Source organism: Quercus robur, chromosome 5 (assembly GCF_932294415.1).
Source record: "Quercus robur chromosome 5, dhQueRobu3.1, whole genome shotgun sequence".
Classification (NCBI taxonomy): domain Eukaryota; kingdom Viridiplantae; phylum Streptophyta; class Magnoliopsida; order Fagales; family Fagaceae; genus Quercus; species Quercus robur.
The window spans coordinates 49,731,124-49,803,212 of record NC_065538.1 but is presented as its reverse complement, the minus strand read 5'-3'; the positions used below and the strand labels follow the sequence as shown (position 1 = coordinate 49,803,212).

The 72,089-nt window shown below is 37.5% G+C and overlaps 3 protein-coding genes, 1 long non-coding RNA gene and 1 pseudogene across 4 annotated transcripts; 3 read left to right on the top strand and 2 right to left on the bottom strand.

Moving 5' to 3' along the window:
* Nucleotides 1-22,927: 22,927 nt before the first annotated feature.
* On the bottom strand, nucleotides 22,928-27,154 carry LOC126726224 (G-type lectin S-receptor-like serine/threonine-protein kinase At1g67520). Its single transcript, XM_050431434.1, has 7 exons — nucleotides 25,964-27,154; nucleotides 24,704-24,811; nucleotides 24,414-24,613; nucleotides 24,117-24,327; nucleotides 23,771-24,008; nucleotides 23,494-23,644; nucleotides 22,928-23,410 (listed from the first exon to the last, which is right to left on the bottom strand). The coding sequence occupies exons 1-7, from the start codon at nucleotides 27,114-27,116 to the stop codon at nucleotides 23,117-23,119; spliced, it is 2,355 nt and encodes a 784-aa protein (XP_050287391.1). The 5' UTR covers nucleotides 27,117-27,154; the 3' UTR covers nucleotides 22,928-23,116.
* Nucleotides 27,155-32,954: 5,800 nt separating this feature from the next.
* LOC126726223 (uncharacterized) lies at nucleotides 32,955-34,479 on the top strand. Its single transcript, XR_007655751.1, has 3 exons — nucleotides 32,955-33,417; nucleotides 33,544-33,631; nucleotides 34,435-34,479. It is a non-coding gene; the product is annotated as an uncharacterized LOC126726223 (long non-coding RNA).
* Nucleotides 34,480-35,766: 1,287 nt separating this feature from the next.
* LOC126728314 (glutathione S-transferase T3-like) lies at nucleotides 35,767-36,776 on the top strand. The gene is made up of 2 exons (XM_050434161.1): nucleotides 35,767-36,192; nucleotides 36,282-36,776. The coding sequence occupies exons 1-2, from the start codon at nucleotides 35,767-35,769 to the stop codon at nucleotides 36,774-36,776; spliced, it is 921 nt and encodes a 306-aa protein (XP_050290118.1).
* Nucleotides 36,777-39,505: 2,729 nt separating this feature from the next.
* Nucleotides 39,506-40,603, top strand: LOC126728313 (uncharacterized; annotated as a pseudogene).
* A 5,105-nt stretch (nucleotides 40,604-45,708) lies between these two features.
* On the bottom strand, nucleotides 45,709-49,266 carry LOC126728312 (uncharacterized). The gene is made up of 3 exons (XM_050434160.1): nucleotides 48,889-49,266; nucleotides 48,006-48,602; nucleotides 45,709-46,887 (listed from the first exon to the last, which is right to left on the bottom strand). Exons 1-3 carry the CDS (start codon nucleotides 49,264-49,266, stop codon nucleotides 45,709-45,711), a joined length of 2,154 nt encoding a protein of 717 aa, XP_050290117.1.
* Between the last annotated feature and the right edge of the window lie 22,823 nt (nucleotides 49,267-72,089).

The following is a 72,089-nucleotide window of genomic DNA, read 5'->3' as shown; positions in this document are numbered from 1 at the left end:
TTGTAGGAACGAATGTAGGTAATGTAAGCCTAAAAGCCCACACACCCCTCACGCTGAAGGAGACAAACATGACCCAGTACGCATAGCAGAAGAAGATAACGCGGGAACAGCAAGAATGGCGTAGGAGCAAAAGGAGACAAATGCAAATGGTAGTGGCACACGCACAAGGCCTAGGACACCACCTACTTGTACCCTACCAATACATGGGAGGTGTGCCCTTGGTCAAGGGATTCAGGGGGGTGTGGTTTGGTGGTGGGGAGAAAAGAAGTCTAGTCTAGGGTTCTTGCCAAGGCTTTTTTAGGGGAAATACTTTGTTGGGATGACATTTCTCCCAAAAGAGGTAAATACAGGTTAGGACCACTTGATGCATGCCATAGGAGTAGGTACAGAGAGCCATCAACCTTTATCCGTTTGGGGGAAGGCAAGGCAGTGATGGGGGAAGGAAACAAAACAATGGATTTTGTCTAGAAATGGAGAGTGGTGTGGCAAGCACACGGAGTAGAGGTAGTGGCTGGGCAACCAATAGGTTAGTGGGCAATCTTGGAAAGATGCCCACAAGAAACCAAAAATGGTTGGTACAACCTTAGGGACAAAAGGGAGAAATCCCATGAATTCAAGGAGTATAAAATGAAGAGAGGTAGCCATGAATAGGAACAAAAGGCATATACGAAGGGAGGAGGAAAAACACGGAGAGTAGAAAAGAAAAGAAGCCTAACAAAAGAGAATGAGAAAACTAAATGGTAAGTGAGAGTAAAAAACATAAGATAGAAAGAAATACGGCAAAAATAGAGGCATGCATCAATTAACCAACTTTTCTCTCCCCTCGACATTCCCACTCTCTTTAACCCACAAATTAGAACTCAAAACCATTTAGGCACTCTTCCCAGCACAAATAATTTCTATTGTAGGAATCTAAATTGAGGTTACCCATGTTGGGGATTGGCTCCCTTTCTGGACCTGTTCCTACTGGATGGCTTAGGGCCATCCCTATTGCATTGCTCAACGTTTGTCTTCACCGCTCTGTGATAGTCCCTTTTAGTTTACGTTGGCAGTCTTGATGATATTGGCTTTGCTTTAGTGTTATATGTCTTGTTGTAGTATTTTTCTTCTTTTTCTATTTGTTGTATCAGTTGTGTTGTAACCCTACTTATTTTATTTACGGTATTAGTTGCTCACTGTGACTCTATTTAGCGCATTTTATTAGAATGGTTATTCTGCCGTAGTATATTTCTACTGTAACAGTTGCCTCGTCATGACTACACCTTATATCCAACCTACAGTGCTCTCCTCGGGTTGTCTTAACTTGGGCGAGCCTGACTCGTGCACAAGCTGGCCTATGGTGCAATCCAACGTGTCCAGTTACAACTCCCTTATCTTGGATTTACAGGCCTTAGTACAACAGAAGGGTCAAGGCCTAACCACATAAAAAGGCCCCCACAATATCCAACGACACCTAGGTAGTAATCTTCTTCTTTTTTCCTCTTAAACCATCTACCACAAGAAAGCAACCGTATCATTTATCTAGATATCATCAGTTTGCATATATTATGATTAATAAACTTTACTTCATGACTCAGAGAAAGACTTATCTTTAAGTTGAGAGAAAGACTTATCCTGAATCCTGACACCTCTTGATTGTGATTTCAAAAAAGAAAAATGCCTTCTTGGCTGTAATTTGAGGCGTCTCACATATCTTTAAGTTGAGAGAAAGACTTATCCTGAATCCTGACACCTCTTGATTGTGATTTCAAAAAAGAAAAATGCCTTCTTGGCTGCAATTTGAGGCGTCTCACAGTGCATAAAACACTCTAAACACTAAAATTCTATCATCATGGGCCGATTCAAACAACTGGAAGTGTATCCTTCAATAATAGTTGTAAAGTGGGAAAAACATCCCCACTAGATGAATGTAGACTTTAGTATAACAGGGACAAATTAGCAAACAAAATAGACGGCTAGACCAATAAACGTGTCAATTTTTTTTTGGAAGATCACTATGCACTATACCACAATTATATGAATTTAATTAAATCAACAAAAAAGCTATTCCACAAAGTTAACATCATCTCCCCTAAGGGTCGCCTAATGAAAAATACCCTCACTATGCAGAATAAATAGAAATACATGGGTGATGGGTATCAAATTATCAATCTCTTTTTCTTTATAGACCATCAAAAAATAATAATAATAATAATAAAGCGCAAAAAGAAATAAGAAGAAGGAGGAGAAGATTAAAAAATAAAAGAACACAAAAGGCAAAAAAAAAAGAATAGCTATGAATCTGAAAAGAAAAGATAAAAGGAAAAATGATAGCAACTCTCATGTAAGAGACAAGCAATAAGTGGGATTCTTTGCCTTCTCTGCTTAACCAAAACAAACAAACCATGACTACTTCATTCAATTTAAACATCCCATACCCCACTTTGTTGTGTCCAACTTTTTCTTTTTCTCTCTTTTTCAATTTTTGTCTATTCACAAGCTGATAGGCTAAAAAGAAATGTATTGACCCCTTTGGTAAATTAATCAATTAATTAGATTCAATTTCATGCAATAAGCGTGGTAGCACAAACAAATCACCAACTAAATTAAATGCAACGGAACATAAATTTGACACAGGTGATTTGTTTACGAATGGGGAAAACCATCGAGGCAAAACCCCACTGGGTGAATTTAAGGTCACCACTCCTGAGAATCCACTATTATCAAAACAAGCGGTTATAAGTAAAAAGAATCTCAGTACCTAATACCAACCTACAGTTGAACCCTTACCCAAATACCCAATTGGACTTGTAGTGTAGCGGCAAATCCGATAATCTCTCCTTTCAATGCATGACTCCCAGTATGTGACTAACCAATGATACACAGATCCCAATACATGACTAACACACCAACTTGAGGAAGATGTTGGCTACAAAGTTCTTTAGTTCATCCAACAATGAAGATCAAGAAGCTCCTTGGTTACAAAACTCTTGGCGCAAAGACGCAATAGCTTCTAGAGAGAATATGATGAATTAGGGCAAAATGTCTCTGGTCACAATTTGCATGCACAATCACTTTGCATCACTTGTGACAACCCTTAAAATAATCCTTATATATGTCTAGGGTTGTGAGAAAAGAAACCCTACACAAATACTTAAGGATATGCATGTAATCAGATCTGAAAAGTCTAATTTCGTAATTCTCGATAGATGCAACTTGTGTCGAGCTTCAACATTAAATCTCGATAGAAAGGATTTTGTCGAGACTTCTGTCAAGCTTTAATGAACAGCACCTCCTTCACTTCTTTCTTGGTCAAACTTGCATGGCTTCAACACTAAACTTGAATGGCTTCAACACTAAACTTGAACACTTGTTTCTTGAAGTATTAAACTCATTCTAGATCTACCCAATTACAAGTAAAATGCGTTTTGTCAAACGAATAGCCAATTTACATAACATATGTCTCTAACAATTTCACATATGTCCTAACACAAGCAAATCACTAATCAAAAAAATTAAAGAAAAAAAAATACACATGTCGGTCCAATAATTATTTAAAAAAAAATAAAAATAAAAAAAACCCAATTGCCAAGGTCGATTCTAGTCTTTAGAGCATCCACATTGGTGGTGCTAAAAAGCTATATTGTTATTTTTAGCACCATCACTTACAAAAGTGGAGCTACAATGGTGGAGCTATAGCCAAAAAAATTGGCTTCTAAGTTACAGTGCACAACGAAAGATGGCGGTGCACTGTAGCTCAAAGGTAAAAATATATATATTTTATGTTGTGTTCACACTGATGGTTAGAATATTTTAATTTTTTTTTTCTTTCTCCACCTTTTCCCAATTCTACCCATTGCTCCTTTCTCCCTTCACTCCTCACACTCTTCATTTCTTCTCGTTGCAAGCTCCAACTCCTCCACTCACCGCCGATCTAAGCCCCTGCCCAATGCCGATCGATCTCTTCATTCTCCACCCCTTTCTCTCTCTGCTATCTCATTTTTCCTCTGCTCTCTCTCAATCTCTCTCCTTCTTAAACACCAAGACCCATGACCATCAGTGTTGGGTTTTGATTTTGTCACCGTGATTGACAAAACGGCATTGTCACCATGACTGGGTTTTATTGATGGGTTTTGTTGATGGGTTCTATTTATATTTTGATGAATGGGGTTTGTTGACGGTTGATGAATGAGTTTTGCTAATGGTGGAATGGGTTTTGTTGATTCGTGGGTCATGCCGTGGTGGGTCATCAATTTGTGTTGTGGTGGGTCATCGATTTACGCCATGGGATTCATGGTTAGTGGTGGATCTTGACTGAGTTTTTCTTTTGTGGCTGTGTGTTGATTTTCTTGGCTAAGTTGGCTTGGGTTGCCGTGTGTTTTATTTTTGTGGTTGTGGGTTGATTTTCTTGGGCAGTTGTGGGCTGATTTTGGTGGTTCTAGTTGGGGGCTGTGTGAAGTGGTGGTTGACCGGTGGTGGTGGTGGGTTGTGTGAAGCGGTGGTTGATCGGTGGTGGCGGTTGTGATGGATGTTTATTGAAATAAATATATTATTTTATTGTGGTGGGTCAGTGGTGGATCTCGCTTGAGTTTTTCTTTTGTGGCTGTGTATTGATTTTCTTAGCTAAGTTTTCTTGGGTTGCCATGGGTTTTATTTTTGTGGTTGTGAGTTGATTTTCTTGGGTAGTTGTGGGCTAATTTTGGTGGTTCTAGTTGTGGGTTATGTGAAGTGGTGGTTGACCGGCAGTGGCAATTATGATGGATGTTTATTGAAATAGATATATTATTTTATTGTAATGGATATATTATTTTATTATATTGTTTATATTATTTTATTGTGTTGAAAGGTAAAATAAAACCACTGATGTTGAATGTTTTGTAAAGTGAGAAGGTAAAATAGATAAAGTAGCTTTTTGTAGTGCCAAATAGCTAAAACTATAACTCCACCAATGTGGATGCTCTTACCAAAAGCCCCTATGATTTGCATTTGCACGCAATTCTAAAATATCGGAACCGATATGAAACAAAACGACACGAGTCGAGTTAACTCAGCTCTAAAACAGTGTGTGTGGGATGTATATCTTTGAACAGACCTAGTACTTGTTGCATGGTGGGCCTTTTCCCAAGCGACTCGTTCATACACAGATACCCAACTTGGAGAGTCTCCACCATTTTGGTCACCAATTCTGATTCCGATTCCGAGACGTCTTCTCCAATTCTCAATCTCAGGTCCAACATGTTCACACCCAACCCTTCTCTCACCAACCTCCTCACCCAAACCACTGTCTCGGCAGTCCCCACTCTCCCAGTAAGCAACTCCATCAACACCACGCCAAAATAGTACACATCCGTTTCGATACTACTACTTTCTCCAATATCTCGGTTGCCAATATTTCAGAGCCCAAAATCTGCGATATGCAGCTCGAAATCCTTGGACAACAGGACATTTGAAGTTATGAGGCACCAAAGGCTTTGTGGCTGAATTGGCACCTTTCCATGCACAAAGTTCTTGGAAACACAAATGACATACCCATCTAATCCATAACATGTTATGTTGTTAACAATGTTGTTATTTGTTGTTAACAAAGTGTTTTTTTTTTTTTCCAAAAAACGGTGTCATGTGTAAGTGTATAAATTCAATCACAAGTTTACAAGCATGTTTTGAAATTAGGTGGGTAGGTAAACAGATTGAAAACTTAGCAATTGCTTAATCAAATTACAAGTCAATATTTAAGCGTGTTGTAAAATTAAGCGTGTGAGTAAGCAGGCTGAAAGTTAATCGTTGCTTAATCAAATCCGTGAAGAAGAAAATGAGTTTTGCATTAAAACACAATTATCCAAAATACCAAAATACCCCCTAAACCTAAAAATTACCAAAATACCCTCGAAACCTATAAAATGATCAAAATACCTCCAAAACCTAAAAATTGACTAAAATTCCCCTAAACCTAAAAAATGTTCAAAATATCTCCGAAACCTAAAAATTGAACAAAATACCCCCCTAAACCTAAAATTGACCAAAATGCCACTAAAACCTAAAACAACCCAAAATACCCCCTAAACCTAAAAATTACCAAAATACTCTCAAAACCTAAAAAATGACTAAATACCCCCTAAATATAAAAATGACCAAAATACCCTTGGAACCTAAAAAAATGACTGAAACACTCCCAAAACCTAAAAATTGACCAAAATATCCCTAAACCTAAAAAATGACAAAAATACCCCCCGAAACCTAAAAATTGACCAAAATCCCCACTAAACTAAAAAATGAGCAATATTCTCCCTAAAGGGCCTGAGCATAAAAAATGCCCAAAACACCCCCTAAACCTAACAAATGACCAAAATACCCCCTAAACCTAAAAAATTAGTAAAATACCCCCGAAGCCTAAAGAATGACCAAAATATCCCCAAAACTTAAGAAATAACTAAAAGACATCCAAAACCTATAAAATTACTGAAATAGCCCCAAAATCTAATAATTAATGGAACACCCCTATAAACCTAAAAAATTAGTAACATTCCCTCAAAACCTACAAAATGACTGAAATGCTCTTAGAACCTTTCATTTGACGAAAATACCCCAAACCCCCTATTTTGGTAATTTTAGAGGCTTCGGGTGTATTTTGTTCATCTTATAGGACAAGTGGTATTTTGGTCATTCTAGATATTTTGAGTGGTATTTTGGTCATTTTATACGTTTAGAGCTATTTTGATCATTTTAGAGGTTTTAGGGTATTTTTGGTAATTTTAGAGGTTTTGGGTTATTTGTGGACATTTTAGAGGTTTTGGGTTTATTTGGGTCATTTTAAAGGTTTAGGGGTAATTTTGTCATATTATAGGTTTGAGGGTATTTTGGTCATTTTTTAGGTTTAAGGGGGGTATTTTGGTCAATTTTTAGGTTTTGGGGTTATTTTGGTCTTTTTTTTTTTTTTTTTGGGTGTCGGGGGTATTTCGATCATCTTTTAGGTTTAGGTGATATTTTGGTCAATTTTTAGGTTTCAGGGGTATTTAGGTCATTTTTTAGGTTTCAGAGTATTTTGGTTAATTTTTATATTTTAGGGGTATTTTGTCATTTTTAGGTTTTAGTAGAATTTCAGTCATTTTTTTAGGTTTAGGGGGTATTTTGGTAATTTTTAGGTTTCGAGACTATTTTGATCAGTTTTTAGGTTTTAGGGGTATTTCGGTCAATTTTTTTAAGTTTCGGGGGTATTTTGGTCATTTTTACGTTTCAAGAGTATTTCAATCAATTTTTAGGTTTAGTGGGTATTTTGGTCAATTTCTACGTTTCGAGGGTATTTTGGTCATTTTTTAGATTTCAGGGGTATTTTGGTCAATTTTTTATGTTTCGCAGGGTGTTTTGGTCATTTATTAGGTTTCGAGGGTATTTCGGTCATTTTCTTTTAGGTTTAGGGGGTATTTTGGTAACTTTCAAGTTTCGGGGTATTTTGGTAATTTTCTTAGTTCCAAGGGTATTTTAGTCATTTGTTAGGTTTTAGGGGTATTTTGGTCAATTTTTAGGTTTTGGGGATATTTCGGTTATTTTTTAGGTTTTGGAGGTATTCTGGTCATTTTTAGTGGTTTTTTTTTTTTTTTAGCATATTTGGTCCTTTTTAGGTTTAGGGGATATTTTTGTAAATTTAAAGGATTTTATGAGTACTTCGATCATTTTCAAGTTTTAGTGGCATTTTGGTAATTTTGATTATTGGTTAATTGGGTGGGTTGGGATTTACCCATAATAAATGGGTTGGGTTAGGTTTGGGTTAGAAGTAATTAGTTAAATGGGCAATAAATAGGTAAATGAGTTTTATATACTCAACCTAATTATGCTCACCACAAATTGATATGGTGAAAATGGCCAAATACTATCTTTGGCCAAAATAATTAGCAATTTACCATTGTTTGGAAAATATTTAGCAAAGTACCACTTTTTTAGAACTAGAATTTTTGAAACTCGAGTTTTACATATAACTCAAGTTATAGGCTGACTTGGCATTTTTTAAATTAAAAAGTCCACGTGGAACTCGAGTATGTGAAGCTCGAGCAGCTTGCAGTGTGGAACTCGAGCACTACACAATCGAGTTTTGTGAAAATTTGAAAAGGGAAATGAAAGTCAAGCTCCACCTGTGAAACCCAACAATTATGTACTTAGTCTTTAATCAATGCAGCTAGTTGCCAATGAACTTTCTTTCACAAATTGAAGTCATCAACGTTGCCAAGGAACTTTTTAGTGCTGATCAAAATAGGAAGTCAACAAAGTGAACTTAGTCTTCAATCAGTGTAGTTGTATGGCATTAGTTAATGCTTTTCAAAAAACAAGAATTGTGAACTCTTTGCCGTTACCCCTCAACTGTCAGAAACACCTGCTACCCTTTACAACTATTCACTCTAACATTGGTACTTTCCTGCAATTATTCTGATCTGCCACTTGCACTCTCAAACATCAATTGCACTCATCAATTTACTTCTATGATGCACAACTTGAGTACATAGAGCCCGACTTTTATTTACAAGGAACTTGAGTTCCTCAAACTCAAGTTCCACGAGGAGTTTTTTTATTAAAAAATTTCTAGGTTAGCGGGCACCATTATAGAACTCGAGTTACATGTCAAACTCAAGTTTCATAAAATCGAGTTTTAAAAAAGTGGTAGATTGTTAAATATTTCCTAAATAGTGGTAGATTGCTAATTATTGTGATCAAAGATGGTATTTTATGAAACTCGAGTTTTAAAAATGTGGTAGATTGTTAAATATTTCCCAAACAGTGGTAGATTGCTAATTATTGTGATCAAAGATGGTATTTGGCCATTTTCACCCATTTGACATCCTTAGTTTTCTTTGTTTTGTAATGGAGACAAGACCACTTAAATAACGCAAATGTGTGTATAATCTAGGTCTAAAACCTAGATTGGATTCAATGCTCAATATAACAAAAACTAAACAATATCACATCAGTGTCTCCTAACTAGAAAGTAATTAGAACAAGTAGAATAATCATGTTTGGTTTATAAAATAAGAAATAGCTCTACAAAAGGGTGAAAATAGCCAAATACCATTGTTGGCCAAAATTATTAGTATTTTACCACTATCTAAGAAATATTTCGCAATGTACTACTTTTTTGAAACTTGAGTTTGAAAAATTCGAGTTTGACATCGAACTCGAGTTTCTAAACTCAAGTTCCATAAAAAATGCCGCTAACGTGGATTATTTTAATTAAAAAATGACACTTACAATATGGTACTCAACTTTACCAAACTCGAGTACCATGTAAGAATCTATTCTATATGTCATACACAAGAGAATCCACCTAACACATATATATGGTTCGTTCTTCAGGTTTTGTAAAGAATATTTTAACAGTTATCAAATAATAAGTAATGTGATATTTTTATTTATTTTTTGAGAAGATCCTCATTGTATGAACTTAAAGCAACGTGGCTCACAATATTTAGGTGGCATTTGGATCCGGATGGAATGGGATTTTGCGTTTGCGTTTTTCTCTCTCTCTTTCTTTTTTTTTTTTTAGCAGTGATTGTTGACTTTTTTGCGTGAACAGTGCACCTATGCACTATTCACGGGACCCACAAATATCACTGTAATACTCAGAAGAAAAAAAGAAAAAAAAAAGAGGGGTATTTAAGTAAATTTGTTTATGGGGTCAACCATTATAATTAATATTACTAAGGGGTTTTTTTAGAAAATAAGGTTAAAACCCTAGTTTACATAGTCTAATTTAAAGTCAGTGTATACTGACAGATGTTTTGAGAGAGGAGACTACCCAAAATACTGAAGTAGAAAAGGTTTGACTGCACAATTGAGGTAAGAGCCTAAAAATCTCTTCTTGTCAAATCTAAATTTTATTCAGAATTAGAATGTTTTCTTATGTGAGTATTTTGGCAAACAATGAGACTTTCTTTAGCAATGGCCGCATGGGTGTGTTCTACGAAATTTTCTTAGAAGAATTGAATCGGATTGATGGAAAAAAAAGAAAAAGAAAAAGAAAACACGCTTGACGAAAAGAAGGGACACCAACTTCCTTTCTAATATATTATTATTTGTTTATTGACTTGGTTGAGGAAGAATAGGAGAAATTATTGGTTCCACCAGGAGGACCACTGATGTGGTCCTCCCTGCTCCTGCCAACCAATAGGAAAGTAACACCTGTCCTTTTTTTGGTGATTCAGCTCCACATCAGCTCCAAACCAATGGCTTAAATCTCATCCGTTTATTCAATCCAATGGCTCTTAAATTTGACACATCATCAAATTATAAAAAGACAATGTCACCCGCTAAAATATTTCAAACCCTGCATCTGCTTGTATCTCCTCCTCTAGAACAAAAATCAAAATTCTCTCTCTCTCTCGCTCTCACAGATTGAAGCTTTCTCTTCATGGCACAGCCACTGGCCCAGATCTCCGGTTCCGACGATGCTGGCCTTTTTCTTATTGGAAAATCCCTAAAATCCATGCTGGTATAGTCACCAAATTTCAAAATTTTTCTCTCTTCCACCAAACCTTGCTGTATGTGGGACACCAGAGTCGATTCTCCATGACCATGGCTACAACTGGAAGCCTCCAAGGCTCACACGACCACCATCAGCGGTGCTTGTAGGCCTGACCTTCTCCTCTCTTTAGGTCTCTGTTTATTCGCTCTCTCAAGTCCAGTCGTGGCCAAGCTTCTGCTTGCACCGCGACACCACCATTTCTGGTGATGCTTCTCACCATATATACCACCATTGGTTTAAATATAACAATAATTCATTTTCATCATTTAGGTTTGGCAGTAACTCAATGTTCTATATTATTTTAATGTTGATTTTAGGAATACACAAAAGATGTTTGTGAAAATGTTTGATAGAAACTTTGAAGTAATGTTAAGCTCACTGATGATAAAAATAATTGGTCGAATCCTATGCTTCTATGTTCCTAATGTTTTTAGCCTATAGTGTGCAAGAACTTCTTTATATGAGCTAATTTAGACAAGCAGTTGGATTTCTGGTATTAACAATAATTATTATTATTGCATTTTTAAAGCTGGTTTTTGGGTGGGCACTGAAGGTGTTTGTTGAAATGCTTCATAGAGTTTTTAGTTTAACTCTTTGTATTCTGCCTTCTTTTTGTGTGGATTTTTATGTTAATGTGATGCTAAAACTGTGATGTTATGTGTATGGAAATTGGATTTTCAAGTTAGTGTGTTATCATTTAGAACTTATCTCAGGTAGACAGTAGACAAATTATTCTCATAAAAGCTATGATTTTTATTTAGCAAATATCTAAGGAGAGTCTTTACTTTAGTCCTTCATGCTTTTAGATGGGAGCAGACATTGAAAACTATTAGTGCTCTTGGTTGGTAGTAAACTAATAGCATTGGAATAGCCAAAATTTACTAGAAATGATAACAAAAATATGATTTGTTTCACGGTAATTTTTTCTTGGTAATAATTGTTCTCTCATGTGGTATTCTCACATTCAGTAGTAGGCTGATTGATGACTTTTATGTGTGAACCCTTTGAAAAATTTGTTAGAATGCTAGTGTATTGACAAATTTGTTAGAATGCTAGTGTTTTGTTAGAATTCCTTGGAGTCACCATGGGTGTTATTACTTGTTAGTTTACTTAAACTGTTGGCCTGAATATCTTAATTTTTTCTCAAAAACTTTTTTTTTTTCCTATAGATACCGTTCATTGGATCTCATTCCATACTGATAGTTTTTAGACCCCTTAAAACATAATTGAATTAACCTAAGTAATTAGCCAAGTTGTTAGTTAGTCCAATTTAACAAATCTAGGTTATCACAATCATAAAGATCATATCATGTAAAGCAGTGGAAAGATAAATAACACAAAGATATAATCACCCAGGAAACCAAACCGGTAAAAAATCTGGGAAAGATTTAACCTAACTATCCTCAAGGTAAAAAGCAAATCCACTAGAAAAAATCGAAGTTCATACAATAAGACTTACAAGCCCCCACGCTCGACTTCTTTTTGCTACCAACCAGTAGAACTTACTGACACGACCACGTGCAAGCTCCGAATCCACGGACTCTTTCTTTCTTGGATTCATCACCAGATACAAGCACACCCTTTTGTGTTTTCTTTAAGCTTCAATGGCAGCAACCGAGTTGATCATCAAGGTGTAGATAAAATCTCCTCCTTGAAAACCCTAAGTTTGTGTAAAGGAAAACTCTTCTAGATCTCACAAAAGATTTTCACAAACAGCCATATGAGCAACACTAAAACGTGGCTAGGGTTTGCCTTTTATACTTAGAACAAATTAGAAAACCCTAGACGTTTTAAACCACTAGGGCTGAGTTGGAAATCTGCAGAAAAACACATTTTGCCTGAGATTCGATCAATCGAGCCTAAGCTTCGATCGATCAAGCTAGGCCAAAATGCACAATATTTTCTGCATTAGCTCGATTCCAACTTTACATAAAATATACAACTTTATGCAAGACTAAAACACTTCTAAACACATTGTTTTGATTATGGCTTGCCAACAATACACATTAGAGTTCTAAATACATAAATACCTAAGTCTTTAGAACCTAACAAACTCCCCCTTTGGCAATCTGTGACAAAACACAACTAGAAGCTCAAAGTGTACAAAATAAAAGCCATTTACACAAATAATGCTCACAAAACAAATTCAATCCTAACTACTATCTATCAGTTGCAAGTGTAGACAGCAGCTCAATTGAATCAACCTGTATATTTCTTGAAACACTAAACAAAATGCATAACCGCATGTGTGGAAAAAATACAAGTAAATAAAGTAAATTCTTGATTTCAAACAACACATAATAAAGACATATATCAATGAAAAAACTCATAAATATAAATCAATAAATAGTTGAAAACAAGAAACATATAAGGTAATAAAAATAACACTCCCCCTAACATGAATTTCCCATCAAAAATATGGCAAGAGCTAAAAGGATAAACTACAATGTGAAGCACCTAGATACAATCTAAACTCCACAAGCTCCAATAAAAAAAAAATATAAAAAAAACTCTCCCCCTGAAAACAAAAAACTCTACAAAGTACTCCCCCTTTATGAGACAGAATACCAAAGGGCAAACAAAATTCATCATCGAAAAGGAGGTGGTGTGGAAGAACGTCTAAACTGTGCCAACTCCACACGCAAGGCACGGATCTCATCGAGCACGTCCACCAAAATCTGTCCATAAGCCGCCTGAATGGTCAAGACATGATCCAATGTACGTCGAATGTCTGAATCATCCGAAGTAGTCGGTGGAGGGACATCAGCATCAACAGCAGCAGTACCAGACGTCTCAACAGCATTAGCACCTGTAGAAGAGGGAGGAGGGGGAACAGCACCAGATGACACACCTCTAGGACGTGAAGGAGCAACTCTCAAGTGAGCAGCCCTCTGTCTAAGAAAGGTGGCACCTATGGGAGCAACAACATGAATAGGCTCACCAGAAGGGAAACCATCTAGACCCAAAAACAGTAGAATCCTATGAATGAAAATAGGATGAATAAGCACATGCCCTACGGCAGAACTCCTATGAACCTCGTTCAAGGAACGAAGGAACAGATGTGGGAAACTGATAGACACACCAGAAACGAACGCATACAAAAACACACATCGCTTTAGAGGGATGGTGTGGAGATGAGAAATAGGCCACAACGAATGACACGCTATCCTAAAGAAAAGATAGGCAGTCTCAGTAATCTCAGCGGACGTGATCCAAGGATCAGAACCCCACTAAATAGACGACCCAGTGATATATGACATGACAACATCTAAGGGAGGAGACTCATCATAGGGATAGTCAGGCTCCCGAATAACCGAAACCCCAAGAGCCTCAGCCACTACCCGAAGGGTAATGGTGAACTCAACACCTCGTATCCAACTCTTAACAAGGGTGTTGGAATCATAGATGTGGCAAGAGAGATTTGAGAAGAACTCTCTAATCAGGGCGGTCGGGGGTGGATGATCTATCTCTAAGAGAGGCAACCAACCTCTAGACTCAAAGTTAGCCCTAATGGCCAGATCAATCTCATCTAAAATCACAGCACACTCAGCCTAAATCTTACGCTTACAGTTCAAAGTCTCAAAGGCCTCTCTGCTTTTATCATTCCTAAACACCTCACCCCTAGAGGGAGACTCAGAGGAAGTGGAAGGGGTCTTATGGGCTCTAGTTTTCCTAGGCATGGTGCTAGGATAAGGACCAAAACACAAAGCAAAGGAACAAAGCAAAACAAAAAAAAAAAAAACAAAAAAAAAAAAAAAAAAAAAAAACACCAAAGGCAGACTGCAAGTTAGCACAAAAAAAATATAGAACAAAAATCTATGTGATGCATGAACAAATTCAATGACATGATGCATGTCCTAATGCAGTGCAATTACGTTCAAATAAGTTCAAATTCACAAAATTGGCTTGAGCATAGAGTTTCTAACACAAAAACCCCAAAATTTAGAAAAACCACTTGATCAATTGGAAAGAAATTGACTAGTTGATCATCACACAAAATATATTTCAGAAAATAATGACCAATTACATCAAATCATCAGGCCAATTTCATCGATTTAACCCAATTTGAACAAAATCCCTAATTTGGGTTAATTACAAGCCCTAGAATTTTCAATTCCTCAAAAACCACAAAATTGATCAAATTAAACCACGAGGATCATGATTATAACATCCTAGAACAAAAACCCAAAGATCAATTTCACAAAATTTGGTTTGAATCATAAAAAAACCCAAAGTATGCTAAGTGCGAAAATACCCCTTTAATGCATGAAAAAATGCATGTAAAACATAAAATAAATGAAAAAGAGAGGGTACAACGGACATACCGGCTTAGGGAGAGAAAAACTTTGCAAAAAGATTGGCTGAAAACGACAAAAATCTCAGTGGAGCCTTGCCAAGTCACAAAGAGAGAGAGAGAGGAAAGTTTGAAAAACTAGTTTGAACAAGTCAAATCTGAGTTTTTAAAAAACCTGATTCACGAGTTTCGATTGATCGAAAAATAACTTCGATCGATCGAAACAGACAGAGACTCACTAAAACATTTTTAAAAAATTTCAATTGATCGAAAAATAGAATGGATCAATCGAAACTGGCAGAGGCTCACTAAATTTAAGGAAAAACACAATTTTTGGAAAAAAACATTTAGGAACAACTCAAAGCATTGAAATTGAGGAACAAAATGCATGAATATGTGATGATATGATTTTCAAAAAACAAGAATTTAAGCCCAAAATTCCCAAAATTAAAATTTCTTGCATTCTCCATAAATTTTCAAACATCAAGTTAATTTTGCACAAATTTCAAGGTATTTGCAAAACTTGGTTGGTCAGACCATAAACACACAATAACATGTACAATGTTTAGCAAAGAGTAACTTGTGTAGTGTGTGCAACTAGCAAAAGTTTGAGATACATGTGAGGTGATATGTGAATAGTAATCAATTACAAAGTCTACAAAATTCATCACATAGAATTTAAAAGAGACTATCACCTAAAGAGTTACATCATATAACTCCCACATCTCCTAGAACATAAGCTTGCAATCATGTAAGTTTCTTGAATTTATGCCTCATAATATACACACCAATTTTAAGTATGTGATTTGGCATCAAGCCTAATAGTACACACCAATTTTAAGTATTAAGCAATTAAACCGATGCTTCACCTTATGTTCTTTTTGTGCATGTGCTACACTTTCTCGAGCACAAAATCTTACAATATGCACTAAGGTATTCATGATTGGCTAGTGAACAGTGGTGAGATGGTTATTTATGCCTTTCTCTAAAAGATCAAGTCCGACAATTAAAAACATGTGACTTCAAGATCAAGACAGAGTAATCAAAAACCATAACACCTTTCCCACACAACATACACTACAAAGCTTCAACTAGTAACGTGCAATAAGTAAGCTCATCAAAGCTAAACAAGGTACAAAAGACATGTTATGTGAAAATAAATTGACCAACCTTGTTCTCAAAAACCAAGAAGAATAGTACAAAGCACAATTTGCTTCCTTTTTCTTCCCTTTTTTCCCTTTTTTTTTTAATAATAAAAAAAAAAACACCTAGAATGAAATGCATGAATGTTATGCAATGCAAATCCTAGGAAAAAAAAAAGAAAAAAACCAAAGAACAATGGTCACAAAGGGTAGAGCAATGAAGCACAAGGACCATGTCAGAAAGACTCAGTTAGTTCGAGTTTTTTGCATCCAAAACCTTTTAGATGCACCATGAGCATTGGAGTTCTTATTCACATGGGAATGATTACCAACTCCAAGATTAGAATAAAGGTTTAAAGCCTTTACCAATTCACCAATAAGTACCATAGGATCTTGTGCTTGAGGCATAGGTACTTTTGGTTTGTTTGCTCTCTTTGCAGCTTGTAACAATTTGGACGTATGTGTCCAGACTTTCCACAAAAGTGACAAACCCATGCAGGTTTATCATGTGTCTTATCCTTAGATAGGGTAGGCTTCTTAGGTTTAGACTCTTTTAGATCAACCCTAATCTTCCTAAATGATGAAACTTCTATGGGTTTGACAACCTCACTTACAGGGGGTTTAACAGTTTCACTCACAATCTCACTCACAAAAGGTTCAGAAGAAGATGAAGGGACAAAGTTTGTGGAATGGGGAGCAAACACAGAGATGCTTTCAACATAACCTAATCCAGATTTGTCAGAAGGAGACTTTTGAACACTCAACATTTGATCAAGTTTAGAACTAGCAGATCTAGCAACAGATAAATCAAGTTCCAAAGATTTAACTTTATCAAGCAAAAGCATATTCTCAGTTTTCACATTACTCAAAAGTTCATTAGCATCAAACAGTTTTACAAGCAAATTCTTCTTATCAAGCTCAAGAGATTCAATTTTCTTCAGGCCAAGTTTAACATTCATAGCATCCTTTGTAGCAACTTTGCAAAGTTTATTATAAGCCTCTTGAAGATCTGCATCCTTAGAGAGTTCCCCATCAGAAGGGTTCTCTTCAACAGATATGCTCTCATTAACTACAATAGTAGTAATGAAAGCAATGAAGTTTCCATCCTCGTCACAATCAGACTCATTATCAGAAACTTCACCATCACTAAGGGTTATAACCATAGCCTTACCCATAGACTTCAAATAGGTAGGACATTCAGATTTCATGTGACCATACCCTTGACATTCAAAACACTGAGAACCTAAAGAATTATTAGAAGATTGACCTACTTTTTCTCTAGGTTTATCATTATTGTTAACCTTAGTGGGATCATGCTTCCTAAAGTTTCTAAGTTCAGTAGTGTTCGTGCCTCTTGCCTTTCTGTTACTATTTCTGAAAAAATTTCTAAAATTCTTGGCAAGGTAAGCAATCTCTGTAGCAGAGAGCTCATCATCAAATCCACCACCTTCAACATCATCAACTGACTTAAGAGCCATTGATTTGGATTTGGTAGTTGTGAGCAGGTCCAACTCATAAGATTGAAGAGATCCTACAAGTTCATCAACAGGGATGGAGTCCACATCCTTGCTTTCAGTAATGGCAGTCACCTTGGGTCTAAAGTCTTCAGTTAAAGATCTAAGAATCTTCCTAACAATTTTAGGTTGATCATAGATTTCACCCAAGTTAAAATCAGAATTAACAATATCATTCAATTTAGCATAGAATTCATCAAAAGATTCATCATCAAACATCCTAATGCTTTTAAATTTAGAAGTCAAAACCTACAATTTATTGATTTTGACAGCCTTTGTGCCTTCATGCATAGTCTAGAGGATATTTCAAGCAGTATGAACAACCTCAACATTAGAGATTCTCTTAAATTCCTCCTTAGAAACAGCGTTAAAGATAGCATTCATAACCTTGCTATTGAATACAACTACTTCTTTTTGAGAAGTTTCCCACTCACTAATAGGAGTAGTGGGCTTCTCCCATCCGTATTCAACGGAGTTCTAGACTCTCTCATCAATCGATTTCAGGAATGCTTTCATCCTTACTTTCCAATAAGCATAATTATTCTCATCAAAGTGAGGAGGAATAACTAGAGAATGTCTGTGTTCCATGACAACAGGAGTCAAGAATCAGCTCAGTGATCAAAACATCAACAACAAGAGAGTAACCCGCTCTGATACCACTTGATAGTTTTTAGACCCCTTAAAACACAATTGAATTAACCTAGGTAATTAGCCAAGTTGTTAGTTAATCCAATTTAACAAAGCTAGGTTATCACAATCATAAAGATCATATCATGCAAAGCAGCAGAAAGATAAATAACACAAAGATATGATCACCCAGGAAACCAAACCGGTAAAAAATCTGGGAAGGATTTAACCTAACTATCCTCAAGGTAAAAAGTAAATCCACTAGAAAGAATTAAAGTTCATATAATAAGACTTACAAGCCCCCATACTCGACTTCTTATTGCTATCAACCAGTAGAACTTACTGACACGACCATGTGCAAACTTTGAATCCACGGACTCTTTCTTTCTTGGATTCACCACTAGATACAAGCACACCTGCTTGTGTTTTCTTTAAACTTCAATGGCAACAACTGAGTTGATCATCAAGGTGTAGATAAAATCTCCTCCTTGAAAACCCCAAGTTTGTGTAAAGGAAAGCTCCTTTAGATCTCACAAGAGATTTTCACAAACAGCAATATGAGCAACACTAAAACGTGGCTAGGGTTTGCCTTTTATACTTAGGACAAATTAGAAAACCCTAAACGTTTTAAACGTTTTTAGACCCCTTAAAACACAATTGAATTAACCTAGGTAATTAGCCAAGTTATTAGTTAATCCAATTTAACAAAGCTAGGTTATCACAATCATAAAGATCATATCATGCAAAGCAGCAGAAAGATAAATAACACAAAGATATGATCACCCAGGAAACCAAACCGGTAAAAAATCTGGGAAGGATTTAACCTAACTATCCTCAAGGTAAAAAGTAAATCCACTAGAAAGAATTGAAGTTCATATAATAAGACTTACAAGCCCCCATACTCGACTTCTTATTGCTATCAACCAGTAGAACTTACTGACACGACCATGTGCAAACTTTGAATCCACGGACTCTTTCTTTCTTGGATTCACCACTAGATACAAGCACACCTGCTTGTGTTTTCTTTAAACTTCAATGGCAACAACTGAGTTGATCATCAAGGTGTAGATAAAATCTCCTCCTTGAAAACCCCAAGTTTGTGTAAAGGAAAGCTCCTTTAGATCTCACAAGAGATTTTCACAAACAGCAATATGAGCAACACTAAAACGTGGCTAGGGTTTGCCTTTTATACTTAGGACAAATTAGAAAACCCTAAACGTTTTAAACAACTAGGGCTGAGTTGGAAATCTGCAGAAAAACACATTCTGCCCGAGATTCGATCGATCGAGCCTAAGCTTCGATCGATCTAGCCAGGGCGAAATGCACAATACTTTCTACATTAGCTCGATTCCAACTTTACATAAAATATACAACTTTGAGCAAGACTAAAACACTTCTAAACACATTGTTTTGATCATAGTTTGCCAACAATACATATTAGAGTTCTATATATATAAATACCTAAGTCTTTAGATCATGTGATGTAAGGTTGAATTTAATCAACCATGTGTTGGCTTTATTCCATGACAAATTTTCTTGTAATATAGCACTTAGAAACCTTGTATTTAGGTGGGAATCATGTAAGGGTAGTGTGTGAGAGAGTGTGAAGAAATGCTCAAGACAGTGCAGTGAAGAAGAGACTCGCGGCTAGGACTCGCGGGTGGCTCGCGGCTTGCAAGCCGCCAAAAGTTACTCACGTGCAGAGCATGCAGGGGAGCTGAACAGTCACACCACCTGGAGCACTACACGACAAAAATCCAGACTGGCCATTAAGTTAGCTCGCGACTTGAACTCGCGACTCAGTCAAGTCGCGAGGTCAAGTCGCCAGCCAGCCCTATTTTTGGAAAAATTGACTCTTCGTATTCCATTCTCACACCAGTATAAATACCCCTCATTCCCACAAGATATGTGTGGCTATTTAGAAAGAAAAACCCTAAGAGAGGTTTCTTCAAAACACCCACCCAATTAGAGAGAGCTACTCATTCTTAGAGAGAAATCTTTGTAGTCTCTTCTCATTCCCTCTCTCATTGTCATACCTATTGAGAGGAGATTTCTATCCAAACACCACCCACACCCATTTAGAGTGTTGAGTGTTTTGGAGTTTTGGGAAGCATTGGAAGATGCCAAGGATGGCGGATGCTATGGTCTAGTAGCGGAATCCGGTAAGCTAGAAAAGAAAAAGGTTCGGCGCAACCTCGTTGGAGCAAGAAGCTTGGAGGGCTTAGGTACATCGGGTAGATTAGGCTTGGAGGGTCTATTGCTGTTCATGTATCCCAACTACATTTTCTAGTGGATTATTGACCGCTTGGAGGGCGGCGGAGAGGTTTTACGCCGAGGGCTTCGGTTTCCTCTTCGATAACACATCGTGTGTTGTTCTTGTGTTTGCATCTCTCTTCCCTTTATCTTTGCCTTTTATTTTCTGCTGATGTGATTTATAATTGGCTTAGATTGATTTCCAATTCTGTTTATAGCTTATGTTCATTTTCCGCACACTAGTTGTTTGACATAAAGCTTGAATTGGTTATTTTGTATTTGGGGGTCTAAACGTTCAAGGGTGTTTTATACACATATTTGAACTTTCATGTGACAAATATCTTAATTCTTAAGTAAGATGCGCAAAATGCGAAATATCTTATTCCTTTCCAATGTAATCATGCAGAGGGGCTTTGGAAACACAAATAAAAAAGGAATACAAAAACTAAAAGCGAGAAACACAAATAAAAAAGGAATAGAAAAACTAAAAGCGAGAAAGTGGAGACACAAAAGAAAATAGAAAAAGAAGAAAGAAGAAAGAGGAAGAAGAAAAAGAAGAAGAAGAAAAAGGAGAAACAACAGCAAAAGATGAAGGCATGACTAGCGACATGTGTGGGCAACCTGCTGCTTCAAGTACTTGGTGCAGCCCCTACTTAGTCGTCTTCTTCTTCCCTATTTATTATTATTTTTTTACTACCAATCCTTTGGTTCTAGATCTAAAAAAAAGGTCCAAAGTGTATGTTGGTGTTAGCTGAAAAAAGACCGTGAGAATCGTTTACGGTTTCGAGAACCGTGCGGTTCGACCATGGTTCACATGGGTTCATGCTTTTTATTCATAAAAAAGGTTCTTAAGGTTAAAAGAATCGGAATGAGGAGAGGTTCGCAGTTAACCTAATCGGATCGTACGGTCTGGTCCAGTCTGGTCCGTGTTTCAAAACCATGATAAAGAGGAGAGGATAGTTCAATAATTTGACTGCAACTATTCTTCTCCCTCTATTTTCTCTCTAATTTGGGAAGATAGAGTTTTGGTGTGTTCGAGAAGAAAACACTTGACCCCATCATTTTTTTCTCTTCCCTCCCCTCCCAACCAAACACCCCAACCATTTTCTCTCATATTTTCCTTTTTCTTTTTTTTCTTTTTTTTTTTCCATCCTCCCTAAAATCATTCCAACCAAACATGCCATAAGGTTTTCCTAGAATTTACTAGGAGAATGCAAAGAATCCACCAAAAAGGAAGGAGAAAAACTTTCCAAAATTTTATTACTTAAATTATGAATTACCTTTAAAGCTACAACACAAATATCAATAAGACAAGAAATCCAAGAGCAGCTAGGATACCTTTAGTAAACCCTGAAAAGGTGGCAAAGAGGAAAAAGTAACTTATAAGTTTGTCTCACCATGTGTAGGTCTCATATGCTATGAAAAGGTGGTCTCATGACACCATCGCATGACCCTATTAGCTAGGAGACCCTATAACACCCCAATTCGTGTTAAGCACAAAATTAGGCTAGAAAATAGGGAAATTGTCACAATTGAAAAATTAGGTGAATTACAAAATCAAATTCTTTGAATTATAAGAAACACTCCAAAACAAATGAAATCTTATTCTAACTTTTAAATTGAAAGTTATGATAAAAACTTTAATTTATTTCTTTTGTAAGTTCCAGTTAGCTCAACTGATAAAGTTTTCGATAGTTGAATAAGAGATCTAAGGGTCAATCTCCGCCTACTCTAAAAACTTATTGGTATCTTGGTCTAATAATAAAGAGTTATCATCAAGAGCGGATGTCATAGATTGAAATTCTCTAAAATTAAAATTGTAAATAGCAAAATTGACTAGATAGAAGTCCAAATAGAGGAATTTATTTTCCAGAAAAAATGGCGTAGGTTGGGGCTATATGGCAATGGCTTTTTATCCTCATGGGGACTCCCTTTAGAACACCAAATTTTATGCAATTCCTTTGTTATCTCTGATGATTTTTATTAATACTTTTCTACTTTTTAAATTTCCTGTGTGCGTGGTAAATAGTTCCGTAAGTATGAGAAAAATGAAAAAAAGAAACAACCAAAAAACAGTTAGCTTCTTATGTAGATAATATGTATCAGATATAAGCACTCTTTCTCTCACATTATGTGAATGTCATAACCATGTTGGGCTAACAGTCTACAAGAGTATATCATCTCATAGTTTAGTTTTTCTGTCAATAAAATTTCCTGTTCATCAAAAAGCACTCTATGAGAGTAAAGATTCATATATTGGATCCAAGAAACCTTTCCCTCGAGTAGAGATTCTCTGGTCTTCAAGATTTAATTGAATCCCTCCAACAGTTTGTTGTAAGCAACCTATCAATATAAACTTTGCAGACCTGATAATAGGAGAAACTACAGGAAATTAACTGTGGCTCTAGGGCAATGGGCCAAGTTCAACCGTACCTACCCCAGGCTAAGTTGTCTAGGACCCATCCTCATGTGAATGCCAAATTGCCAATAGGAGAGCACTCATATACAAATTTAAATTACAAAAAAGCCCTTTAATATGAAGATTTACGTTCATATGAAAATAAATCTGTTATATATTGAAACTTTAGAATGTATTAAACTAATCAGTTTTAGTTAGCTTAACTGGTTTAATAGTTTCTTACGTATCAAAGTATCAAAGTGCCAAACCGCGATGTGCCGTAAAATGAGCAACCTTTATTGTTACAAAAGCATTTAAGGGAGACACTAATAATAAGTGAAGAGCTGTCTGATACGAACCTTACATTTGAGTATGAAGAAATACAAAACAACACGTTGTAGTTATTTAGCGAGCAGTCATACTAGAAAAAGACAAGCCATATGCTGAATGAATTTCTGCTTCATTCTCATTTTCTTTTCTTCCAAATGAAAACGCTGGTTTTTTAGGCGATGGCAGTAGCATATTTTCATTTGTCATCATGGATATGACACCAGACATTGTTGGCCTATTAACTGCATTCTCTTCCACGCATAAGAGACTGACTTGTATGCATCTCAATAGTTGTTGTTTAATACAAGAATCATTTAGTGCTGGATCCATTAGTTCTACCCCTTTGTCTTCCTTCCACAAGTCCCATGCCTGAGACAAGATTGTATAATGTCAATAGCTCACATAATAAAAACATCAACAGATTATCGAAAGTTGATATGTGTTTGACATACGTATCCAACAAGATTGAGTGGGTGCTCGATCTGGTAAAAGCTATTATTCCTTCTGCCACTCAGAATTTCAAGCATTAGAACTCCAAAACTGTAGACATCAGACTTTACAGAAAAAACTCCTTCCATGGCATACTCAGGAGACATATATCCACTGCATCAAATCATAAAATAAGTTTTATGTTTAATTAATTATAACTCCATTAATAATCAAGTAAAAGAAATAATACCAAGCATTTAAAGAAAAACAATTTAAAAATGTATATATTTGTATACTTACTATGTCCCCACAATCCTGGTTGTAGTTGATTCATGTTCATTTTGTTGAAAAATTCTTGCCATGCCAAAATCAGAAATTTTGGGGTTCATATTTTCATCAAGGAGTATATTGCTAGCTTTTAAATCTCTATGAACCACTCTTAATCTTGAGTATTTATGGAGATAGATCAATCCTTGAGCAATTCCTTCAATTATATTGAAGCGTTTCTTCCAATCTAACAGCATGCTTCTATTTGAATCTATCCAACATAAAAAGTAAAATATGATATATATATATATATATATATTCATTGAGGAAGCAAATGAAGTCTTAAGATAAATTGAAAGGTTTTTTTTTTTTCTCTAACCAAATATAAAGTAGTCCAAGCTTTTGTTGGGCATGTATTCATAGATTAACATTCTCTCTTCTTCATAAATGCAGCAACCCAGAAGTTTAACAAGATTCATGTGTTGGAGTTTAGATATGAGTATCAACTCATTCTTAAATTCAACACCTCCTTGTCCTGAATGTCTTGATAATCGCTTAACAGCTATATTTTGCCCTGTTATCAATTTTCCCTGATGTGATGATAAAATTAATAAGGCTTGAGTCAGTGTTACAATTAGTTATAACATCTTTCTTTACAAATTTATTTCGAGCTTACCATATAAACAGGCCCAAAGCCCCCCTCTCCAAGCTTGTTTGCCAAGGAGAAGTTATTTGTGGCGGCCATAACACTTGCATAACTAAAGACAGTCAAATCATGGTCCCTCTTTCCATTATCTGGAATCACATTGTCATTGATTGATCTCTCTGAAGTCACCAAATCTAGCAACTCCTTTTCAACCTTTGTTTCATTATTTCCTGTATAAATTTAACATTTAATATATAACAAATAATTAAGAAATTGCTGAATTCAATCTAACGTGTGGATTCCATTTGTGAACAATGTACCTTCAAGTACAATCTCTCTCCTTCTTAGCACGTAACACAATACAAAGAGACAAATTACAAGCAAAGCAACGGTAATGATAGTGACATTCCGTATCTTTTTCTTCATTCCTACATTTTAATTAGAAATTTAGAAGTACCCGTATTAGTGATCATTATTGGAGTTAAGCAGATGGTTGCAGCAGAAAGTATAAAGACAAAAAAATAAAATAAAACAAAATAAAATAACACTTGCTGATATAGAAATTGCTTTGTATATGTTTCTGTTTGCTTTAAGCTTATGGTCTGCATGTAATCACACTACAGGGCTGTAACTCATGACTCCACCTGTAATGAACTTTTCTTGGCTGATGATGATATTCCCTTAAAAAAAAAAAAAATCACTTTTGGTAATAATTAATAGCTTTGACTTGAAATTTTATTTTGAAAATATTTCAAACTCATATGATATAATCTAGAAAAAAAATTCTTATATGTAATATATATAGTTTTAAAGTTAAAAAATGGTATATTATTGCAACATATCTCCAATAATTCATGTTGCTTTCAATAATTCTTCTGCCGTGCTTTCACAATGAACACAATATAGGATAGAATTAATAAACATAAATCCTTTTAATTTGATTTAAAAATAAAAAACGTCATACAATTTATTTATTTTTAAAATCAAGTCGTACATAGAACATTTGAAAACATTTTAGTATAACAACATAATTTTAGTTAATTTATTTTTTCATTTTACTTCTAAATAATGAAATGATTTTTTTTATATATATTTTATATCTAGATTAGAATCTTTTTCATTTTCGAAAAATATACATAGTCACTTGTGAAACATCTTAAGTGCAACAACATTTGATTCTCAAAAAAAAAAAAAAAAAAAGTCCAACAACATTTATACTAAATCTAACGTTATGCTATAAAAAATAAATAATAACTTAACATTTACATTTTTTTCAAAAAAAATATATATATATTTAACACTTAAATTTTTCTCAAAAGTAAATTAAAAAACTTTACACTAACGTTATATTTTTCTTATGCTAATCAATTTTTATGTTGAATTAGTCAAGATATTTTTTTAATTGCAATAATTAAAAATTTTTGAAGTTAATTTTGTCTTCAACTCTTTATTTTCATCTTTACCCTCAAACTAAAATCTCGATTACGCCGCTACTTGCTGTTGTGGCAAGTGAGAACCGTTAAAAAGTTTATTAACCCAACTTGTGTTTTGTTGCTAGCACAAGGAACTAGTTAACTTACCTCTGCGAGAATGGTTTGGTGAAAGAATATAAACTGATCCTGAGTCTCCCTGAATGAAGCTCCCCTTTTCTGTCCAAAATGCGCATCCAGTGCCATTATAAAATAGAGAAGAAAAAGCCACACAGCTACAGTTGCTCCAGCAAGCATGCCTACAATCACTGGTGCTAAGATTCTGGCTGTCTAGAAAACTTGATTCCTCTGTGTAGAAAGTGCCAGATTGAAGCTCAAATGTGTCACCACGATGCCTACACTCTGGCTGTTTCCATCTCTGGCATCCTCCGTTTGTGTTATAGCCATAACAAAGACCTGCATCGGCAATAATTGGTCCTTTTATTTCTTGTAATCGACCCATCTGATTAATCATCCATTCTGACTGCTGACTTTGACCTGTAATATTATAACTGAAGTATTCTTCATCCCCATTTGTAGCGACCATGAAATTATACATACTCTTGTCCAGTAACATGTTCTGAAATTTGTTGCCACTTGTCCAATAAATCACCCCTCGTCGCCGAATGATCAATTCGCGTCCCTTGGGATCCCATTCAAGAGTAAAAGGCCCTGGAGCTATGATTTGATCAGTTAACCAACATGTAAGTGACCAAGTCTGGCCTGTTTTGTGGTTAACACCCAATTTCATATTTGGCAAAAGCGTGTCTATAGGATGATCAAAACTTTGCCATAGCACACGCTTCGTAGATCCATCAGAGTGCACTTCTTTCAAGATAAGATTACCAGAGTCCAGTAGTGTGGCGATAGTGTTCATAGTAGGTTGAGTAGAGAAGTATAATATTATAGGATCCTCACCTTTACGTGTAATTTTCAATGTTCCAGCACTGTCCAAGGTGAGCACGCTCGAATCCTGGGCAATAGGATTGCCTGGATTAGCAACATATACAAAATTACCACCACGGTCAGCACTCGCGTCCATTATTACCAAAAATTGAGTAGTTCCTGCCACTGGCATCGTTGCAAACAATAAATAGAACTTCTTTTCTGCTGAAGGTAGTCTACTTGAGGAATTTAGCGTGTCACCTGGTTTGAGACTATCACCCTCCAATGTTATATTCCAATATTGTGCAGCATGAGGAGTCCACATGCAAAAGAAGAAGAGCAAGGAAACAAATTTGAAAAGATGTACTTTGGTAGCCATGATAGATCACTGAGTTTCTCCAGTAAATGAAATGGAAATGCAATTGCTAAGGTCAAATATATCTGTAACGCCCTAGTTAAAAAAAAAAGAAAAAGAAAGAAAAAAAAGGAATGGTCAGATTTTTTTGGTGTCCCATGTGCCTCACGTATCCTAATTACTTCCCACTACACGACACGAACACACTCTGTAACGTCCAATCAGTTAAAAAAAAAAAAGAAAAAAAAGAATTAAAAAAAAAAAAAGGAGAAGTCAAGATCAGATTTTGGTTTCCCACGTATAAAAGCCCCTCCTAACCCCACTACCCACTAGACTTGATAATAAATGTTAGAATTTTCTGATCCGACTTGAGAAATGCCTGATCAATCCTATTTTTTTGACCCGAAATAAAATGGATTAACCTGTAACCCGATTCAATTTTTTTACAGGTCAATCTAACCCGACCCGAATAATTCGTGACCCATCTTGTTAAAAAATTTCGCACAAAAAAATATTTTAATTACGTTTTGATACTAAGGTAATGTTTGGATAGAGTGTTGCGTTTGCAGCGTTGCTGTGTTTACTCCTTTTTTTTTTCTTTTTTTTCTTCTTTCATGCGTTTTCCTCCACAAGTGGCTACTGTTCATATACTGTACATGAACAGTAGCCGCAATATTTGACCAGTTTTCCGTAAACAGTGCATCTGTGCACTGTTTATTGACCTACAAATTTCATTTTTTATCAATTTTTTCATTAAAAATAGGTCCCACGGTACTATTTACACATCTAAAAATTATTTCGCTATAGTGCTTTCAATTTTCAGTTTTTAATTGTAGCAAAATAAATTCTATCCAAACATACCCTAAATACATAAAACACAAAATATCAAAAGTAATAATTAATATACTATAAAAAATAATTATTTAATTTATCAAAAGTACCACCAAGCCCCCCAAAAAAAAAAAAAATCATCAAAAGTACCATTACCAATAAAAGCTAGCTAGCCTAGGCTGCCTAGCTGCTGTGCTTGCTTTGCCGACAAGTACAACACATCACAACCTACATAAAGGACAAGACATGGGCCGACCAAGGTTGTCAAGAAACGAAGAGTCATCACTCATCTGTAGTCAAGACAACCATTATATATATATATATATATATATATATTTCATTCAGGACTTAGCTGGGTTGTATTAAAGGATAAGAAAGATGATGTAAGTGAAGATTGTAATATTGTGTGGTATTATTTTTTATTGTAATATTGTGTTGTATTATTTTTTAATAATTAGGAATTTGATCATTATGAAAGTGGTCGTGGTGCCAAAACAAAAAAATCTCAGTTGGGCTTGTATTTAAAAGAGCCTAGACTTAACGGAAAGCAAAATTCAAAATTGGAAGTTCTCTCTTGGTGGAAAGAGCATTACAATCGATTTCTAGAGCTCTCTTTAATGGCACGGGATCTCACAAGTATTTTGATAACCACTGTTGCTTCTGAATCAAGTTTTAACAATGGAAAAAAAATTCTTACTCCGTATTGATCACGTCTTTTACCTGGGAATGTGGAAGTTACGTTGTTGTAAGCAACTAAATTTCTCGTTTCGAAATAAGTCAAACAAGTGAAATAGTTTCACAAATGCAAGTTTGTATTGATGATTGTGTGGTACAATTCTTTGTAATTACAAAAGATTGATCCTCTGATTCAATCTCCTTGAAAGATTTGTTGATTGGATTTATAGTAATGTGATTTTGATTTGAACACCCAATGTACTTCAATTTGGCTGAAGAATGGATCGAAGATCTTTGGAACAGAATTACAATGAATCTCTAGCTATGAGCTTGTTGGAAATCCTTTGTTCTTCACGTTCTTCGTGTTCTTCGTGTGTTCTTCGTCTTCAAAGGTTTGTTGTGGAAGTTCTCCGGGGCTTTAGAGGCTTGAATCCATGGAGCTTCACTGATTTGTGGTTGTTTGAGGTTTCTAGAGGCTTTTGAGCTTGATTCCAGTGAACTTTGAGATCTAGGCAGATAGTTTGGATGATTCTGTTTCGAATGTTCTTTGTATTTGAAGATTTGTGGTGGAATTTCTTCGGGGCTTTGGAAGTTTGAATACGTAGAGCTTCACTGATTTATGATTTGTTAATGTTTTCAGACCTTTGAGCTTGATTCCCACAAACTTTAGGATCTAGGTAGATGATCTGGATGATTCTGCTTCGAATGTTCTCCGATTTTAGGGTTGAAGTTCTTGAAGGCTTTGAGGCTTGATCTTCGCAAAGCTTCTTCACTTCTCAATTCTGGTCCTCCTAAATGTCTTAGGAAGGCTTCTATTTATAGGAGTTTGGGGGTGGGTGAGTGACATGTGGCGGAGCTTGATTGGTGACACATGTCACAGCCTGATTGGTCTGCTTAAGTCATCGCTTACACATGCGAGGTTGCTTGTGTCATCGCTTACACGTGCGCTGATGTGTGATTGGTTTTTGCATGACACTTGGCAAATTTCTGTTGGCTTCTGAATAGTGATAGCAAAACCTAGCAGCAGTACGTGGTGCTTTGTAATTGGCTGTATTTTGTGGACTTGGTAATGTGACGTGTCAGCTTGTGATAGGTCGAGAATTTTCCCTCTCTACAAATGCCCCCTCGAGACTCGTTCATGCACACAGTCTCGAAGTGTGGTGTGGAAATGAGTTTCGAAAAATGGATTTTTGGTACTTAACTCTTTAAGTGAAGTAGTTGAAGGTGGTGGAGCTATTGAAGGTGGTGGAGCTTTTAGCAGGATGAAATAATTTCTGAAGAGTAGACCCACCCATATGAAAGGCTTTGATGAGACCAAAAATGGGTTTGCGAGTATTTGAATGTACTCGCGTGATGGAGCCTTCTCAGCAGAAGTTAAGTTGAAGTAACTTCAAGAGAGTATTTTGGACCGTTGGCGGCGATCACAGGGTGTAGAAGATGGGGAAGATGAGAGAATGGTGACTGGATACAGCATGCAGAGTCATGAGGCTAGCGTTGTGTTCTTAAGATGTTCTGGTGAAGTTATTTCAGAAGATTATGCTTTGGATTACAGCGAGGGCATGTGGGAAAGTGGTTGAATGTGCGTGTGTAATTATATCACTCAAGTTAAATTGAGGTAATTTCAGAAGCTTATGGATTCTGGGTATGCTGGTGGTGGCAATGAAGAAAACAGAAATGAAGCAAAGCAAATGGGCAAAACATATGCCACCATGGTGCTGGCCCTGTATGTTGGGGAACTTCTATTGTAGATATTTATGGGAAGTACATCTTTGGATATGAGACTGATTGCATGCTGAATAAGGTCCGGCGGCGAGTAATTGAATGTGCCTGTGTGATGGGACCATGCCGACGGACGTTAAGTTGAAGTAATTTCAGAAGAGTACATTCTTAAATTCTTCAAGCTGATTTTAAGTTGGAGTAATTCCAGAAAATGAGTTTTGAGGTACCAGCAACGATGACCTTTGGGTCCCATAGTAGTGGGGACATGGAATAAGGTTTTGGTGACCATTTACCGGCACCAAAGGCTGAATTCTGATGAGCTGGCGCCTTGGAGGTCGTTTTAAGTGTCGGATGGAAAACAATTTGTAAGATACCCCAACACTTTTTACCATCTTCACCTACTGCCACTTGTTGGAAAAGCACAGAAAAATGAAAGATGGAGCTAACTTGTGATTCTGGTCTTAGAAACTAGCCAAGTTGCTGTTTGTTCCAAACCACTGCTTCTACTGGAAGACCAAGCAATTGGAAAGAGACTACAGGAGCCCTGAGGTTAGGAACAGGCGTGTCCGCTGGACTTGGGTTTCCTGGCCAACCAAGTCCACGGAAGCATGGGAGGACGATGCAGGCCTTGTTATGAGTAATTTTATGGGCAAATGTAGTCGTTAAGTGGAGAAACAAAGTTTGTTTGGATCTCAAAACTACAATGATGTTGTAAGAAGGTTTCGACCGAACCATGAGAGGGTTGATCTCGAACTGATTATGAAGCAATATCGGTTGCTAGGTGTTGAGAATGATGAGGTCATAGTGAGAAATGGCCATCAAAATGAGGACTTGAAAATCTGAAAGAAGCAACTCTTCATTTCATGATTCAGTGTATTTTTTTTTTTTTTTTTCGGATGAGTTTTTGATGAACCCGGCCCTTCTATTTATAGTGGAGAGACGAAGAATGGTAGATAGGTAGCTGAGAATGGTAGTTGAGAATTTTTGGTGAGAACGGTAGATGGGAACGGTAGGTGGGAATGGTAAGTTGGAGACTAGTAGGCACCGAACAGGAATAGCAGATTGAACTAATGACCCAGTGTAATTTCAAGACACACTTGTGAGAGTTCATTTATACATTGAAAGGGAAGTCTTGATGAAGTCTAGAGAATAACCCTGAAGGGATCCCAATTAAATGGATGAATCTCAAATTTTGATCTTGAGGGCCTAACTTTTGAACCCTTGGAATTGAGTCATTTTTTTGCAATTTCCAAGTCTCAAATGACGGAACGGACTCCAAAATTGGAATGTATACGAGAAATTGAGTAAAATAGGTCCATCTTAAAAATTTTGACGTTTGGTCAACATTTGCACAAAAGTCAACTTTTTTTGGAAATTGGGCGTTTGCACAATTTTCGAGCCTCGAATGAAAAAACGGGTCCTAAAATCGGAATATACTCGAAAAATTGAGCGGGACAGGTCCATTTTAAAATTTTTGACTTTTTGGTCATGGTCAAAGTTCTGCTTGGTCAAAGTCTTTTTTTTTTATTTAATTTAATATTTTTTTAATTTTTTTTAAGGGGTCCGGATCCGGGTCAAACCGGGTCGGTCCGGGTCGAAGGGTCAGACCGTAGTGGATGGTGACGTCATCCATGACGTCACAGTGCTGAGGACGCGAGTGGCACGTGTGGCACGTGCGAGCGCCTGGCTGTCAGTGTCGGCGCGTGTAAGCGCGTGAAACTGAAAGCAGCGTTTGTCGGAGCTTCAAGAGGCGCGTGGCGGCGCGTGGACGTGTTTCTGGCCTTGAAATTTTAAGGTTTTTTAGTTCTAAGGCCGTACAAGACCCCTGTGTGGTCAGTTTTGTAAAATTCTGAGCAGGTTTGCACAAATTTGAAGGCCTAGGCCGCGGTTCATTGAGAGATTGTGGCGGCGCGTGGTGGCGCGTGCAGCCGTTTTTGGGCTTGAAATTTTTGGGTTTTGTTGATCGTGGGCCGATGGATCTAGTGATGGCACCCGTTTTGTGAAAATTTTCTCAGACTTGTGCAGATTTGAATGAGAAACCCGCGTGTCGTTTTGGAGTTTGTGGCGGTGCGTGGTGGCTCCGTTGCTGAAGATCTTCCTGAGTTTTGTTCATCAAAGTCCTTAGAAGATTACTGTGGGTTGATTTTTTGTGAAATCTTGTCAGAAATTGTAGAAATCTGGAATGGGAGACCGCAGCCTTTGTTGGACGTGTTGCCACCTTAGTCTATTTTGGAGGTGGCCATCCTGACAACTTTTGACAATCCAGACAGGAGTAGTTTAAAGGTAACCACTGAGTGTCTCTGCTGTTTCTCAAGGGGTTGGTGACACAGTAGAACAAGAAACTTCCCTTTGTTGGCTTAGAGCACAAGCATTGAAAAATGCTAAAGTCATATTTAAGGCATTTTTAACATTTTTGAGGATAAAAGTACTTGCATCAAACAATGCTAAACCACACTATTGCAAAATTTTTTGCAATAGTGCTACAGTACAATTCTAAACTTAGAATTGTACTGTAGCACAATGGTAAAAGAAAAATATATATTTTATTCCATCCTTTCCCGCTGAACTTTTTCTCTCTCCACTATCACGGTACTTCAGTGCTCTTCTCTCTCTTCTTTGTTCTGTTTCTCCATCTGCTCTCTCCTCTCTTCAGACCCAAACAGCATACTCCTCCCAACATCAACATCAACATCACACACCATGTGGATTCGCTGAAGCTCAACCGATTCACCCTCACCCATCTCCATTGCCGACGCTTCACACGGCGTCTCATCTCAGACCCATCTCCAAATCCCGATTCACCCTCACCCTCAACCGATTTAATCAGACCCATCTCCAAATCCCTTTACCGATTCACCCTCACCCTCAGCCGAATCCCTTTACCGATTCACCCTCACCCTCAACCGATTTAATCAGACCCATCTCCAAATCCCTTTACCGATTCACCCTCACCCTCACTCATCTTATAAACCCAACACTCTAGATAGTACCCATTTAACTCTTCACTCTATCACTCTCTCTTCAAACCGACACTCAAGGTTCAACTAAGCTCCGTCGGTGTGGGGGATTCAGCTCCATCGGTGTTGGTGCTAACTGTAAGGTGGGTTTTGATAATGTATTAGAGTTTTTTTGTTTGTGTTTCTTTTCTCTCTCTGCAAGAAAAAGAGGGATTCAGCTTGTGTTTGTGTTTGGGTTTTGATCAAAGAATTGTTGTTGATGTTTGCAGAGATTCAACTTCATCAACGACGGGTTTTCGCTCTCTGGCACGGGATTAGCATCATAAAAAAATTTGCTCAGGTTCATCTTCCATACCAGTAAGTTTCCCTCTCTATCTATTTCTCTCGCTTCTCTCTTTTCACTTTGTTTCTGTTCCCCTTTGGATGGATGAAATGGGAATATTCCTGATAATTTTGTGATTAAAGTAACTGAATTTGTATAGAGGTTAAGGCATGCTTTGTATTGGATCTTAGCAATGCGTTAAGCTGAATTTTTTATATAAGTTTTTAGTTTAACTGGGAAAGAATGAAAATTTAGTAGGTGGGTATGGTTCAGGATACTGTTGTTAATTTGTAGATACTAAAATGGGAACTTTTTGACAAGTTTGTGATAAAAATAACTGATATTTGTAACTTATTCTGAAGAAAAAAGATGTAACTGAATTTTGAATAGATGTTAGGGCACGCTCTGTTTTGGAGCTTAACTCTGTGTTCAGCTTAATTTTGGATATGTAAGTTTCTATTGAATTGGGAAAGGATTAAAAATTAGTGGTTGGATATGGTTCAGACTAGCATTGTAAATTTTTAGATGCTAAAATGGAAATAATTCCGGGAATTTTGTGATAAAAGTAACTAAACTTGTTTAGGGGTTAGGGCACACTTTCTTTTGGAGCCTTTTTATTTTTATATTTATAGTTTTTTGATAAGCAGAAATACGGGTTGGAGGCTTAGAGCTTTGCTCTTTGTTGAGCTGAATTTTGGATATAGTAAGCTTGTAGTTGAATTGGGAAAGGGTGGCAAATTAGTGGTTGGATATGGTTTAGGCTGATTTTGTTAAGATTTGGATTCCGAAATGAAAATATTTCTGACAATTTTCTGATAAAAGTAACTGAATTTGCTAGGGATGGTAGAATGGTATGCTGTGCAGAAAATGACTAAAGGGTCAGGACTTAGGAGATATAATAAGGCTCATTCAGTATAAAGAGCATTAATAGATTATATGCTATGAGTTAGCTTCTTTCTGAGGTAGGCCTTGAGCATTCTCTTCAAGGTTCAACTAATTATATGAGTAGTTTCTAATTGCTGATGATACTAGGTGCACCTGTGAGACAGATAGAGAGAGTATAATATAAAGGATAACTATTCTATAAAGACATTGGCATATACCCAATCACACATAATTTCATATTCAATAGCAGATTGAGAATATTTTTTTTTAATAAAGAGATCATGGATTGATTTCTTCACTGCTCATTTAACAAGTAATCAATTTCAAAAAATTTACTTTTAAAGAATGAGATTATTATTTTTTGGATTGGTATGATAGGATTTGCACTTATGGGGTTTGCTCTATATTCTTTACCATTGTGCCAAGACATGGATTGGTTTTTGGTGTATGCAAGATGCTTTAAATATAAAAATAGTGATGCATGATCTTGCTATAATATAGATGCATTGTGCAAGAATTTCAGATATTGGTTACTCCATAGAGTACACCTTGTAGAGTATTAACTTCAATTGTGGGTTGGAAATAGCTTACCTTGGAAAGTCTCTTGTGGTTGAATCCCACCTAAACCAAAAAGGAATCCATTGTTGTCTTGGGCTAATGATAGAAAGCAATTATTATGAAACAAACGCCATAGGTTCAATTCTTGTATCCTTTTTTTTTTTTAGACTTTTTGCACCTTTGGGTCATAGAAGAATAAGGAGCTGTGTATCCGTAGTTTATTGAGATAATTGTCGAGTTAGAAGAACTGGAGAGGGGGAACTAGCACGAAGAATCAGATTGAGAGTGTTGTTAGAAATATAGCTTCAATACATGGGTAGCTACTAAAGTACAGTATGCACGAGTAATCAGATTGACAGTGTCGTTAGATTGACAATGTAGCTTCAATACATGGGTAGCTTCAGATTGACAGTGTTGTTAGAAATCAGATTGACAGTGCTTTTTTTTAAAAAAAACTGAAGTACAGTACACAAGTAGATTCTAAGATGCACAGCTACCCGAAAATAAAAACAAGCAAACGGATCTTTTTTTTTTCCTCCTTCGGGATAAGTAGTAGTACAACCCCATTTTGCATTTAGTCCATTATTTTCACTTTCACAATACTACACATTGCTGCTCACATATGTAAATATTAGCTTATATTGATTGTAAAGATACAAATAAGAATTGACTTCATACACTAATTTACTTCATATACTAACTGTTTTAAGTTCCCTGTTTAAAAGGGATGGTTTTACAAGAACACATTGAACAATATGGTAATTACTTACAAGGGGATTCCGATTTTGTGGAACCATTTTTAAGTGGGTCTCAAAATCCTTCAATGCCCATCCAGCCTATACCGGAAGTTGAAATTGTCACCCCTAATCCAACAAAACGTGGTGGCAACTTCAGTGTAGATGAGGACCTCCTCCTCATCGCTGCATGGCTTAACATTGGCATGGATGCTGTGCATGGTACTGATCAAAAGGGTGATAAATTTTGGGAGAAAGTTTGGGAGTTTTTTTGCAAGAATAATACTTATGGAACCACACGTACTAGTACCTCCCTATCAAGTCGATGGGGAAATATTAATAGGGAGACAAGTAGGTTTGCTGGGTTCATGGCGAAAGTTGAAGCCCGAAATAGAAGCGGTACGACTGATGAGGACAAGGTATCAATTATATTGCCATAGTGTCAAGATATTAATTTCCTTTATAGTTTCAAGACACTAATTATTTTATTAATTTTTAAAAAATTTAGTTGAACGAAGCAAGGGATATATATCAAGCTACACCAAATTCAAAAACCGGCAAAAAGGTAGCTTTTGCTTTTGAACATTGTTGGGTTGTGTTGAAGAACCAACCAAAGTGGAGTATGCTTAAGGAAAGATCAAAATGGCTCCCTCAAACTCAAAGTTCAGTCGATCAAGTTGATAGCAATGATGATGATACAGTGGTGCTAGAGAGACCAATTGGTCGAAAAGCCGAAAAGGCTAAGCGAAAGAGGATAGATGGTGATAAGGGCTTTGATGATTATTTGGAAAAAAAATTGCGCTATATTGAAGCATCACATGAACAAGACAAAGAGGCTCTTCGCATCAAAGCGGAAAGGCTTCGTCTTGAAACTATTAGGGAGGAGGGAAGAATAATGACTATGGATACAAGTAGCATGAATGACAAGGAAAAACTTTATTTTGAAAATCTCAAGGATCAAATCCTTGCAAGACAAGTTGGGTTTGACCCAAGGAACATGTAGATGTCTTGTCGTAACCTTATTGTGGTAGTAAATTATTTTAGGGTTGGGGTTTGGCATATGTAGATGCCATTTTGGTAGTGGCTTATTTTGGTAGTGGCTTATTTTGAGCATAAGTTTGGAACATGTAGATGATGTATTGTTCCAACTTGATCAATTGGCAGTAGGTTGTGCCACTTATGTAATCACATCATTTTTGCGTATATAAAAAACTTATGTATTTTCTATGTTTGATATCATATCTTCTACCAATTGGTTGTTCCAACTTTCAGTTTTTTTTTTTTTTTTTTGTCAGTTTTATACTTCTGTTTAATTTTTTCTGATAGTTATTTGCCTGCTGGAATGGGCTGCCCTAAAGTTAGAGGAGTCTAAGAAAAGTCATGTAGTCAGAAGTTAAAGTCTGCGGATGCAGCAGTTGCTGCAGCAAATAGTAAAGATAAAGGTTCTGAGAATAGGTACAGTAAAAGTTAAGATGTTTGATGGAACTGTGCAGACCTTGGTAATGAAAGATTTACTTAAGCTTGGAAGAAATGAGAGATAATAAATTATGGAAGTTACTAAAATTGTTTTTGGAGGTGATGAAAATGAAATGAGAGAAAACTTTCAAGAATTTGTACAGTTGAAGTAGGAAAGCCAAGTGAAGCAAAAGGCAAAGAGAAACCTTTAGTTAATTAGAATATCACATAGAAAAGATAATCATGGATGGAAAAAGCGTAAATTCTGTGGAGATAGAGTTGTCACCGCCATATATTATGTGACGTTGTGAATAACTGGAAAACACCAACCATCACAAACCAAGAAATTAAACTTTAAACCCAAATTAGAATAGAATAAAGAAGAAATTTAAAGAAATTGTTCAAATCCTAAACTTTAAACGTTCAAATTTTTAAACTCAAATCAGAAGTTCAAATATTTAAAGTTTAAACCCAAATAACGAAAATAACTTTGAAGCCAAATCTATTGTTCAAAACTTTAAAGAAATTGAGCAAATAAACTCAAAACAAAACCACTCGATCATTCAAAATGTTAAGAAATCAAGTAACTAGAAGTTGCTGGAAAGTGCCTATGGTGTTTAAGTTGGTTGAATAGTAATATTTAATACTAATTAATAAAAAAATTATTCATTCAACCATGGGTTAGAACTTGATGAAGAGAATTTTCTTAGATTTTGGAATGTTCTGTTAACGGATGAGTGTTATTTTGTTAAGTTTTGGGATACAATATCATTCCACTAAACCTAAGGAAATTTTTGTAAATTATCCTCTCTTTTTCTTTTTTCCAGTAAAATTAAAATTCTAAAATGATTTATTTTTTTAATGAATCAATAATTCAATCTTTGATTCCTCCGAAAATAATGGGCTGCCACGGAATGAAACATTACTTCCAAAAAAATTGAGAATTTGGCCCAAATTTGTATAATACTCTTTATATTTTACTAATATATACTATTTATTCCTATGTCTTTCTGAACACACACACCTCGTTAAGGCCCATGAGTCTTATTTTATGTTTAGATTCATTTTCCTATTTGATTTAAAAGTTCTAAAGTACTTTTTGTTTGTTGGAGAGTGTCCACTTTTGACACGTCCATTTTTTTAAAAATGGATAATAGCTGTGCCCAGGCAGAACCTTGATCAAATGACCAAATAACAAATATAAAATTATGTTGTGTAAAAGTACCTGCAGCTGCAGATTCTGAATTTTCACCACTGAAATAGCATTCTTTTTTCTCCTTGACACAAGCTCTAACTTCTTCACTATAAAGATCACTAATAAAAACACATGTGCATAGAATCTTCAGCCATAATGTTCAGTAGAGGATAGCACCAACATGCAGTACCAAATAGAGAGAATGAGTTTCAGACTTGGAATGGTGGGCAATGCTAAGTTTCTTAGAGTAAGCTAGGGGTGTTTCAACTCTTCAAGAGACAAAATCTTGGAAAATGCCTCTCATGCTTTCTTTTTGATAATCAAAACTGACTACAACATGCACTACCTTGTCAATTTATAGTTACACAAGAATGCATGCCATTGGCTAACCCCACAACAGCATTACCATAATCTGTAGGAGCTGTAATGTAGTCTGTTTCCTTTTTTTTGATGTTCATGTTTGTATGTTAGAAAACTTAGCTAATTATCTAAGTTTCTAACAATTATATCCTCTCCACCTCCAAAACATTCAACTTTCCCACAAATTAGTCACTCTTTTTATAATATCCTCACTGCACTGTCAGTAAGTGTGAAGGCATAAACTTGCACCTAGTTGTTGTCACATAATACACTTTAACAAGTGTGTTTAATTTTTTTGGTAGCTGTCTATGTGGCTGTTTATTGATGTTTATGTGGCTGTTTTATGTGGCTGTTTTATGTCTATTTCAGTGGCAGAATTTGTCAAAATCTGTTATGGGGCTGTTTTGATGTTGTTTTAAGCTATTTCAGTGTGTTTAATTTTTCTGGTAGCTGTTTACTGCTGTTTATGTGGCTGTTTTATCTTTTCTTTTTCTTTTTCTTTTTGTTTGGCTGACTAAAGTAGATATCATTCAGTTTTATGTTCTCTAACACTGTTGTCTTCAAGGTTGTCTCTATGGGTCGCTCTCTTTTTAAAAAGTTGCTTTTTGACGACTCAGACGAGGATGAAATAATGAGGCGAATTCTTAAAGGTTCAACAGTACAACGTAAACGTTGTCGGTATATCGAACGTGATCGTTTGGCAGGCCATAAAAGACTTTATCTCGACTACTTTGCTGACACACCAGTATATCCTCCTAATTTATTTAGGAGGAGATTTCGGATGAGTCGATCCCTTTTTCTCCGTATTCAATCTAGGGTAGAAACTTATGAATCTTATTTTATCCAAAAAAGAGATGGTGCCCAAAAATGGGGTTTATCTTCTCTTCAAAAGATAACAGCTGCACTTAGGATGCTTGCGTATGGAGTTACAGCTGATTTTATGGATGAGTATGTGCGGATTGGAGAATCCACTGCAATGAAAAGTTTAAAAAAATTTGTTAAAGCGGTGGTTGATATTTTCTCCAAGGAATACTTGAGGTCTCCAAACAACGACGATATTGCTAGACTTTTAGCCAATGGGGAAAAACGTGGATTTCCAGGGATGCTAGGGAGCATTGATTGCATGCATTGGAAATGGAAAAATTGTCCAGTTACATGGAAAGGTCAGTACTCTGGTCACATTCATGAGCCAACCATTGTTTTAGAAGCAGTGGCATCTTATGATCTTTGGATATGACATGCGTTTTTTGGGTTACCTGGGTCAAATAATGACATTAATGTATTAGAACGGTCTCCTATATTTTCTGAGCTCGAACAAGGACGTGCTCCTGCGGTTAATTACTCAATCAATGGTCATGAGTATAAAATGGGATACTATCTTGCCGATGGCATCTATCCGAAGTGGTCAACATTTGTTAAAACAATTCCATATCCACGAGAACAAAAAAAAAAAATTATTTGCACAAGCCCAAGAGGCGAATAGGAAGGATGTAGAGCGTGCATTTGGAGTTCTTCAAGCGAGATTCGCAATTGTGCGTGGACCTGCAAGATTTTTCCATGCTGAAACGCTCCAAGACATCATGAAAGCTTGTGTAATTCTTCATAACATGATCGTTGAGGATGAGCGAGATGTAAACGAAGCGGTAGAATTAGATTATGAGCAAATTGATGACAATCCTACCATACAAATGTCACGGGAGAACACAAATACATTTACGGAGTTCATTGAAACCCATCAATGTATTCGAGACCGTAAAATTCATTCTCAACTTCAAACAGACCTCGTTGAGCATTTATGGCAATTACAAGGGGAGTTGTAGGAACTTAGTAAGTGTGTGAGTTATGCTTGTGGTGTTTTATTGTAATTTGACATATATACGAGTCTTATAAAGACAAAATTTATAGTTATGTATGTGGATTTAATTTATATATATGTATGTGGATTTTTAAAATTGGCAAGTTGCATGTATATATGTATGTGGATTTTTTAAGTTCGTAGGTTGAGTACATTGATATTTGGCAAGTTGCGTATATATGTGTGGATCATTAAAGTTGATATATGGCAGGTTTGCTCTCAAAAAAAAAAAAAAAATGTGGCAGGTTCTGTGTGTGTGTGTGTGTGTGTGTGTGTGTGTGTGTGGATCATTAAAGTTGACAGGTTGAATACATTGATATTTGGCAGGTTCTTTGTGTCTTGCCCCTTGGCCAGCTTCCAGATCTTATTAGAGTTTATTGTTTAATGGAAGTGTAATTTTCCATCTTTCCAACGTGTATTATACTCTCCTGAAAGTTACAGTGGTGGTTGTTCCTGTTTTCTGGTATCACCTACCATTAAGGACCAACGCTTCACACGGCATCTTGGTATAGTGATTGTGGCTGTCCTCATAAAATTTGGCTGTCATAAAGTTTATTGTGGCTGTCATAAATTTGGACCGAAAACAAATTTATGCATTTGATTGTGGCTGTCATAAAGTTACGTTACAGTGGTGGTTGTTCCTTGTTTTCTGGTATAGTGATTGTGGCTGTCATAAAATTTGGCATCTTGGTAAACTATGGTGTTGTATTGTATTGTATAAACTATGGCATCTTGGTGTTGTATTGTCGCCTGTATTGCCCCTGCATTTCCTGAGTTTTTGTGTATGAATTGGTGATGAAAGAACTGAGGATATATTTTATAACCTGTATTGATCACTTCTCATTCTTTTATCTAATAATGAATTTTTACCAGTCAGAGGTCCTTGTCACTAGATACATATATTTCAGTCTTGAAAGTGCAAATCAAAGGCAAGATTAGGTGCAGTGTTAACGTTATAATTATATCAGATAAAAGTAGGTTTGATGCTTGTAGATACAATTCAGTCGTTAAAAGTTGATTGCCACTTTTTCTCTCACTACTCTCTAGTCAAATGGAATGGTGGTATTTGCAGGAAATTAGTGGCTGAGGTCTAGATAAGTCTGGTTCTTTGAGAGTGGTAGGAGGAGATATTAATGTTACCGTTGGAATAGTCATAAGTCTGGAAAAAAAATTATAGTTGGAAAGCCCAGGAAAATGTTACCGTTGGAATAGATGCTTAGCTAAAAAAAAAGTGATGATGTGAAAGAAATAATAAAGAAAGATTAAAAAAATAATATTTTAATGAAAAAGTAAAATAATAGAGTTTTTTGATGTAGGGTGTATTGTAAAATGGTATGGTATAAGTGATAAAGTAACTTTTTGAGATGGTAAAATAGGATAGCATAGCATTCTTTGATGCTGATGCTCTTAGAACCTCATTCACAGTCTAGTGCTATAATTTTTCCTCTCTGCAGGCCAATAGGTTGTTTCTGAGGTCTAGTGTAATTTTTTTCTTTCTGACAGCATGATACATTTATGAGCTTTTACATTTTTGATTTTTCAAATGGGCATGTCATCCTTTGAAAATATGGCACTTTTAACTTTTTACATGTGTTTTTCCTTTTGTCTGCTAGCTTCTGAGGATCTTTATATAAAGCCACTCAAGGCATGCACTAACTTATACAAGCAGCATCTCTGATGGGTAGCATAATACTCTAAGTGTAGAGAAATTAGGAGATTCTGGCATTTTGCCCTTAATTTTAAAAAAAATTGGCAATATGCCCCTGTTTGCAAACTATATAGGAGCGTGCCCCTGTTTTGATACTCGATTATCTTAAAATCGAGTTCAATTAAATACTCGATTTGTAGAAAATCGAGTTATGCCCGATCAAACTTAAAAAAAAAATTTTCCATGGAACTCGAGTTTCAGGAAATCGAGTTCCATGCAAAAAAAAAATTTATAAGTGCGATTGCCCCATATTCAGGGAGCCCTATAGTGGCGTTTCTAAGCCCTATAGTGACGTTTTAAATCCATATAGCGGCGTTTTCCTGCAAATTTTTATATATGTGTAATTGGCCCATATTCATGGTGCCTTATAGTGGCGTTTTTAAGCCCTATAGTGACGTTTTAAGACCCTATAGCGGCGTTTTCCTACAAAATTTTTTTAATAAGTGTAATTGCCCTGTTCTGGGTGCCCTATAATGGCGTTTTTAGGCCCTATAGTGACGTTTTAGAGCCCTATAGCGGCGTTTTCCTGCAAAAAATTTTTATAAGTCCCAAATAGTGGCGTTTTTAAGCCCTATAGTGATGTTTTAAACTCCTATAGCGGCGTTTTGGAACTCGACTTCCCTAAAATCGAGTTCCATGCTTTTTTTTTTTTTTTTTTTTTAAATTTTATTCAGTATAACTCGATTTTCTACGAATCGAGTATTTCATTGAAACTCGATTTTAAGGTAATCGAGTATCGAAACAGGGGCATATCCCTATATAGTTTCGAAATAGGGGCATATTGCTAAATTTTTTAAAAATTAAGGGCAAAAGGCTAGAATATCCAGAGAAATTATGCCTTTCTTTTTCTTTTCATTTTTTTTTTACATATATATATATATATATTATGACTTGCTTTATTCGTACTGATTTTTTTTTTTTTTTCATAGGCTAGATATTAGAAATGAATCTCTCTTTTTGATTTTTTTTTTTTTTTTTAGACGTGCCATGAGATTTTCTTCTGATAATCTCTTTGCTGTTGCTTGTTTTTGTTATGCAGCATGCTCTCCTTGGCAATTAAGCTGCACCAACACTTGTCTTTTCAATGCAGTCATTTCAAGAGTCTTTACAACGTGGCCGCATTAAGAGTTTTTACCACGAAACCGTGCCAGCATCTGTCCTTGTATTGAAGCCATGCCAACATTCAACTTTGTCATGAAGCAACGTCAACACTTCATTCGCCGAAGCCGTGACAACATTCATGAAGCCACGTCGAAACTTCATTTGCATAGAAGTCATGCCAACATTCATGAAGCTATGTCAACACTCCACATTGCCATTGAAGCTATGTCAACACTTTATTCGCCGAAGCTGTGCCAGCATCCATCTTCGTCATTGAAGCTACGTCAATACTTCATTCGCCAAAGCCGTGACAACATTCATGAAGCCAAGTCAAAACTTCATTTATACCGAGGTCATGCCAACATTGCATCTTTGCCATTGAAGCTACGTCAACACTTCATTTATACCGAGGCCATGCCAACATTGCATCTTTGCCATTGAGGCTACGTCAACACTTTATTTGCACCGAAACTGTGCCAACGTTCATCTTTGTCATGAAGCAATTTTCAGAGGCAACATCGCTCAGACATCAAGGGCGTATAGCACTGTAGCCAGACATCAAGATTTCAGAGATGCCAACAAGATGTTGAAAATGCAAGGAGTCCCTATCAAGACTTTGAAGATGCAAGAACTTCTCATTAAGATTTTGAAGATGCCAACGAAACCTTGAAGTTTCAAGAAGAATGCCGCCAAGACTTTGACATTGCAAGGACATGCCCATAGAGGAGAGATGATGCCACACCGACTTCAGATATATAATCTACCATCATTCCAGAAGAAATTGTCGTCATCCAGATTTCAGAGACATGATCTGAAACAACACCACTCAGAAGGGAGATGATGCGGTTCTAATTTCAGAGCTATGAAGTGGCACAACCTAGAAAAGAAATGGTGTTGCTTAAACTTGCAAGGTACAAGAAGATTCCCCCAGATAAGTGATGCAAAACATACTTCAGAAATGTGGGAGAATATCCATTGAATATGGGCAATGCCTTGTCAACCAAAGGAATCTTAAAAGCGCATTGATGACTGTTGGAAAACTCCTCAAGTTAGACTGGTCATCCTTCTTCTTTCCATGTGACTGAACTTAGTGACAAGTACTAAGCTGCCTACATACCCCGGAGAGGGATCAAGTCATCATGTAGTTCAACAGATTTTTTTTTTTATAATTTCTTTTTTCTTGATGATTTTTTTTTCTTTGATAATTTTTTTTTTTTTTGATGATTTTTTTTTTAATGAAAATTTTTTTAATGCGTGACTGAACTTAGCAAAAGATACTAAGTTGCCTACGTACCCTTGAGAGAGATCAAGTCATCACGTAGTTCAAAAGATTTTTTTTTTATTATAATTTTTTTTCTTATGTGTTTTTTGCAAAATGGGGGGGCGCAGTGTGTAATAGTGGGTATCACCACTAATCGAACTCGAGACCTCGTCCTCAAGGGAGAAACGAGCGTCCAACCGCTACGCCACACTCGCAATTGGTGTCATGGAGTGGGATTAATTTCTCTTTATTGGTACACTTTCAAGCATAGAAGCATTTAAGGAACTTCCCATTGATGGGGCCGATCCTTGCATCATCATTGTTGATCAACTTGTGAGCTTGGTTAGTGTTTGCCCCCTGCTTGAGAGTTGGAAATACATCATAAGCAACGGTTACATGGTTTGACCCGACAACTTCTTTGAAGTCTAGATCAATCTTGTTTTCTTTGGCAAAAAAAAGGAGGGCTCACGTGTGTAATCCTCGCCCCACGCCCCACAGTATTTCATGGGTACCAATTGTGCAATAGTGGGTATCACCACTAATCGAACCCGAGACCTTGGCCTCAAGGGCGACACAGGCGTCCAACCACTACGCCACACTCACAAATGGTGCCATAAAGGGGGATTAATTTTTCTTTATTTGTACGCTCTCAAAGGTAATGGGAAGACATCATGTACCCTTGCAGCGTTATAGTGGGTAGTTTAAGCTCTTACCGAGGAGCAATTCTTGATTTTCAAGCATAGAAGCGTTTGAGGAACTTCCCATTGATGGGGCCAATCCTTACACCATCATTATCAATCAACTTGTAAGCTCCATTGGTGTAGACTTCTTGCACAAGATAAGGTCCATCCCATTTTGAAGTGAACTTATTACCTATACGATGAGTTGTGATGATAGGTCTTCGAACGGCGAGCACTAAGTCACCAACTTGGAATGATCGTGGTTTGACTCTTTTATTGAATGCGCTTGAAAAACGAGCTTGATAGCATTCAAGGCGTTGTTAGGCCTCGAGCCTTTTTTCATCAAGTGCCTCTAATTCTTGCAACCTGAGCTTGGCATTTTCTTCTTCAGTCAAACCTTCTTGAATGGCAATCCGTAATAATGGGATTTGGCGTTCTAAAGGAAGGACGGCTTCCACTCCGTAGACAAGAGAATATGGCGTTGCTTGAGTAGGCGTTCGAAATGTTGTTTGATATGCCCATAATGCTTCTCTGATTCTTTCATGCCAGTCTTGCTTTGTCTTGGATACCACTTTTTTCAACAAACTGCCAAGTGTTTTGTTAAACGCTTCAGCTAGTCTATTTGCCGGGGCATTGTACATGGAGGAGTTGTATTGTTTAAATTCAAACTTCTCACATAACTCTGTCATCAGCCTATTGTAGAATGGTTTGCCATTATCAGTTATGATATATCGAGGGACACCATACCGATAGATCAAATGAGTTCGAATGAAATTGACCACCATTTCTTTCTTCACTTCCTTAAGGGGTACAACTTCCGTCCATTTCGAGAAGTAGTCAGTTGCGGCCAAGATGTACAAATGGCCACCGGATGACTTTGGTAATGGCCCTATTGCATCAAGTCCCCATGCATCAAAAGGCCAAGAAGCTACAGTTGGGTGTAGAGCTTCTGGCGGCTGATGGATGAAGTTCGCGTGATATTGACAAGCTTCACACTTCTTAGCGCACTCCATAGAATCTTGTACCATCATAGGCCAATAGTAACCCATTCGTTTGATCCTATAATGTAACTTAGGACCTGACTGATGTGTGCCACATATTCTAGAATGAGCTTTCTCTAAGGCTTGTTTAGCCTCCTCCTCTCCTAAGCAACGGAGAAACAATCCATCAAATGAACGGCGGAAGAGAGTGTCTTTATAGTAAATGAATCGAGCAGCCCTCCGCCGAATTTTGGTCTTGTGGCATTTATCATTCGGGAGTCTTCCATGTTGAAGGTATTCAATGATCACTTGTCGCCAATCTTCTTTTTCAACAAGGCATACAGAAATGATGTTGGCTTGCTCTTCTTCTTCTTCTTCAACCACAAGAGGTACCACCCACCTTTGGGAAATAGCGACTTTGGTTGTCTCTTCTTGGGATAATGCTAAGGCAGTAGCCAAATTAGCTAAAGCATCGGCCTGTCTATTCTCCTTCCTCGGTATATGCTCCAATGTGATGGCCTCGAAATTTGCTAGTGAAAGTTCAAATATGTGTATAAAACACCCTTGAACGTTTAGACCCCCAAATACAAAATAACCAATTCAAGCTTTATGTCAAACAACTAGTGTGCGGAAAATGAACATAAGCTATAAACAGAATTGGAAATCAATCTAAGCCAATTATAAATCACATCCACAGCAGAAAATAAAAGGCAAAGATAAAGGGAAGAGAGATGCAAACACAAGAACAACACACGATGTGTTATCGAAGAGGAAACCGAAACCCTCGGCGTAAAACCTCTCCATCGCCCTCCAAGCGGTCAATAATCCACTAGAAAATGTAGTTGGGATACATGAACAGCAATAGACCCTCCAAGCCTAATCTACCCGATGTACCTAAGCCCTCCAAGCTTCTTGCTCCAACGAGGTTGCGCCGAACCTTTTTCTTTTCTAGCTTACCGGATTCCGCTACTAGACCATAGCATCCGCCATCCTTGGCATCTTCCAATGCTTCCCAAAACTCCAAAAACACTCAACACTCTAAATGGGTGTGGGTGGTGTTTGGATAGAAATCTCCTCTCAATAGGTATGACAATGAGAGAGGGAATGAGAAGAGACTACAAAGATTTCTCTCTAAGAATGAGTAGCTCTCTCTAATTGGGTGGGTGTTTTGAAGAAACCTCTCTTAGGGTTTTTCTTTCTGAATAACCACACATATCTTGTGGGAATGAGGGGTATTTATACTGGTGTGAGAATAGAATACGAAGAGTCAGTTTTTCCAAAAACAGGGCTGGCTGGCGACTTGACCTCGCGACTTGACTGAGTCGCGAGTTCAAGTCGCGAGCTAACTTAATGGCCAGTCTGGATTTTTGTCGTGTAGTGCTCCAGGTGGCGTGACTGTTCAGCTCCCCTGCATGCTCTGCACGTGAGCAACTTTTGGCGGCTTGCAAGCCGCGAGCCACTCGCGAGTCCTAGCCGCGAGTCTCTTCTTCACTGCACTGTCTTGAGCATTTCTTCACACTCTCTCACACACTGCCCTTACATGATTCCCACCTAAATACAAGGTTTCTAAGTGCTATATTACAAGCAAATTTGTCATGGAATAAAGCCAACACATGGTTGATTAAATTCAACCTTACAGCTTGCAACTTCTTCGCATATTTGCAATAGGGGATGAGGTCTTCTTTCTTGATGTCATATTGCTCCAAGATTTGGTTGATAACTAATTTGGAGTCTCCTAAGATCTCAAGTTGCGATATGCCCATCTCAATAGCCATCTGTAGACCGATGATCAATGCTTGATATTCGGCTACGTTGTTAGAGCAAAGTTCGCTTAATGAGAACGAGTAAAGAAGTATTTGCCGTTGTGGAGAAACAAATACTACACCTGCCCTCGCTCCTTCTTGATGTGCAGCCCCATTGAAAAACATCACCCATGGTGGCATTATTTCAATGTAAAACACATCTTCATCCGAGAAATCATCAGAGAACTCCCAATTAGACGGAACTGGGTGATCAGCTAAGAAATCTGCCAATACTTGTCCTTTGACAGCTTTTTGTGGAACGTATGCAAGGTCATATTGTTGAAAGAAGACTGCCCATCGAGCTATATGACCCGAAACCACTGGCCTGGAGAGGACATATTTGATCGGGTATGCCTTTGCTATCAAACGAACCATATATGCTTGCATGTAGTGCTCCAGTTTGTCTATGGCAAAGAAAAGAGCGAGGCACATCTTTTCAATAGGAGAATAATTTAATTCAGCCCCATTGAGAGTTCGACTTAGATAATAAAGGGCTCTTTCTTTCCCCCTCTTTATTTTCTTGCGCCATAAGAGCACCTAGAGACTTTTCTTGGGCCGCAATATACAACACCAAAGGCTTTCCTGGGATAGGAGCACCTAAAACTGGAGGATTAAGTAAGTATCTTTTGATGCGTGCAAAAGCATTGCTGCAAGCCTCATCCCATTCAAAGTGCACATCTTTTTTCATCAATCTATTGAAAGGTTGACATCAACCAACCAAGTTCGAGATAAATCGTCGTATGTAGGCCAGTTTTCCCTGCAAGCCTTTAAGTTCTCGCAAATTCTTGGGCTCTGGCATTTTCTGGATAGCTTCAATTTTAGACTGGTCAATTTCAATACCGCGATGCCTCACAATGAAACCAAGAAATTTTCCAAATGTAACGCCAAAAGCGCATTTGAGGGGGTTCATCTTAAGCTGATACTTTCTCAGGCGGGTGAACACGGATCGTAGATCTGCCAGATGGTCTTCCCTCCTTTTTGTTTTAACTACCAGATCATCGACATAACACTCCACATATTTATGAAGTACATTATCAAAGATCTTCTGCATGGCCCGTTGATAAGTAGCACCAGCATTTTTTAGTCCAAAAGGCATCACTTTGTAATAATAAATTCCCTTAGGGGTACGGAAAGCTGTAAGCTACTCATCCTTAGGATTCATTCGAATTTGGTTGTAACCCGAAGATCCATCCATGAAAGATAAAGCTTCATGACCCGTAGTGGCATCAACCATGACCTCAGTGATGGGTAATGGAAAATCATCCTTGGGACATGCATTGTTTAAATCACGGAAGTCAACGCACACTTGGATTTGTCCATTCTTCTTCTTGACAGGGACGATGTTAGCGATCCATTCCGGGTACTGTACTTCACGAATGAAGCCTGCTTCAATGAGCTTATTGACCTCGGTTTCTATTTGAGGGATAAGCTCTGGCCGAAAGCGTCTTTGAGCTTGTTTGACTGGGCACACGCCCTTCTTTACTGCCAAATGGTGTAGAGCAATACTCAGATTGAGCCCAGGCATTTCCTTGTAAGTCCAAGCGAACACATCTTTGTATTCTACTAGGAGCTTGAGGTATCCTTCTTCTTTTTCAGGGGTGAGAAGTGCACTGATGAAAGTTCGCCGGGGTTCTTCAGCAGTTCCTAAATTGATCTCTTTAAGTTCATCAACTGTAGCTTGTCCTCCATCTTCCAAGGCTGGAGGAGCTTCATCGACCTCTTCATTGGTTGCTTCATCATCTGACAGTGTACCTTCTTCTATTGTAATATGAAACGAGGATGATACCTCTTCCATTTCCTCATCATGGATGGGTGACTGACTTGTATGTACAATCGTTCGTCTTTTGACTTTGAGCGATCCTTCAGTGTTAATCTCCAAGGTAAAGTTACGTTTCATGCGTGAAGGAATGCTACTGCGGATTTCATCATTAGCTTTCTTCTTCCCTTGAACGTCAAAGTTTATTGAGCTTTGAGAATGACTATCAGTAGGCCTTTTTGTTTCCCCCAGTCGATCAAAGACCGATTTACAAGCAAGAGTGTCCCGATTTGGCGTTAAACAAGTTGTATTTAACCTGTCGAATACTGTGATTTGTGATGACGAGGTCTCGATCCGATCAAACACTGAGACACGAGGTGAAGAATGGTCTTTTCTTTGATTGGAACTTTCGCCGACCTCCACTGTTATGTATTGGGAACTCGAAGGATCGCTTCTTTTCTTGATCCATATTTGAACCGGTTGTTCAGGAGTATAACCTAATCTGGTCTTTGGGATAGGAATTTCATGCCTTTCAAGCCTCATTTTCCTTTGTGTTTTGCTAAGGCCATGCATCTTTTCTCCAATGGCTTCTGGAATTAGCTTCCCTAAGTCCTCTTGTTTTGAGAAATCGTAGCCTACTTTGGTTAACAGCCTATATGCCTTTGGGTCGAACCATTATTTCGTCTGTTCACTTGGTAGAATACCATGCTTTATTGGACTCTGCGAAGATCTCACGAATCCTTTTAACGGCTTCGAGGGTAAAGGATTTGTGGATGAAGTTAAAGGCATAACATGATTTTCTTTCAATATGGCTACATCCTCCATTGTGAGCTTTGCAGGAAGCCTTCCCACGTCTTTTGTAGGTTGAAGGCATTCCGTGAATGGTGATTGTCCATTCTTGCGGTGTGATAATGGTATGTATCGGAGGAATGGTTCTGGACCTTTCTTTGGGGAAGAAATGTCCTTTTTGGCGACGAATTTAACATGCTCCTCTTCACCCTGTTTACTTTTTATAGATGGGATCTCAACTGGAAGAACCTCACTAGAAATGTCTTCTTTTGCATAAAATTTTGCATCAGCAAAATGAGCTTCAGTTTCTGCAAAAGGCTTTAAATCGGCATCGACCTTTTTTATTCCATTTTGAAAGAACTTGAAGCATTGATGCAAGGTCGACGGCACTATTCCATTTTCATGGATCCAAGGACGTCCTAACAGCATGTTATAGGTCGTCTTAGCATCAATGACGTGGAACAAGACGTTGCTTGTCAATTCTCCAATTATCAATTCTAGGTGGATCAGGCCGATTGCACGTTGTCCTCCTTGGTTAAAACCTTGGATGGCCAAACGGCTGTGTGATAATTCTTCCATAGTAAAACCCAGTCGTTTCATGGTCATTTTTGGAAGTATGTTAACGGCTGAACCTCCATCAACAAGGATACGCTCGATCTTTTGTTCACGAGCATAACCAGAGACATAGAGTGGGCGATTGTGGGGCTTAGAGCCTAACAATAGATCCTCATCAGTGAAGGTTAAGTCTGGAGAGCATGCGTAACATCTCTGTGTTTGTTCAAGCGTATTGGTATGAGGGGCGTATATCTCTGGCTTTCCAAGAGTTTGGGTGAGCACTCCTTTTGGTGATGTAGAGGATTGCAAGGGTTTAACTTCATCGACCTAAGATTGGAGTTCCTCCAAAGAAGACAAGGTCTCTTTTGGATCACCATGGTCAACGTCCTCCTTTTCGTCCTGAATTTCGCAACAAGAGACTGTGTGGACGGCCTCGGCTGAGTCATTTTGAAAGAATTTTCTGGGGAAGAATTCTTCCAATGTGATGAGCTTTCGAGATTTTCGGGTTTGTGCTGAATCTTTATACACTTTTGTTCCCAGTCTCCCTTGCCTCTTATTACTCATTCTTTTTAACCAAGGCTGAATTTGGTTTTGTGCTCTTTTGGACTCTTGGGTGATCAAATGAAGAGGGAATGCTCATTTCTTCTTCCATCTCTTGCGAACAACCATTGTCCAACCTTCTTCCTCATCCATCGTTGACCTTTTATCATCATTTGACTTATAATGAGGTGCTTTTTGTGAGAGCTGAACTTGAACTGGTTCCAGAGAACCAAAATGGATAAGCGTGGTATTTGCCCCTTGCTTAGTAGTCGGAGACAGGGAACTAGGTAACCCACAAGAAAATGTGACAAGGTTTGACTGAGCAACATCATTAAAATCCAAGTCGATTTTCCTTTCCTTGGCTAGCTTCATGATGAGTTCTTTAAGAACAAAGCATTTTTGGATTGGATGACTTATGATGCAATGATACTTACAATAGTTCGGGTCATCAACTTTTCTCATCTCTTCCGATCGTTTGCATTCTGGCAATTCAATTAATTTCAACTTGAGCAGTTGTTCTAGCATTTCAGGCATATCGGCGTCTAAGAAAGGATAGACCTTTTGTTCCCATTCCTTAAGTGATGAGCGACGCGTCTCGCGCTGTTGACCTCCTTCGGGCCTCTTTTCATTGGCCTTCACATTTTTTGTTGAAATTTTGACTGGGGTAGGATTCACATTCATTGAGTCTTTGATATTACTTTTCGCATTCCTGTCACTTTTCCTTATTTCTCGTCTTTCTTTCCTTTCCTTAGGTACGGGAGGTTTCGTATTTCCATGGCTGGAAATACTTAATTCCATGTCATGTGCACGAGTTGCCAACTCTTCAAATGTTCAGGGCTTTACTCCTTGAAGGATGTAAAGAAGTCCCCAATGCATGCCTTGGATGCACATTTTTATAGCAGATATTTCAGTAAGTCTATCCTTGCAATCTAGACTCAAAGAACGCCATCGATTGATATAATCAACGACAGGCTCATCCTTCCATTGTTTAGTATTGGTAAGCTCCATCATGCTTACCGTGCGTCGTGTGATGTAGAATCGATTGAGAAACTCCCTTTCAAGTTGTTCCCAGCTATCGATTGACTCGGGCTCTAAGTCTGTATACCAATCAAAGGCATTCCCCTTTAGTGAACGGACAAACTGCTTTACAAAGAGGCCTCCTTGAGTCCCTACGTTCTCGCAAGTTTCTACAAAGTGAGCAATGTGTTGCTTAGGGTTTCCTTTGCCATCAAATTGCAAGAACTTGGGAGGTTGATACCCATTTGGCATTCTCATGTTATCAATGCGCTTTGTATAGGGTTTGGAATATATGAGAGAACTTGTGAAAGAACCTCCATATTGTGCCCGAATGGTATTTGTAATCATATCCTGCAGTTGTTGGACAGATATCGAGGTCATTAAGGTGGAATGTTCGTGTTGAGAAGTGTCTTCACCTTCTTTTCCTTTATCACCCCTGGCGTTTTCTCCTTTGAAGGTAAAGCCAGGTGGGTGCTCAGGGCCAAGACTTGATTCACCCGAATCTTGTACCTCCAGCTTGTTCATTAGGGTTGCAATTTTGACGTCCTTTTCTTCAAGTGCCTTTGTGAGAAGGATGACCCTTTGTTCCATTTCAGCCATCTTTTCTTCCATGGTAGAGGTGTTAGTCATCATTACTGGCATGACCTCTATAGATGACAGGGAAAATGATGAAACAGGATGAGTCAGTGGTACTTCACTCCTTAAGTTTCTCATCACGGGTGAAGAGTTGATAGAAAAGGTCTTTGTTGGGGATGATTCATTACTGGTCTCCAAATCTTTCAAGGCAGATGAATCTTTAGTGGTAGCTTTCCTATTTGCAAGAAAGTCTAGAGAGGTGACAACAGGAGGTTGGCTTTCTTGGGTTGGTTGGTTGGAGTCGATCAAGAGCTTTGGACCGACTGTGAGTGATTGGGTCGACATACTCATCAGCACTGGAATCATCAACCACTGATTTTCGGACATTCTTGCTAGAGGCCATCGAAGCTAGTAGCAAAATGATGTCGAATTTATTTTCTTTTGAAGGAGAAAGAGATGAGAGGCAGAGAAGTCCCACCGGGCGTGCCAGAATTTGTAAGCGACTAAATTTCTCGTTTCGAAATAAGTCAAACAAGTGAAATAGTTTCACAAATGTGAATTTGTATTGATGATTGTGTGGTACAATTCTTTGTGATTACAAAAGATTGATCCTCTGATTCGATCTCCTTGAAAGATTTGTTGATTGGATTTATAGTAATGTGATTTTGATTTGAACACCCAATGTACTTCAATTTGGCTAAAGAATGGATCGAAGATCTTTGGAACAGAATTACAATGAATCTCTGGCTACGAGCTTGTTGGAAATCCTTTGTTCTTCACGTTCTTCGTGTTCTTCGTGTGTTCTTTGTCTTCGAAGGTTTGTTGTGGAAGTTCTCCGGGGCTTTAGAGGCTTGAATCCATGGAGCTTCACTTATTTGTGGTTGTTTGAGGTTTCTAGAGGCTTTTGAGCTTGATTCCAGTGAACTTTGAGATCTAGGCAGATAGTTTGGATGATTTTGCTTCGAATGTTCTTTGTATTTGAAGATTTGTGGTGGAAGTTCTTCGGGGCTTTGGAGGCTTGAATCTGTAGAGCTTCACTAATTTATGATTTGTTGATATTTTCGGACCTTTGAGCTTGATTCTCACAAACTTTAGGATCTAGGCAGATGATCTGGATGATTCTGCTTCGAATGTTCTCCGATTTTGGGGTTGAAGTTCTTGAAGTTCTTAAAGGCTTTGAGGCTTGATCTTCGCAGAGCTTCTTCACTTCTCAATTCTGGTCCTCCTAAATGTCTCAGGAAGGCTTCTATTTATAGGAGTTTGGGGGTGGGTGAGTGACACGTGGCGGAGCTTGATTGGTGACACATGTCACAACCTGATTGGTCTGCTTAAGTCATCGCTTACACGTGCGAGGTTGCTTGTGTCATCGCTTACACGTGCACTGATGTGTGATTGGTTTTTGCATGACACTTGGCAAATTTCTGTTGGCTTCTGAATAGTGATAGCAAAACCTAGCAGCAGTACGTGGTGCTTTGTAATTTGCTGTATTTTGTGGACTTGGTAATGTGGCGTGTCAGCTTGTGATAGGTCGGGAATTTTCCCTCTCTACAGTTGTGTACTAAAAGTTTGCTATATGTATTTGAAGGTAATTTAATTTTTTTATAGTCATAATTATACAATTTTAATTCTTTATTGATTTGCTTTCATGGTACATTAATTTATATTAAAATATTGTATTGTAGATGAAGATGCTAATGAAATTGGCCAACTTGAGCTATAATTTGCAAGTATGAATATTTGCAATGCTGAATCTACTACCAACGTTAAGTAGATTGAGATTGAGGTGTAATTCTTATAAAATATTTATTTATTTTTCTTTACTTAATAGGTTATGTTTATTTTTAAATCTTTTTTTGTTTAGTTTATCTTTCTAAGTAATCTAACTTTACTTAAGAAGATCGATAACTTGCTACTTTGTTGGCTTACTTGTTTTGTTTGTTTTAAGATCTATCTCTTTTTAAAGATGTAAACTTGTAATTATATGCATTTTGATAGTGAATTATTAACATTGAAGACTTTTTCCATCATGAATTTATGACTTAAATAATTTTTGTCATACTCAAAACTATCAGAATTGGAAGGATATTAACAAGTGGCATTAAGTACAATTCATTTGCTTAATTGATTTTATTCATTCTCTCTAAACAAGTTGTCATTAATTTGTTTTCGTAATTAAAAAAAAAAAAAAAAAAAAAAACTTGTTTGAAAAATATGGGTAAACCTGACCCGTAACCCGATTGACCCGACCCGACCCGCCCGTTTTGCCACAACTACTACCCACTACACAATCACTCCATCTTATCTCCTCTTTGGCTGGCTCACTCTTTGCCCTTTTGAAAATTATATGCTGTACCCGGCATATATGCCGGGTACACCATATACCAGCTCCTGCCTTTCCTTCTTTTCTTTTCTTTTTATTATTTTTTTTTTCTCTTATACGCTCCTCTCTACTCTCATCCTCTCCACCGACACTTCCACACCACCACCATTTCCACCATCATTTTCTGGCAAGATCACTGGAAAATTCTTAGGAACCCATAAACACTTTCACATCCTTTTTTGAGGTAAAAATTTTTATCTTTTTTGTGGGTTTTACACTTTTGCTTGAGGTTATTTTTATCTAAACTTTAATAATGATACCCATGTGATTTATGAGCATTGGGAGTGATATTTATGTGTTTGTATGTATCGGTTTAGTATTGGTGGAATTATTTGATGAGTGGGTATATAATTTGTGCTAATGATAACTACTTAAGGTTTATGTATGGTGGAAAATTTAGGGGTTTTAAGTTATAACATGTGATGGTTGGTAAATTTAATTTTTCCATTGCCATTGGGTTTATTTGGAATTAGTTGAAGTTCTAAATTTCTTGTCTTGGAGGCTATATTGATTTTGCTTTCATGGATCTCTTAATGATGTAGTGTAAATTTTTGGAAGCTAGTCATAATGTTGGAGATGATATTAAATGAGTTAACTTTATAAATTGGAGTTTATGCATTGTGAATCAATTTGTTGAGAAACTTTGGAAGTGTGATATATTATTATTGATGAGGTTAAATACTAAGCTTGCCTAATTAAGTGCTCATTTGGCAATTCCTAAATTGTAGCTAGATACAATTTCAAGCTCTATGCTTATTTTGATAGGTTTACTTGATATTGTTTAGGTTCTAGCTAATTTCCTTGGAGCTTGGAGAATTAGGATTTTGCGGTTGCAAGGTAAGTAGCTTTTTAATGGGATTTTTGAAAAATTAACATGTTGCATAAATGATGTTTTTGGGTTAGACACACTTTTGGAAACTACTTATGGAAATTATATTTCCCTAAAACTATTGTATCATAACCTTAATATATGTATGATTATATATGAAAATGCATCATATTTGGTATTGCATTTGGGGAAATGCATGAATTATTGATATGGAAAAATGAACATCTTTTATTTAATCTTTGACAAGGAAATCTTGGATTTTATGGTATATTAGAAAATTTAAAGATGCTTATCTTGTCTTGTGATGTGGGAAATTGTTAGAAAATCTTTTGACAAGAATGAGGTAGAAAACCTTACAAACTTTGTGGAAGTTAGATTATTTAAGATTTTTCTAAAACTACCTGGTTATAAACTATGTACTTGAAAGAAAAAGTATAATTGTGAGCCTTATGGGGTCTTAACACCATGCCACGTGTGATTTCCCGGTGATCACCGATTTGGTTTCTATAGTCTTTGTGACAACGGAATCAAATCCAGGTTAGTGCCCTTTCACTTTGGATGACGCGTTCTTCCCTACTGTCTATGGGGGAAAGAGGTTCCTTGATTGTGTGTGAGTGAGGCTACTGTCCATAGGGCCAAGAGAACACATGCAAGAGAGGTCCTATTTGACGCACTCTCTCAGCTGCCCATGGGGGAAGAGAAAAACGTTGAGGGTATAGGTGAGGCTATTGTCTATGGGGCCAATAGTTTGCATACCAGAGAGGACAATATCATGTCAGTTGTGAATGGGTGGATTCCCTGACCGGTCTATGTGGTAGTGTGGTATATTTGTGATAATTTACCTTATGTTAGTTATTATGGTTTTGGAAATTATATTGTTGGTGCTCATAAATTATAATATATAGTTTCAAGGTATTTATTTTGAGAAAGTTTGTGTTTCATTATTAAATTATTCTAGTCATATTATTATTATTGAAGATGAAACTTGCATTTCCCCTACCCCCATTAATTATGCTACTTACTAGGCTTTGTCTCATCCCATTATTTTATAAACTTTTTAGAGTAGGCAACAATCTTTTGAGACAGCTTTTTGATGGCTAATAGTAGTTAGACTAACTACTGATGGAGGCTGAACTGTTGTAATGGAGATATTAGATGATGTACATCTTAGAATAGGCTTGACTCATTTTTTTGTATATTATAGTGGTTATGAAGTTATTCCCACTGATGGGACAAGCTGATGATATGTAATTATTCATTCAAACCTCTATTCTTTTGTGGTCAATGGTCCTTGTAATTATTGCTTAGAGCTCTGACTTACTTTGAGAGTATATTCAATGGAATTATTATTATAATTCTTGATGTTGGTACTTGATATGATTTTTGTGGATTGGATTTTCGAAAAGGAAAAATCTATAGGTACATTGAGACGTATTTCTCATGTTTTGGACCCTTTGGGGTTTGGGGCGTGACACACTCCCTCTTGGGTGGCCGGTCAACTAAGTGGTCATTTCCACTTGTTTTCTCCTCATTTTCTCACAAACACAACAAACACTCCTCTCCCACTCTCTCATCCTCTCCCACCAGTGTACCTCCTTCACCAACATCTCCACCATCATTTTTTCAACAAGATCACCGGAAAATTCTTAAGAACCTCTAAGTACCTTCATATATTTTATTTGAGGTAAAATTCCTAATTTTTTTGGTGGGTTTATATGCTTTTGCTAGAGGTTTTCTTTATCTAAGTTTTGATAATGATGCCCTTGTAATTTATGAGCTTTAGAAGTGATATTTATGTGTTTATATGTATGAGTTTTGTGTTGGTGGAATTATTTGATAAGTGAGTGTTGATGCCCATTTTTGGCAAAATGACCCAATGGTAGAAGAAGCCCACCAATATGAAAAAAGGTGAGGAAAGAAAATAGTAAAGTAAAAACTATTGAACCCGAATGGTAGGAATAATGGTTCACGAGCCCACAAAATAACAAAGTGGCACCAAAGAAAGCAAACGGGCCAAGGATGCCCAAAAAAATGAAGTAGCAAGCCCATGGGAATCATGAGAAATAGAAAGAAAGCAAAAAATGGGCTGGAGGAGCCCAAAGAAAAGAATTGGTAAATGAGATTCATTTGAAGGCGCTAATAAACCCAAAGGAAAAGGATGTGGCAATTTGGTTAGGGGAGCCCAAAAGATTTAGCAAAAACCCATGGGAATGTAAAAAAGTAGGAAAGAACGAAATGGGCTGAGGATGCCCAATGAATAAAATGGGCCAGGGAAGCCTAAGATGTTGTGTAAACTGGTCCAGCAAGAATGTTGGGTGGTAAAAAAGACTAAAGGGATGAGTAACCCATGAAACTGGAATGGCAGACACTTCAGCCCGTAAGCCCAGAGGAAGTCCCGCAAATAAAGTTAAATGATATCATGATAGAAACAACGCAGTGGTATGGCAAGAGCACTTGCCAATCCACAGACAAAGGATGAAAGGAAACATGGGATGAATTAAAGAAGAGGAAACCTACACCCAAGCAATGTCCAACCCAAAGAAGGAACAAGACACAGAAAATGAAGACCCAATGACTCATCCACGCCACTAGAGTTAAACAAGCACTAGAGCGTGCAGTAGAGCCAAACAAACCTGTAGGTAATGGCAAACACATGAATGCCAGAACAACAATGGACTCATATGGGAGTGGAACACACACATAAGGCTTAGGCACCACCTACTTGTACCCAACCAATGCAAGGGAGGTGGGCCATGGGTCAGAGGTAAGAGAGGATGTGGTCTGGCAATAGGGAGAAGGGGGAGCCTATTTTGGGGTTCTCGCTTAAGCTCCTTTGGGAGAAATGTCATGCTAGGATGACAGTCCACCCAAAGAAGGCAAACATGAGTTGGAATCACTAGGTGCATGCTATAGAGGTTGGTAAGAGAGAAACCTAGCCTTTATCCGGATGAAAGTGCCAAGGGAAGTAATATTAAAAAAAAAAAAATACTTTTGTTTGGGAATGAAACGTGGCGTGGCCAGCACAGGGTAGTGGTGGTGGCTAGGCAGCCGGTAGACCAGTGGGTAGTCCTGGAAGGACACCCATAATTGGCCAAAAGTAGTCGAAGGGTAAAAATGATAAACCTTGCCACAACAGGCAGTATAAAAAGCCATAGATGTGCACAGTAAACAACAACATGGAAGAAGGGAGAGAGAATAAGGAAGAGAAGTAAGTAAGGAAACAACGAAAATAAGTAAACCAAGAGTAAGGAAGAAAAATATGAGTGATAGGAGTAAGAGCATGCACCAATAGGCCACCCACTTCTCTCTCTCTCAATAGCCCACTTTCTAGCAAATCAAGAATCTGAGATCAAGCCACTAAGGCCCATTTTCCAAAGTGAGTAATCTCTACAGCAGGATTCCCTCTGAGGTTAACCACATTGGAGGGTGGTTTCCTACCTAGACTTGAATCTGTCAAAGAACCAAGTCTCTTCCTTTAACAAATTAATCTTCTTTTCTTTTTGCCATGATTGATTGAAAATTCTCATGATTGCTTTTTGCTATTAATCTATTTCAGCTGTAATCATATTATCATACTTCTCTTTTACGAAACTATTCAAGTGTCACTATTGTTGGTAGAAATATTTTAGTTGAAGTATTTTAGTTATCCTACTATATTGTGTGTGCCTTTTTTTTTTTTTTTTTTTTTTTTTTTCCTTTTGTTGTTGTTGTTGTTGTTGTTGTTGTAACGTTTTGTAACAGCATTTCTTGCCGTGGGCATTCAACATGCTCAAGATTCCTACCAGGGGTTCCAGCTTGCGCACAAGCTGGCCTAAGGTGAGTTTCAATTTGGCCAATCCCAACTCTCCTACCCCATCATTGAACCATAGTACGGCATGAGCAATTCAGCCCAAGACATAAAAAGGCCCACCACATTTAAATTGGTGACTTCACTGGGGAATTGGGAAAAAGACAGGGAAAGTAGATAAAGCCCTCGCAAGTTATGCTCCCAAGATCAAAGACGACACGAAACATGAGTGTCGTGCCTTCGTAGGTAGAGTCAAGACCAGTCATGCCCCACTAGCACCAGCCTAACCAAGCGGAAGGTGTTAATGGAACAGGGGCTGGGCTATAGCAGCAACAAAGAGTTCCTACCGATAATGCCAACTTTTTTAGAAAGGTGTTGCAATCTATACAGCATTCTCAATAGTAAATAATGGAAGAGATTTGCCAGATGAAGGACAAGACAAAAGAGAAAGGAAGCCAAAATGATTCGGAGCATGCAGTAAACAAGGAAGAAACCCCTGTATGGGGTGGCCCACAAAATGTGGGGTAGCGTTTCATTACCATGGTCGAAGTTGTAGCACTTCTAAAGTAGGAAAGGGCCAAAGCGCCTAAGGAGAGATTTTATGCGTGAAGGCTGATAGGCCAAAAACGTAATAACCCCTTGTGATGAATTAATTGATTAATTAGCCAAGTTTATTAATTAATCAAATTAACACGCAAGTTGCGTAGTAACACAAACAAATCACCAATTAAACTAAGTATGCAGCGGAAATTAAATTGACACGGTGATTTGTTTTCAAATGGGGAAAACCCACACAGCAAAAACCCCACTAGGTGATTTTAAGGTCACCACTCCCGAGAATCCACTATTATCACAATAAGCGGTTACAAGTAAAGGAATCTCAGTACCTTATACCAACCTACAATTGAAGCCTTACCCCAATACCCAATTGGACTTGTTTTGTAGTGACAATCTCTCCTTTTAATACATGGCTTCCAGTACGTGACTAACCAATTGCGTGGATCCTAGTATTCGACTTCCATCACCAACTAGAGAAGGTTGTTGGCTGCGAAGTTCTTCAATTCATCACACGATGAAGATCGAGAAGCTTCTTGCTTACAAAACCCTACGGTGCATAAACACAACAGCTTTTTCACAAGAAAGATGATCTAGGGAAAAATCTATCTTCGGTCACAATTAGCATGAACAAACTTTGCTCAACACTTGTGCAACTTGTGTCACCTTTGATGACCCTTAAAATAATCATTTTATATCTCTAGGGTTGTGAGAAAAGAAAGCCCAAACATACAATCATGGATTGGATGAAAAACAGACCAAAAATTCTAAATTTCATAAACCTCGACAGATACCTTATCTGTCGAGCTGTTGTTGAGCCATGGGCTGGAATAGCTCTTTAAGTCTCGATAGATGCTAGCTATTGAGCTTTAATGAACAACACTTTCTGACTTGGTTCTTGGACTGACTTGCATAACTTTAACACTTGAACTTGAAACCTTGTTTCTTAAAGTATTAAACACATCCTAGATCTACCCAATTACAAGTAAAGTGCGTTTTGTCAAAAGATTAGCCAATTACATAAAATAGTGATATATGTTCCTAAGAAGTGAAACACATATGTCCTAACAATCTCCCCCTTTGGGAATCCATGACAAAACCACAACAAACAAACGAACATATGAGAGAAGCCATAAATCACTCAACTCATACTCACTTGTTGAATACAATAAAATCTAGCCTAACACAAACTCTTGAAAAACTTTGCAAGAAGAGAGTTTATGGCAAATAGACTTTGACAAGCTGTATTTTTGAAACACTTTAAACAAAACTCATCAAGACATCTTTGTGTGAAACAGAAATAATAGATTGCATATAAGTAATAAAAACCATATGCATAAAAAGAGAAAAGAAACAACACATGTAAGGGTAGGTGAAAAACATACATCAAAATATAAATAATATAAGTACAATGTATGTCAAAATGGTCACAAGACCCATGTACAAGATATAAATGTATCCAAAGTGGAGAAAAGAAAAAGATACTTAAAATCCTCACTACATCCCTCAAAATCAACACCCCCCTAACAAAAATCTCTTATACTAACTCTCCCCCTAAAAAATGACTACTTCCCCTTTTTGTCACGAGTGACAAAGGGTAAAAGTGTCAAGTAGACATCTCATCAGCACTGGAAGAGCTTGCATCTCCATCATCCTCATCATTGGAAGCAGTAGCATCATTATCATCATCCTCATCCTTATCCTCGTCCTCAGAAGCCTCTGGAGTAAGTGGAGGAGAAGCAACGAAGCCACCCATGACCGCTTGGTGTCATGCAATACGACTCATACAGGTGTTCACCTGACATAACTCATCACTGACAGTGTCAAGGCGAGAATCCATGCGCTGAAGCTGTGCCATGATGTCCTCGAGAGTTACACCACTTGTAAAAGAAGAGGGAGCGGATGTGGATGGAGTTGAAGAAGTGGAAAGAGCTGCTAACCTAGACCGCCTCGACTAAAACTACACCTCCTTCCGTTTAATGGTAGCGGCGTCTATAGCACCCATATAAGAGAAGTGGTCGAACACTGGAAAGGGAATAGAAAAATGGCATAAAATCTTCGTGATAGCCAAATGGAAGATGAGCTTATCATGGGTCGCCGAATCCTTATGTACATTTATGATAGAAAGAATGAAGTGAGAAGGAAAATCTATACTAAGATGCTTAAGAAGGGAAAGCAAAAACCGAGCACGGGGCTCTGTGATAGAGTTATAGTGAGACAGGGGATGAAGAACAAAAGTCATAACCATGTTAAAAAACCAAGGGCCTTAAGCAAAGCTTGAACAGTAAATGAACTAACGCTCACCCCAATCAGAAGGACGCTCACAAAAAGCGAAAATGAGCTCGTCTTTAGACATGGTCTTAAGACGATCACAGCCAGGGTAGTCAAGATGCTTTACCCTGGGGACACGAAGCACATCAGAGACAATCTCCAGTGTGACAACAATGCGTGTACCTCAAATGCAAGTAATGAAGAGAGGTATTGAAAAATCAAATCCATGCATGTTGGAGTAAAACTCCTGGATCAGCACGGATGGACATGTGACTGGGACGTAACACAGTGACTCCCATTCCCTACTGTGAATGACAGTAGGAAGGTCAGTTTTGGAGAAGTCCAACAAGATGACTTGGCATTCAGAATGAATGCCTCGTTGAGAAAAGTTCTCAAAGAAGTTCGATTTGGCCTTCTCATCACAGAACCGGAACAAGAGAGGAGTAGGATCAGCAAAAGTGGATGCCCCGGAATGAAGAGGGTTCCGGGATGGAGTAGATTTGTGTTTGGGTGCCATAGAAGCAAACTAACGCAAATAGAAGAGAGAAAAGGAGAAAGAGACAATCAGAAAAGTCCCAAGTAGTTCAAATATATCAAAATATATTGAAAAGAAAGAATGTATGCATGAGAATGCATGAACATGTGACATGCAATAGAAAAAGCATCATGAGCTTAGCCTAATCCAAACCTATCAGTACACAAGCAGAGAACATATATAACACGCATCTAAATGCATGAAAATATAATTGTAATGCTCATGAGATGCAATGTATGAAGTTTTTAAGATCAAATCTTCAAAACCCATCCCAAAAATTTGCAAAAACCTCGTTGATTTTGAAAAATCCCAAAATTTTCAAAAATCCCAAAAACTTAGGTTAAAAATCATGAAATGCATGAATATGAGGGATTTAGACACTTACCAAGTGAAGAAAACTTGATTAAGGTCGAACAATCCTTGAGGAAGAGGTTTAAGGTGAAAGAGAGAGGTTTTGGGAGGTAAAAAGGCTAGAGAGATCAAGAGATATTGAGCAAAATGAGTCTGATATCGTGAGTGCCCCTTATATAGCACCTCAGTAATTCTTGATAGATTGAGAGGTGTCAAGCTTTAAAGAGTTCGCTAGAAGTAGCTATTGAGCAAGTGTCCATGGTAAAAGAAGCTCGATAGATCGAGGTAGCTGTCGAGGAGCTATCGAGAGGTCAAAAAGATTCTTGATCGACCCACCTAGTTGTTGAGAGGTGTCAAGATTGCAATAAAAATCAACTAAAGAGCTTGATAGATAAACTAGGGATCGAGAGGTGTTGAGAAGCTGTCGAGATTGCTTTAAAAACAGTTTTTCAAGAAGAGAAAAACACAGACATGAATGCAATCAAGCATGCAACTCAACCAAGGATCCAAACAACATTTTAATCTCTCAAAAACAACTCTCAACAAAAATTTGTTAAGCACATAGATCTCAACACACACACACACACACACACTAAACAAGTCTAACCAATTTTATATTTCAAAAACAAGTCAAGACAGTTTAGTGAGCATACACTAACACATGTAAACCTTGTGATGGCCAAATCACATTGTACTTACACATGTATCAAGAGTAGCAAAGAATATTGCATGTTGTGTGTGAAAAACATCGCAAGATTGCATAAGTGCCTACTTGTTATGATGATTTGAGATATGAGAAAATCACTTTAACTCACACATAGTCATAACTGTTTGATGGGGATTATCACCTTCGAGGTACATCCTGTAACTCCCACATCTCCTAGAATACACGCTTGGAATTATATTTAAAGCATTTTGATCCTTTTGCTTTTATTTTTCTTTGCATATTTTTCTTTTTTAAGCAAACCATGCATGGGCATATAAGAGATAGAGAAGAAATGCCCAATTATGTTAAGCAATTGACATTCCAATTTTGCTATGCCGAAGCACACAAATGTCGTTTTCATGATTGGCGGGCAACTGTGGAAAAGAGTGATACGAGTGTTTTCTAGTCCTTTCTTTTAGGATTTTCTAGTCCTTCCCGTCAAAAAGAGTGATACGAGTGTTAAGTACAAGAGATTGCTTAATCTTACTCATCACAAACACGAGCTACAAAGCTCAATTTCTTAGTTGTGCATAGAGATGCTCATCTAAGCAACAAAAGATATAAAGTTTAGAAAACTCTGTTTCAATGGCTATCTAAGGTACACAAGTACCAATGTACACAAAACACACACTGTTTTTGTATTTTTCTGATTTTTTTATTTTTTTTTATTTTTATGAAAAACAAAATAAACCAAAACGGAAAAGAAAACAAACAAAAACAAATTAAACAAAGCAATGCATAAAACTAGACTAACTCAAAACAATAAAGTAAAACACATAAGTAATGCAAATAAAAACAATAAGAGGAGAGAGAAAAAGTGACAGAATCACTTGGAGCCCTTTTCTTTCCATACTTTGGAAGAACTTTTCCTTTGAGTGAATCCTTGAACTGGAGGTGAGGGGGGAGAATTGAAACCGTTCAAGTTCGAAAGGAACATGAGGGCTTTGAGAAGATCTCCAAGGGGAGCAAAAGAGGATAGAAATTGATTCTAGTTTCTTGATGTGATCGTGTCGTTGCTCTGTTGAGTGGCTAACCACTTATAGCAATTTGGTCGAGTATGACCGGCTGCTCCATAGTGATGATAGAGATGCTGCTTCTTCTGTTTAGGCTTTTGAGAGTTAGCCTTCTTAGTGTTAGGATTAGTGCCCTTAAATCCTATTGTATGATGTTATGTATGACTTAATGTATAATTAATAAAGTTGTTTTATTATTATTTGAAATAATGATAACATGAATATTCAGACATTATCATATAGTCCATAAGATGCATAGTATGTGATTTAGTCATAAAAGATATAAGTCACAAGTTATTTGTAACCTCAGAATTTTAGTTCGTAGTCGGTGATGAAATTGCGCATTTTATTTGTGAAGACTATAACATATCAACTAAGATGATTTGTCTTGATCATGGAAGTGGAGACTTCTAGTTGATGTGTTGATACGTTTTAAGAGTTAAGACATATTGAACTGGATGCTGTGAGATTTATTATTCTCCTAACGACTGTTAAATGAATAATAAACCTTACAACTTCTATTTACATGAACTCTTAATCCTCAGATAATAATGGACCTGATCATGAAGTATGGGTTGCTTTGATATATCAGGAGTAAGATCTAATGTAACGGTCAAAATCTCAGTATGTTGGGTAGCCACATTTAGTATTCATGGAACAAATATTCTCAAGATGGAATTCATAGTCTCTTAACAGAGATACAAAATATTCCCTTGAGATAAGGTTAATGGGTTTGTTATTCAGAATGTTAGGCCTAACTACTTTAGTAAATAGTTACTAAAGTATATATTTATGAAATTGGATTTCATAAATATATGATGAATAACTTAAAGAATTAAACTGGGTACTCAAGGATTAAGATGTAGTAATTCACAAAGTGGCAGTCTACATTAATGACTTTGTATTACTACGAATATTTTATGAAGGGGTTGCAGGTACAATAAAGTCTTGGGATATAATTTATTAATAAGGCTTAGAGTGCAATTATATTTATAAAGTGGTATTGAATATAATTAATGGTAACTTTGAACTTGTCAAGAGTTGACAGAAAACCACAAGGCCCATTGGAGCTAGAGTCTTATTTGTTCCCTTTTGTTCCCACTCCAAGCCACATATTAAAGTCCAATTGGAAAGGCCCAAAAGGCTAGCCCAATTCGATAATTAGTTATGTGGAGAGAAACATACATAATTTTTATGAACATGAAATGGGATGTATGTGAGGGTTAGACACCCTTTCATTCTCCTAGATCAAACTGATTGAGAGACCACACTTCTTGGGTACAAGTGGAATTGGAGTGAAGATTGAAAGTGTTCTCAAGAACTTCTGATCTTTGGTTTTGAAATTCACCATACCAAGGTACACTCTCTTATTCCTAAATTCTGAAACTTACTTAGTACATTTATCAATTGTAAATGAAGTAGATCCGTTAATTTTCGACTGCGTACATTCATATTTCCATCACTTAGCCCTAGGGTTTTTAACTTCTTTCTTATCCTGCTTAGGGGGTGCTCCTAAGATAGATTTACTCTTGTCTATGTTCTCACTAGCTAAGTCATTTTTAACAACATTGTTCTTAGTTTCAATAGTATTAGCAAGAGGAACAAAAACAGTAGTACTAGTAGAAGCAATACTAGAAGAAGAGAAATCATACCCTAAACTGGTTTGATCGAAAGTAGATTTCTGAAGATTAAGCATCTTATCGAGCTTAGTGCTTGAAGTTCTTTCTAGCGAAGCTCTGACTTGGAATAATTCTTCCTCAAGTTTCTTGGTCTTCTCAGCCAAGAAATTATTTTCAAACCTCAGTGCTTCAATAGTCTGATTTGCTTCATCATACTTTGTAGAGATTTCTTCTCGCTCAAGCTCCACATCACTAAGCTTCTTGGTGGTCAACCTATACAACTTCTCATGCTTTTCTGAGACCTTGTATAACTTTGCATAGGCTGTGTGGATGTCATCTTGTTCATCCATCTTCTTAAACTTGGACTCCACCAATTCCTCTTCTTCATCCACATCTTCAACAATCCCCTCAGTAGGATTGACAGTGGTAATGAAGGCATTTAGGATTTCATCATCCTTATTGTTGGAATCATCCTTAGGCTCGGTGTCGCTCAAAGTAGCAGCAAGTGCCTTGCTCTTCCCAATGGTCTTGAGATATGTGGGGCATTCTTGTTTCATATGATCGAAATCTTGACACCCAATGCACTTTGGTCCTGAGGGAACAATGTACTGACTACCATCCCTAGCATCCTTCTTCCCCTTTGTCTTGGCTCTTGAATTGAGAAGAACTGGATTCCTTACGGTCCTTGTCAAAGCCCTTCCCATTTGCATTCTTAATGAACTTCTTAAATTGCCCGGTGATGTAGGACTTCATCTTAGAATCTTCATCGTCTGAAGCCTTATTCGTGTCACTGCTCTTGGCCTTCAGTGCCATGCTCTTGCTCTTACCCGACTTACCAATTCTTGTTAAACCTAACTCATAAGTTTGCAAATTACCAACCAGCTCTGTCAGAGGAATCTTGTCAATGTCCTTTGATTCCTCGATTGTGGTGATCTTGGCATGGAATCCCTCAGGTAGAGATCTGAGCACCTTTCTCACAATCTTGGGTTCAGGAATGGTTTCCCCAAGATTAAAAGATGAGTTCACTATGTCCATGAGCTTGGCATAGAACTCATTAAATGACTCATCCTCCTCCACCTTTATCTCTTCAAAGCTGGTAATGAGCCTTTGAAGCTTTGAGTCCTTGATAGCCTTGGTTCCTTCATAGGTTGTCTGGAGAATGGTCCATGCTCCCTTTGCAATTTTAGTATAGGATATCATCTTGAACTCCTCATTTGTGATTACATTGAATAAGGCATTCAAAGCTTTGCTGTTGAAATTTGCTGCCTTGTTCTTAGCATCATCCCAATCAGCCGAAGCTTCCTTTGGCTTGGTCCAGCCTATCTCTACAGCTTGCCATACTTTTGAATTTAAAGACTGCAAGAAAACTCTCATGCGTACTTTCCAATATGTATAGTTAGTGCCATCAAATAAAGGAGGTATAATAAGAGACTGTCCTCTATCCATGACAAACAGGGGTCAATGGATCACACAGCAAAGATTAACCCTAATCAGAGTGTGCCCGCTCTGATACCACTTGATAGGCCAAAAACGTATTGACCCCTTATGATGAATTAATTGATTAATTAGGCAAGTTTATTAATTAATCAAATTAACATACAAGTTGCATGGTAGCACAAAAAAATCACCAATTAAATTAAGTATGCAGCAGAAATTAAATTGACACGGTGATTTATTTACGAACAAGGAAAACCTACACGGCAAAAACCCCACCGGGTGATTTTAAGGTCACCACTCCCGAGAATCTACTATTATCACAACAAGTGATTACAAGTAAAAGAATCCCAGTACCTTAAACCAACCTACAGTTGAACCCTTACCCCAATACCCAATTGGACTTGTTCTGTAGTTACAATCTCTCCTTTTAATGCATGGCTCCTAGTACGTGACTAACCAATTGCGTGGATCTCAGTATGTGACTTCAATCACCAACTAGAGAAGGTTTTTGGCTACAAAGTTCTTCAGTTCATCACATGATGAAGATTGAGAAGCTTCTTGCTTACAAAACCCTATCTGTCGAGCTACTGTCGAGCCACGAGCTAAAACAACTCTTCAAGTCTCAATAGATGCTAGCTGTCAAGTTTTAATGAACAACACTTTCTGACTTGGTTCTTGGATAGACTTGCATGGTTTTAACACTTGAACTTAAAACCTTGTTTATTGAAGTATTAAACACATCCTAAATCTACCCAATTACAAGTAAAGTGTGTTTTGTTAAAAGATTAGCCAATTACATAAAATAGTGACATATGCTCCTAAGAAGTGAAACACATATGTTCTAACAAAGGCCTCCTTATCCACTAAGAATATGCAGCAAGCTATATCTTGAGAGATATGAACTGCAAACCTTTGCACAATACGATGGTAGAAGGGGAAGTGCTATCGAACACGAGATTAAGTTTATTGACACTCTTGGTCCTTATGCATCAGACGAGGACTTGTGTCCTTAGGAGTTTTCTAAATCCCTATGTAGCCATGTGTACACTTGGCACACCGGTTTGAAGCCAGGGTCAATCCCGACATGGGATGACATGGTGGACGTATTTTGCACCAAGTACTTTCATGGAGAAGAGATAGTAACGCTTGTAACTTTGCAAACAACCAAGAAAAGGAGCGGCGAAGACTTGATGGAATACATCAAGAGATTCAGGGACATAACTCTTGACTGCTATGATCATTGTGAAGAAAAGACAAAATGGAAATGTGTATGGGTAACGTGATTATGGAATACAAAGCTGTTTTGGAGATCTTTGAAATCTCCCAGTTTGCACAGATACTATAGAATGCTAGGAAGACCGTCCAATTAGTAAGGCCAAGCTCTGGCAGACCTAAGGAATAGAGGTCCGCTTCATAGGCTATGGTGGTATCTACGGCAAAAGGAAAAGGAAATCGGATGGGAGGGAGTACAAGACCCCCCGCCACTACCTTATACACTAAAGGAGCTATATGTGCTCCTAAATAAATGGATTGCAAATGGGGTCTTCAAGCCCAACCAAGCTTCCAGGGAACCTACCAAAGAAGAGCAAAGGGACCCGCGTTTCTACCATTTTCACAATTATGTGCAACACCCTACCGCAGAATGCTAGGTGCTCTGTAGACTAGTGTATTGTAGAATCAAAGAAGGAAACCTTGAGTTATCTCAGCCATAAGTTCAAAAAAATCCACTCTCGAACCACAAGGGAAAAAGGGGTAGCAGCAGTTATTATTTGTGTGGATCCAGGAGAAGAAGAAGAGGAAAGGCCAGTCCTGCCTGCCGTAGCAATTACTACCTTGCAAAAAAGTTCTAGATTCAAGAACCTATTTGATCAGTTGGAAAGCACAGTCAGTGAACAGAGAATTGCCACAGAGGCTCTAGTGATCATTGCCTCAAGGGTAGGAGTAGAATGTTTGTCAGCAGAAACTAGAGCTGACAAAGTCTTCTTACAAGAAACCAGTGAGATCACTTTCAGTGATGAAGACATAGAAGTAAGGTATTCAGACCATAAGAGACCTCTTTATCTAGCGGCCTCCATAAACCAAATCTCCATCAAAAGGGCCTTAATTGATATAGGTGCTTCAGTGAACCTCATTTCGCTTAGGACGCTGTAGGCAGTAGGAATTTTAGAAGGGAAAATACAAGGATGCCTAATGGAAGTAACAGGATTTGGGGGATGAAAGCTCAAAAATGTGTTAAAAACACAAGAGTTTTTTAGACCCCCAAATTAAAGTTACAGCTCGATAGATTTTATACTAACTTAATACTAAGTGCGAAATAGTGTAAATGCGAGTGGATAAACAAACAAGCTACTCTAATCCATAATCAAGACAACACAATAGTAAAATGGAATGTAAAAGAGTAGGGAAGAGTGTTATTGAAGAGGAAACCAAAGAACTCGACGAAAAACCTCTCCGTTGCCCTCCAAGCGGTAATCGATCCACTAGACAATCAGTTGGGATACATGGGTTAGCAAGAGACCCTCCAAACCTAATCTACCCGATGTACCTAAGCCCTCCAAGCTCCTACTCCAACAAGCCTTCTCGGAACCGTGTCTTGTCAAGTTCTCCAGATCCCGCAACAAGCACCATGTTGCATCTGCCATCCTTGGCTTCTTCCAATACTTCCCAGTAGCACCAAAATATCACTTGACACTCTGAAAGGGTGTGGTAAGTGTTTGGGCTATCAACCTCTCAATGATATAGAAATGGAGAGGTAGGAGTTGAGGAAAATCCACAAGCAATTGTGTAGAGGATTGTGGGTATAACAATCTCTAACTCTCAAGGTTTGTGGCTAGGGTTTTCTCTCTGAAGCACTCCTCAACATTTGTGGGTAATGTGGGTATATATAGTGTGGGTACAGAAAATGTGTATTAGATAGCATAGTCTAGCAAAATAGAAGGTTTCGTGGGTGTCTTGCGAGAAGGCCTTACCCGCGAGATACTCGCGAAACATAGTTGTCTCCATCTATACTAACTCTTCGCATTCCAGTCATGTGTAGGGCACATACATCACTTCGCGGGATGCTAAGTCGCGAGATGCTAAGTCGCGAGCTACCTGCAAAAACCTCTTCAATCTTCAATAGCTTGAGTCTTCACACTCTCTCTCTTTATCACACAACTCTTACAATTAAATACCACAATAAATACAGTGTACAAAAGATTGAA

Excerpts from the sequence above, each read along its gene's own strand:
- LOC126726224 (XM_050431434.1), bottom strand. The coding sequence starts at position 27,116 with ATGGCTACCAAAGTACATCTTTTCAAATTTGTTTCCTTGCTCTTCTTC. Across the intron at positions 24,812-25,963 it reads ACCAAACCATTCTCGCAGAG|GAATGAAGAAAAAGATACGG; the intron begins GTAAGTTAACTA and ends ATTAAAATGTAG. Across the intron at positions 24,328-24,413 it reads GCTTTGGGCCTGTTTATATG|GGAAAATTGATAACAGGGCA; the intron begins GTAAGCTCGAAA and ends TCATCACATCAG.
- LOC126728314 (XM_050434161.1), top strand. The coding sequence starts at position 35,767 with ATGGTTTTACAAGAACACATTGAACAATATGGTAATTACTTACAAGGG. Across the intron at positions 36,193-36,281 it reads GTACGACTGATGAGGACAAG|TTGAACGAAGCAAGGGATAT; the intron begins GTATCAATTATA and ends TAAAAAATTTAG.
- LOC126728312 (XM_050434160.1), bottom strand. The coding sequence starts at position 49,266 with ATGCCTTTTGGACTAAAAAATGCTGGTGCTACTTATCAACGGGCCATG. Across the intron at positions 48,603-48,888 it reads GACGATTTATCTCGAACTTG|ATGTGCCTCGCTCTTTTCTT; the intron begins GTTGGTTGATGT and ends CCTATTGAAAAG. Across the intron at positions 46,888-48,005 it reads ATGCGAAGAAGTTGCAAGCT|GCCATCACATTGGAGCATAT; the intron begins GTAAGGTTGAAT and ends GCAAATTTCGAG.